Source organism: Rhea pennata, chromosome 12 (genome assembly GCF_028389875.1).
Source record: "Rhea pennata isolate bPtePen1 chromosome 12, bPtePen1.pri, whole genome shotgun sequence".
In the NCBI taxonomy this organism is placed as follows: domain Eukaryota; kingdom Metazoa; phylum Chordata; class Aves; order Rheiformes; family Rheidae; genus Rhea; species Rhea pennata.
In genome coordinates, this window is record NC_084674.1 from 21,617,993 (window position 1) to 21,678,940 (window position 60,948).

At 43.4% G+C, this 60,948-nt stretch overlaps 2 protein-coding genes and 1 long non-coding RNA gene across 8 annotated transcripts; 2 read left to right on the forward strand and 1 right to left on the reverse strand.

The window, feature by feature from the left end:
* Nucleotides 1-5,865: 5,865 nt before the first annotated feature.
* On the forward strand, nucleotides 5,866-7,811 carry LOC134145720 (uncharacterized). Its single transcript, XR_009959670.1, has 3 exons — nucleotides 5,866-5,889; nucleotides 6,527-6,591; nucleotides 7,266-7,811. It is a non-coding gene; the product is annotated as an uncharacterized LOC134145720 (long non-coding RNA).
* A 9,075-nt stretch (nucleotides 7,812-16,886) lies between these two features.
* On the reverse strand, nucleotides 16,887-25,047 carry TNNC1 (troponin C1, slow skeletal and cardiac type). Its single transcript, XM_062585403.1, has 6 exons — nucleotides 24,971-25,047; nucleotides 20,683-20,713; nucleotides 20,111-20,257; nucleotides 18,651-18,765; nucleotides 18,234-18,370; nucleotides 16,887-17,064 (listed from the first exon to the last, which is right to left on the reverse strand). The coding sequence occupies exons 1-6, from the start codon at nucleotides 24,992-24,994 to the stop codon at nucleotides 17,033-17,035; spliced, it is 486 nt and encodes a 161-aa protein (XP_062441387.1). The 5' UTR covers nucleotides 24,995-25,047; the 3' UTR covers nucleotides 16,887-17,032.
* A 2,778-nt stretch (nucleotides 25,048-27,825) lies between these two features.
* Nucleotides 27,826-59,395, forward strand: NISCH (nischarin). Of its 6 annotated transcripts, none has more exons than XM_062585415.1 (21): nucleotides 27,826-27,980; nucleotides 33,881-33,964; nucleotides 34,771-34,953; nucleotides 38,481-38,529; nucleotides 40,279-40,442; nucleotides 41,595-41,690; nucleotides 42,667-42,762; nucleotides 43,241-43,393; nucleotides 44,726-44,794; nucleotides 45,232-45,417; nucleotides 45,641-45,769; nucleotides 46,231-46,344; nucleotides 47,262-47,370; nucleotides 50,087-50,208; nucleotides 51,130-51,185; nucleotides 51,676-52,992; nucleotides 53,463-53,637; nucleotides 54,804-54,957; nucleotides 55,545-55,673; nucleotides 56,601-56,762; nucleotides 57,990-59,395. In XM_062585415.1, the coding sequence occupies exons 1-21, from the start codon at nucleotides 27,894-27,896 to the stop codon at nucleotides 58,616-58,618; spliced, it is 4,263 nt and encodes a 1,420-aa protein (XP_062441399.1). In that variant the 5' UTR covers nucleotides 27,826-27,893; the 3' UTR covers nucleotides 58,619-59,395. The 6 variants fall into 6 exon arrangements, with proteins under 6 accessions (XP_062441399.1, XP_062441400.1, XP_062441401.1 ...); XM_062585416.1 differs by having other exon boundaries at nucleotides 50,090-50,208; XM_062585417.1 differs by lacking the exons at nucleotides 55,545-55,673; nucleotides 56,601-56,762; nucleotides 57,990-59,395 and having other exon boundaries at nucleotides 53,521-53,637; nucleotides 54,804-54,889.
* The last annotated feature ends 1,553 nt before the right edge of the window (nucleotides 59,396-60,948 follow it).

Here is a 60,948-nt window from a genome sequence, read left to right on the forward strand (position 1 = left end):
AAGCTTTCTGAACCTGCAGAACTAGGCCCCTTCTCCGGAAGAGGGGCACCAACCCAGAGCTGCTGGAATCGCGGTGTCGTCTAAGCAGCTCTGCTCCCCACCAGTTTCACCGAGCCCGTGTGAGAATGTCTGACTGTAAAAAAAGGGACCGCTATTGCTGTTTACTGGGGCCCGGCCGTACGGGTAGGTCTCCTAGGTATTCTGCACTGGCGGAGGCTGGGGAGCGCTAGCAGAGCCGTGCGGAGGAGCCGTGGGGTCCCGTCTGCCCATGGCTGGGGGGCGAGAGGGGATTTGGCACAGCTGCTCACTGCCTGTCCAGCACTGGAGCCATTTCCTCCTCGGAAATAATGTTAAAGCAGCTGTACTTCAGCCACAGCTCTGCAACTCAATACCATGTTAAGGGCTCTGCATCCAGGGCTCTCCCCAACCAGTGAGCTCTTGGGACTGACTTTGCTTTTTGCTATTTCTGCTCCCTGGCTGGTTTCAAACTCCCACCTTTACAAAGGGACAGCATGGGAAGAAGTCTGGCTCAATTCACCCGGGGCGTCCGCTCCTTTTCCGTATGGGAGAGCCACTTGCCGTCTCAGGCTTTCGCCTGCTCCGGAGCCACGTCTCCTGTGCTCTGCCTGCTAATCTGCTGCTGCAGTGGTGCAGCGTGTGTCTCTTTAGCCCTTTTAGTAGTCCAAATACGTTCCATTTCCAGCTTCCAGCCTCAGCAGCACCTCCGCATTTCCAGACTAGCTTGCAGACACCGCAGGCTCTGTTCTCCGTTTCGCGACCGCAGTGATCATTTGCTGATCATGGACGTTCAGCCAGCTCTGCAGCTGGACGAGGCTGACTGGCACAGAGGGAAATTCAGTTCCAGGTCCCTGAATTCTCCTGGAATCCACCAGCTTCATTCAAACACCTTCAGAAAAAACGTAACTACCATACAGCCCTGCATGTTTATTGTCATGTAACTATTCTTTGGATATTTAGAATAAGTCCCTAAATGGGGAGGACCTAATACATGCATAACTTTGGGTCTCATTGAAGTTCTGATCATTCTGTGGGTAGGTTGATGGCGGTCCATGTATGTCATTAGGAGCAACATCACATGTCTGCAGATAAAAGCAAGCTGGATGAACATTAATTGAGAAGGAATTTATCTGCATCAAAAAGATGCACCTTCTTAGCCCAGGTCCTTGATTGCCAAAACTTCTGGGAAACTTAATTGAATTGGTCCTTCCCAACCCTGTAGGTAGCTACAGAAAAAGATATCCAGTGATGAACCCAGCCAGAAGAAGTGTCCAGAGTATAGGCAATGTAAAATAAGAAGTTACTAAGTTTGGTGGCTTAGCTGGCTCCCATAAGTCCCAGCCTGTGAGTCACCAGTACGTAGGCCACCAGCAGTGGCTGACTCCTCTCTAGAGAAAGGAGCAGAGGTGGAAAAAAAAACAAGAGGAAAACAGTTGTTAGTAGTGCCAGCTGTGTGGGGGGGAGTGGGAGGAGGTGGCAGGCCTGGCAGTGAAAGGTCAGGTCTGCGTTGTAGGCTGGTGCGTGATTCTTGCTCCTGGCTTCGTGATGCAAAGCCGTCTTCGGGGGACACAGTCTGAGATAACGCGCGAGGGCCTGGGCCAGTGCTGATGTGAGGAATGGTCTCCGTGGGGGAATGAAAGCCTCCGATGTGAGCAAGGAGTGACGGAGCAGCGTAAGGGCTGCTGTCAGATGTCCATGCTCTGCATGCGTTACCTCCTCACACCGCTCTTCTGGTTGCTCCTCTCACTTCTGCTGGGCTGAGCTTGAGTACCACTGTTGAAAATAGCTTTTAGCCTGATGAAAACATTGTAAAAAAAGAAATGTTTTGCAGATGTACTTGGAATGTGCCCAACTTACCCTCTATGGGTAAACACCAGTGCAAACCATTTGTCCCCCCAGTCCCTGTCACCACCTTAAACAGAGGACATCATTGACCATAAGCCCACCTGCAGCTAGCCCAGTGATTTCCCATGCTCTCCTTTATGCTGGTCCTTGGGCAGAGTGGTTGCAGAGGGAGAGTCAGAAACACTAGACTGTGAGTGACTGACCTTGTCCAAAGCAAATGCAAATGCCCAAAAAAAAAAAAAAAGATTGCAGCTCCCTGGCCTCTTCCAGTGCCTCAACTCATCCGCTCAGCTGGCAGGAAATCAGCCCTAGCTCCATGGAGCTAAGCTGGTGGTGAGAACAGGAGTGGGAAGCAGCTCCTCTAGGCATAGGTGCTGATCGCCGCGAAGATGGTATTTGCTCCTGGGCCCTGCCACTGAGGGTCAGCTTTAAGGAGAGCCTTCCTATGAATGCGCAGAGCCAGCTGCCTCCCTGGAGGCCAGCAGTCATTTTCAATAAGCTAAACAATATTTTTAATGACCTTCCACATGTCTTTAAGAAAATTATAATGGCTATCAGGGCAAAAAAAAACACAGTCAGGTAGCATACCAAGACAGGCGGGAAATTTCTGCATGTCTTACTGTTATTCCCTGGAGATCTCCCCTCTCCCAGGCATGGACCGGTGCTCCTGATTTCGAGCCCAGAGCCACCACACATTGCCGGATCTGTTATGCCCAGGCTCCCTCTAGTGCCTTGATTTTCTCATGTGCGTGCTTCTCTGGGAGGCTGGCCCGGAGGCTGCAAAGAGCTGGGGCTTGTCCGTTTGTCCCCGAGGATGGTCCGGTGTTCCCACTCCCCTCCAGCAGCACTAGCTGGGGCTACAGCAGAGCCAGGACCTGCTTGCCCACAAGCTGGGCTGGCTCTAAAGGCGCCCCAAAGCCACCGTATCCCGCCAGCACACTGTCAGGTGGCTCCACGCTGCTGGGTGGAAAGGGAGCGACTACGACGGGCACGGCGGTACCCGCCGCGCGGTGCCGCAGGCAGGAGGCTGCCTCTTGCAGCTCCGCTTGGTGCACGCCGGCGGCAGCTGTGCGGGAGGAGGAGAGAAAGCAGGTGGCTGGCAAGCGCCCGAGCTACTCGGGGCACAGCCCTCTCCCGGCCGTGCCTACCTAAAGCGGCACTGCGATTGCCCCGCTGCCTGACAGCTCTCCCACGAGAGTGGTTCGCTGCGCTCACGAAGCCAAGACCAAAGGCAACCTTATTTTAGCCCTGGCGCCCTGGGCAGGCCAGTTTGGCAGGGCAGGTATTTACTCCGCACCTCAAGCAGGTCTTGCACTCAGCATCGAGCTGCTCAGTGACTCTGCACATACGTGGCCTTCTCACGTGGTGCAAAGTGGGTAGTGTTAGCCCTGTTTCAGTGGAGGACAGGTTATCTCAATTTACCTTGCATTTGCTACAGCACACCCTCAGAAACTGCCAGGTTATCAACAAACTCCTGCCCGTATCTTTTCTGGGGTGAACCATAATGCTCCCTCTGAAACCAGTAATCCTGATTTATCAGTAACGCTCTGATTTACACCTGCAGAGCGCTCAGCCCAAGTGCTGAGCTACTCTGAATCACCAACATTAATAAATGGAGGCAGTTATGGTAATTCATTACCCCAAGTCCGAACACGGGCTCACACAGAGGAGGAAAGCAGCACAATTAGAGGAGTCTGCTGAAATGTGGCATGAGCATAAAAGACACGACAGACCTAGCAGAGATCAATGGCGATAAACTTGTGTGATGTAAGGATGTTGATTGAGATAACACGGTTGTCAAAGATATTTTGAGATTTTAATTTTAACTCAAGATTTTTTTTCATAATTGTTTTGCAGCTGGAGTAATTACCATCCTATTTAATGAGCACAGCTCCTTTGATAGATGACTCTCAAGATAGCATGCACTAATTAGGTCTGTAATCACTTAAAAATACGATTGAAGGGTTCAAACTGGCCAACCGTTCGTGGCAACACCGTAATTGGAGACCACAGCTCATCAAAATTCAGGAGAAATTCAAGGGGTCTTGATCCTCTAATGGTGAGAAGTGCTCTTGACCCTGCCGTGGCTCCTCCTCGTTTCCTACTGCTCTGTATTGATTTACCGTGTTTCAGAATCTACGCTGAAACACCCTGAACGTGCCGATCCGAGCAGCCCCGTAAACTGAATGCACTTCCACAGCTCTAATAATCCGGCTTTCTGCTCTTCTGTATCACCTGAGCATTCCTAAGCACAGCTTGTCTAATCCTCACTTATTTGACAGCTTGTGGCCTCCCCTTTGCACACAGCACAAGCTGTGAAAGATTACAAGGGAAGCGGTATAGCCGCTTCACAGGGCGGTACTGAAAGAACGTGAAAAGTCCTACCTGAAACCTAGAACAGTTTGTTTCTATGAAGGAATTTTCAGAAATGAGCGGAGAAGATTAGAAGTGCTCATAATCTAATGGTGAAGATAAGGAGAACTGGCAGAATATTCGTTTCTCCTTCTGCAATGCAGTGGAGATGAACATGCTTCCATTTTCAGTTTCATCTTCCATTCAGCTGGTCTCTCTGGGTCATCAGGGAAGGCCCCTATTCTCTCCTGTTGTTTGCTGTGAAAAGCTGGCCAAAGTGATGTCTGGATATTTTTAAGACTCCAGCTCACTATGGTGGAAAGAATTAAAATAATAATTTAAAAAACTCAACATCTGAAAAATCAGAAGGGGAAATCTGCATATCAAGGAGGATATTGTGGAAAACCTCAGTCAAGTATTCTAGCTGCAAAAAAGCTAGTAAATGGGTGATCGTATTTTAATAATAGCCACCCAGAATTTAAAAAAAAAAAAAAAAAAGAGCCAAATACTTTCTCCAACTTAGACCTTGCTGGGGGTGGAGGGGAAAGAAATACTGAAATCAAATGCTATTAGTTCTGTTTGTCCTATTTTCATTTCCATTTCATCAGTTTTACCCAGTTATGCAGGATAGTTTCTTTTTCCATTTTCTAGTAAGATGAGATTATTCACAGGTATTTGAGCCTGAGAAACAGCGGAACAGCTAATTGCCCTGCAAGCAGTGAGCGACTGAAAAAATGCCCGTCTTTCTCTCCCAGTTTAGGGGCTTTGGTCTATGCTTTATTATTTTCTAGCGCAGCCTATTTCAGGCAGTTCTGCTGTGTGAAAAAATCTCAAAATAAAGCCTATCCTTAAAACAGCCGTATCATTTTTCCATTCTGCCTGATTAGCTCTTCAGCCGAGGCCTCGCACCGGCTTCCTCGTGCACCGGGGCACAGCCACACGCGCCCTCCCGGGGAAGAAAAAAGAAGTCCTCTGCAATGTGTTTTTGTAGCAACTGCCCGTTTGGGGGGCCCGGGAGCCGAGCTGGGGTGGTCACGGCCCGGCAGCGGGTCGCTGCTCCGTGGCTTTTCCGAGGCCGCTGGTTGCGGTTGGAAACCGGCGGCGTTTACGGCCTCTCCGCGCGGGCCCGCGCTCTGCCCGGACGGGGCCCTCTCGGCACCAGCATTTCAGGAGCGCGTCCGCCGCGGGGCTCGAGGGCCCGGCAGCCCCCCGCCCCGCAGCCCCCCGCCCCGCTCCCCGCCGCAGCAGCGCGGAACCGCCCGGCCCCCGCCGCCCGGCCCGGCCCGGCCCGGCCCGGAACCCGCCGCCCGCGGAACCCGCCGCCTCGCGCCGCCGGGGCCGCACCGGACCCGCCCCGGCTTCCGGTCCGGCCGCGCTCCCGTTTCCCAGCGGGCCCCGCGGCGCGCCCTTCTCTTCCGGCGCGGTGGCGGCGGTGAGTGTCGCTCGGCGCCATCCGGCTCCATCCGCGCAGCGGTGGCCGCGGCCGCGCCGCCGCGGGGCCGCAGGAGCGGCGGGGGTGGCCGGGGCGGGCCTGTGGGGCGGGCGGCGGGGCCGGGGCCGGGGCCGGGGCCGGGGCCGGGTCCGGGTCAGCGCGGCCCCCCCGGCTGAGCGGTGTCTCCTTGCCCGCAGGTCGCACCATGGCCAAGTCCAAGAACCACACCACGCACAACCAGTGTAAGTCGGGGCGCCGCGGGGCTGCGCCGAGGCGAGAGCCGCGTCGGGGCCCGCTTGCCCTGAGCCCCTCGGCTGGAGCGGGCCAGGCTTCCTCCTTTGCACTCGGAGAAGCCGAACAGGGGAGGAGATAGCGCCGTGTGGAGGCTGAATGGCATCTTTGAGACGAGGCTTTGCTAGCGTCCAAACTTGCTTAGCCTCAATATAGCAATAACATGCAGACAAAAAGAACCAGACTTTGTTTTCTTTGAAATCAAACGTGCCACTGAATGATTCTTTTCATACATTAAATACTTGAAATCAGTGGTACCTTGTAACATTAAACATAGGTGCTTGAATTTATTGGTGACTGATGCTTTTTATTCTGTCAGTGGTGTTACCATTGGTATATCGGATAACCCTAAAATGTCTGGTTTTGAAATCACTGCAGTGCTCAGAGCATATTATACGAGAAAAATGGAAAAGAAGTGCTTTCTTACTTTGAATTTAGTTCAACTTTGAAGGCTTAAATAATTATCTCACATCACTGTTGTACTGTTGACACTGTACAGGGTCAACTGTACTTATTAAATAGTTGCACTGACCTTTTTTAAATAGTTGGAATTGTAATTTAAGTTGTATTTTTTTGTCTTGTAAAAAGCGCGCAAGTGGCACAGAAATGGCATCAAGAAACCCAGGTCCCAGAGATATGAATCTCTCAAAGGGGTGAGTATTTCTTTCAGTGCTTCCAAGCTGTTAAGCTGCCTAGACTTAACCATGGAAATACCAGCACATCAGTATCGGTATTTTGTTTTGATCAGAATCTTTTAACAAACAATTTGTTTTTTCAGATGGCTGGAAATACCATCTGTTCCTTTTTCATCTTTTGCTTGCTTTACTTGCAACTATCATAGTTATGTGTCTCAAGCCTTAGTGAGGCTAGGCTAGAGAAGACACTTTTTGATGCTGCTGTGTGCTGGGGAGCTTGCTTCTGTGTCGAACTGGGAAAATAGCATATGTTCCAACCCACACGAAAGCTACATTGTATGTCTATAAAACTGCTTTTAGGTGTTGCTTTTGTTCCCTCTCATAGTCAGCTAGACTTCCCTTATTGCTGTTTCTGGTGAAACATGCACATGAGTTGGGTGGCTATCCTCAGTTTTGAATCCTGTGTTTTCTGCTTCTCCCCCTGCCCTTATGTAGGGATATTTGCTCAGTAGATGCCTGGAATTTGTCTTTCTGGGTAAGACATATTAAAAAAAAAAAAAAATGACAGCATTCTCCTTTTCTTGGAATTAGACAAGTAGTATAAGAGTATCTTTTTCCACACTTGAAAGCGGGAAAAGAAGGAAGAAAGCATTTTAGATTTAGGGAGGACCGTGGTTCTGTTCGCCTTTTAGATGTGACTTTTGGCTCTTCAGGGATGACGTAAAAGCTTGTTTTCTGCACGGCTCAGTCAAGGTTCAGTCCTTCCACCTGCCACCAGCAGTTTGGCTGTCTGTTGTGTGCGTAAGTTAAGATGGCAAGATTCTGATGCTTGTGCTTTCTGCCAGTGAAGTGCTTTTAACTGTAAAATAACAGATATGTTTCAGTGGGGCAGTAACAGATAGTTCTCCAGATGGACTGTATCCATAAAAAGGCGTGTTAGTGAACCATTAGCTGACAAAAACTAGGGAGCACCTCTTCACCATGCTGGTATTCTTTTCCTTTAATATAAAAAGAAAAGGCCTAAGGAAAATGGTAGTGGTCTTTGCCTGAAGATTACATATACCTGTGCTCGCCTGATAAGATTTGTTTGTGATGCTTCAAATCCAGAATGTATTTTGTAAATGAAATTTCGATGTTTTGGCAAGGCAATTTGTCTTGTTAACAATTTTGTTTAGTTTGCCCTGTTCTTTATATTTGATTTTTAATGTTATGGAAAACAGCTAATTTAAAGGATGGGTAAGGTTGGCTAACATCACTTTGTTGTCATCTTAAGTAGGAAATTTTTCTGAATTAAATGCAGCCAGCATTTGGGAATAGCTAAAACATACTGGTAGTGTCCATGTTTCTACTTACCTCGTTTCTGCTTATTTTTTCCTTGTTTTTATAGGTTGATCCCAAGTTTCTGAGGAACATGAGATTTGCAAAGAAACACAACAAAAAGGGGCTGAAGAAGATGCAGGCCAACAATGCTAAGCAGGCTGCTCTGCAAAAAAAAGACTGACGTGGTTTAAGACAAAGAACCGGTTTTTCTGTTGGCATGTGCGTCACAGTGTTTTTGTACAAATAAAATTGGGCATAACAAAGCTCAAGAGCAAGTGTCTTCACCTTCTGCGTTTGAAGGAGAACGCTCAAACTTCTTGTATGAGTTCCTTTTTAAATATCAATCATTTGTCATCAAATCTGCGTGTAGTGAGTGACCAGGATCTGTGTTTTCCTTCCATGTCAGGTCAGCCAGGCTTCTGGAGGGATTGTGTATTAATGTGCATCAGCCTCCACGCAGAAAACGGAGCAACTGCTGCCTTTTCAGTACTATTACACTGTAGCTCTGAACATTTAGTAGTCCATAGATTATTTTCAAATTCACAAGTAGACTAGTCCTTTTTCAAGTTGTGTTATGTTTAAGTGAAGCTTTAAAATTAAAAAAGTATATCCACATATGTGTATCTTTTAGTACACAATATATCCGCTGTTGAACTGACTGTTCAATGAGAGTATTCAATATAGGTAAAACTGTTTTGGTTGTTAGTTTATGCATTCAAAGTTTTCAGCTATTACAGATTTTGCTGTAGCTCTTAGTGTTGTAATGACCAGATTAGACTTCCAAATGCTGTTTCTTAAGCATCTGCTGCTTTGCAGTCCAGGTAGAGTAGCTATAGCTATAGAAATTCAGAAAAATGGGAAAGACACAACTAACTGTAGGCTCCAGCTGCAGGCTGGGACTGTGCTTCTCTGTAGTAATGTAAGCAGTAATGGGTGCATTTGACTTCCCGTGCACTGGATGCTTCTAAATGATCATGAATAGAAGGCTCAGGAACGCAGGTAGGTACAAATGCCAATGCTCAGGCTTGATGTAACGATAGCTGCAGTGCTAGATGTCATGGTGATTGGTGCTACTGCAAACTCATGTGTGTGGACCTTGGAAATATTTGAAAGTGTTAATGGAGCTACTGAGGAACCCGTGACTTGGGTCATAGGACTGTATAAAATACCTCATTATTCATGCATAGTTCATTGCATCTAAATAGAGGTTTTTCATTTCAGTAACAAAGTATCTATGGGTAGCTAGCTGACTGTGAGACCTGGAGAGAGTAATGTTAAAAATGAGATGTTGTAACAGGGTTTTGCTGCTGTCGCTAGATCGGTAGAGGATTTCTCTCCCCGGGGCCTCTGTTAAGACGTGGTAGTTACTGAAGCTGCAATTGCAACATTTGTCCACGGAGTGGTGTGAATCTATTAACTCAATGTTTGGGAATATGTAACTTTTCTGTATAATTGCAGAACAAACCTGCAGGATCGAAAACTTTCAACTAAAATATCTATTTAATGTAAGAGTTCTTTTTTTTTTAATAGCTTAGTTATCAAAATGGTATTTTGAAACAAGGTAAGTATTTTGATTTTTTTCTTTACTGGCTGAACTGATTCCTAAGTTTTTCCAGGTCCCAAATGTGCTTTAGGCTTTTAACTGATTAAAAATATAATCCAGCATATGCCAAAGACAGCATTTAAGAGATCTGCTAGATTAAACTCAGGAGCTGAGGGCTCTTACGATCGGTTCATGTGCCAACTTACTACCCCTACTTTTTCTTCAAGTACATGCAGAGTGTAAACATGCTGGAAGAACTCCATGTGGCTGATGACCTATGGTCTTCTGCCTCACAAACATCAGTGGTGAACAGCTCCTGGTAGCAAAGCAGAGGTGTAAAGTGGAGGTGTTCCCTGCTTGAACAGTTCCTCAGTATGAGCCACGGCTTGCTTGCTAGGGGGCTGGTGTCAGCAGATGGGGGTGGAAGGTGTATGGAGTTGCTTTTCTTGTACATCTTGGGACTGGGAAGGCCGTGTGGAAGAGCGGTGGAGGTGTCTTATTTGTAGGGTAGGGAGGTGTGCAACACCCAGCTGTCCAATTTGTGTGCGCGCATCTCTTGATCTGTCTTGCGGATGTTTTAAGCTTCTCAACTGGAAAACATTTAATTGCCCTGAGAGCAGCATGCCAATAGGGAGAGCATGGGTAGAGAGGAGTGCTGTGCTGGACGGAGCACGTTCTGAGAGCACGCGCTCGTGGGGTTTGTGCCACAACTGCTACAGCCAGGGGTGTAGTCCAGACAGAAAGGCAGTTTGGTCTCTGCTGCTTTAAGGTAAGCCAGAAGGCTGTGCTCATTTGGGGAGAGGTTCTTGGTGGTTTTAATCCTTTTCGAAAAGTTTGTTGGCAATTGGTAGGTCACCTAGAAGCAGATCTGCAGTGCTTAAATCCCACTGATTTCAGAAGTGCCTGAATAGCTTTGGATTACACTAAGAGGTCTCTAGGCTGTGTTAGGCTAGTGCCTTACCTGCTTGAATGCGTTTGTGTACGAAAGCTATCATGTGGTGATACAAACTTGCCTTGCCTGTGCTGTGAGCTGACCAGAATCACCTGCTTAACAGTTCTCAGGCCACCTCAGTCGCTTGGGCCTACAGCTGCCCAGCAGCAGCTTTGTAGCCCTAGTTTGGGCTGGCAGGCTGGTGGAGAGACCTAATGTTTGCCTCTAAAAGGTGGGGGAGACGTATCCTTGGATTGCTGCTGGTGTTGGAGGTGGCAGAGAGCTGCAGGTGTAGCTACAGGTCTGTCTGTTGCAGGTGTGCGTTGTGAGAACAGTACTAAAATTAAAACCAGTGTCTGAAGAGAGGATGTTCCATTTTGCTGCACCTTCACCCACGAATGTGCAAATCTACAGCCTTCCTTAAGTATTGCATTTCAAGCACTCTAAGGCTTTTCTCTATCGAGGAAAGGGGGGACTTCGTCTGCCTGCGTCCCCTTTGTGGTCTCCCCGGAGCGCTCGCGTTGTAAGAGTAGCTCACCCACGGGATGCAGTTTGGGGATAGAGCGGGAGAGGCAAAGGTCAAGCTGAGGAAAGGAGGTTGGTGTGTTAATGAGACCAGCAGAGAAAAGAATTTGGGCTTCCTCGTGTCTCCGTAGAGCTCACCCCGTCCTCCCTTTGGAAGCAGCCGCTTCATCTTGCTGTCCTTCACGCTGCCCTTCAGTGGGACAGCTTCCCAAATAAGGGCTTGCTGTCTTTCTGACCAAAATAGCGTCTGCGTGACAAAATGCAGCGCAGAGGAATGTAACCTTAATCCCGGCATCATTGTGTAGCAAGAGGCAGGAATTTGCGCGCTTCCACAGCAGCTCGGTGTCAGGTTTGCTGTTGTCTGCTCCCCACCGTGACTTCCCCACACACGTGGCGGTCCCGTAGGAGGCTGCCCAAACGTCGGGTGCATTGGCTAGTGCAGTTTCTAACCCCATGATAGCTCAGTCTACAAGTTCCCCTCCTTCCCCTTCTTGTGATGGAAGGGAAGGCTGAAAAGGGGATTTTATGCTCGCGTGACCTCGTGGTAGGTTTTTCTGCTCTTTTGCTTGCCTTGTGAAATGTGAATTGTGTCTTGTTTTTCTGCTGGTCAAGTAAGGGTGATATTGTCAGGAAGGTCATGTATGTACAGCCCAGCAGAGGGGAAGTTGACAGCTGCAGCCCGCTCGTAACCGTTCTGTTACGCAAAGCGCTGTCATCTTAAAAGCAACAACGTTAAGTCCTTGGTACCCCACAGGAAACCAATATATTGAAGAGAATCTTTCTGCTCAGATATTCCTGCACATCAGATGATACGTTTTGTACTTGCTAGAGATGAATCCTCCCTCTTGCAATGAAGAGGACTCTGTTCAGTTCTCTTGGTAAACGAAAGAGCAACTACTGGGAACTAGAAGAAGGCAAAGGACATGCAAACAAACACTGAATCAACTCATTTTGCAAAGGAGAGCAATCGTATTGAGTGGTACGAGCACAGAAATGTCCAGGAGAAATCAAAGCTTTGAAATGCTCAGGTAGAGTATTTACAGGGAGACTGGTGTTCACGGTGGAAGTGCAAAGTAGGGCTGGCGCGTAACGCTCTGCCCCCTCCATTTACCGCCTGTTGGTAACACGCATGCAAGCCTGAAGCACGTGAACAGAACGTGAGTCCTGCTTTGCCCAAGTTTTCTGGCTGCTGAAGGTGTTTCTTTGCAACGGGGGCTTTGATCTGGTGAAGCGTTGCTTATCTGACACAGCCTAGCTCGCGTTACACTGTGACCGCTGTGTTGATGACTGCGCGCCTGTAGGTGAGCTCCACAAGTTTTATAAAGGTGACACGTACAAAATGTCCCCTGATCCTCAAGCAGTCACTTAGTTTGCACAACAGGGTTTTACTAAGCTTGCTGAAGGGAAACTCTGAATGTGCTGAAAAAGCAGCATCTCAGGGCAGGACTAAAGCAAGCGGAGCAGGCGGCCCGAGGACTGTGGTTCTGTTCAGGGACGTGCACTGCTGCTATCTGGTAACCCAGCTGCCTGCCCCAGCTGGGGCTTTGAGAAGACACGGACTTGTGGACTACTTTAGAGAGCGGTAAATGGCTTTTTTTTTTTTTTTTTTTTTTTTTTATCAGGCAAAAAAGTGGATATTTTGGTGGCCTCTTTTTTAACTAGTGGTAATGAAGATGTGTCACAGGACTTAGACTCCTGGCACAAAAAAGCATTTCCGTACGTTCACGTTGGAGGGAAAACCACAAATTTGTTTGGACTCGCACAAATACGTGGGCTCCTCTGGGCGTTTTCTACTGATCGTTAGCACATCTCCAGGCATGTCCTCCATGCTGGAGACTCAACCAGACTGATCCTGTGCTGGTTTTCTGGCCAGCACCTCGCTTGCTCACCAGTCTGACATGCAGAGTTGCGTTCTTAGTGCAGTTGTTCCCGTGTTTTAGCCAACGGTGGAATCCACCCGCAGTCCCCACCCTGCGGCATTTGCAGGCTTGCTGTTAGATGATAGTCAGTGTGTTGAGACAAATTGGCCTTGTAGCAATTTTCCCAGCTCCAGACGGAGCGTGGTGACCTGCTGGCGCCTCTGGCCAGCATGTTGGAAGAGACCAAAAACTCCCCGGCCTGTTTGCCCTTCCATGGGCTGGTTTCAGCTCTTAGGAGGTTTTGTTCCTGTGTCTCCGTGGCCACCTTTTGCCTATCTCGTTTTCTGGGACGTTTGTTTTCGGTATGGTCCTGGTTCAGTGCTGCACTGTTAATCCTGGAGCTGGTACACCAAGGGTGGAAGAGCTGAGGAGGCGATTAGGATGCTCCTCTCTTCTCGTAGCAACCATCCTTTCGCTGGGGGCAGTGCTAGCTGTCACGGCTGAGCCTGAGCCCCACCACCACCACCCAGCTGGCCACGGGGAGGGGTGTCGGGGGGCTCCAGGCCTCCCTCAGCCCAGCAGCATGGGACACTGCTGCCGTCCGGCCTTTGGGGTGAGGTGGCCAGACTGGTTTGGGCCTGTACTTGTGCGTGATGTGGAGTGTTTGAAGTGTTCTCATGCTCTAAAGCAACGCTTGAGAGGGACCTGTGTTTTGAGAATTGAAGCTTTGTTATCTGCATGGTGGTTGGAGGAAGGCGGAAGAGACCGAAGCAAGGAGCATGGACTGAGTAGAGGGGCGGCAGAGTGGATTAGAGGGGTTTTAATTCTTCTCGTGTCTGAGACCCTATTTCTCTCCCTGAAAAAGCCTTCTGTGAGCTGAGGCCTAGCAGTAAGCCACGGTGGCTACCACGGGGATGTCACCTTTCTCATGGCAAAGAAGCCTTCTGCTTCTGGGTCAGCTCCCCACGGACAGAGTCGTGCTGAGCGGCTGAAGAAGCCTGGTTTAATTCTGGGCTGACGGCTGGGTGAGTCGCAAGCGCGAGGCCTCCTTGGGGGACTGGCCAGAAGAAGGTCCGTTCTGCAGCAAGGCCTACAGATTTACACCTCCGGGCAGGTTCCCGTGCCCTGGGTAAAGCTTTCTCCTGGGAAGCAGCCCTCGCTGAGAGCTGTGGAGCAGCACCACTGTCCTCCTGTGCAGGTGACTTCTGATCTCCACGATCTCCACACCAGCGGCCGGTCTTCCTCTACAGGAGCAGGCAGTAACGCCTGGCAGCGTTTCTTACCACAGTGCCGTTCAAACCAACGTGTTTCTGCGTCTTGGTTGGGTTCTCTGAGTTTTTATTTATTTACTTATAAAGGAGGCTCAAACCCACCAGCACCTGGGCTGGAAAGACCCTCAGGACTCTTCCAGCGTCAGCATTGGAAGGGCGTGGAGGGACACAGCGCGGGCACCCCGCTGGCTCCTGCTCTGCTTTGGATCTATCTGTGATGGCCTGTGAGGGGCCATGTGTTGCGTCTGGCTGCCCGCAGCTCGGTGAACCCATCCGGGCTCCGAGCTCGGTGCGTCGTGTGCTGTTTATAGCCGCGTTGTTCTCGACATGCGGGGAATGCCTGCTGGAGCCGTCAGCACGGTCCCTCCTGGACGTTGTCCCCCGGGACGCCTGTGCCAAGGTCTGGCCGGCGTAGCTGGGGGTTGGGGTAGGGCTCAGCGCTCCACCAGCGCCACCATCTACTGTCCCTGGAGCAGAGCTCTGCAACCAGTTTAGGGAAAGTCCTTTCAAAGGACTGGAGCCTGCACCAGGCCAGATGATGCCTGTGCTGCTCTGCACGGGCCCCAGCAGAAGCTCAGCGGTGCCACCACCATGGAGCGAGGGTGAGTACCTCCCAGGGGACCGCTGCAGAAAAGGAGGCAGGGTGGCTGCTGGCTGGCATTAAGAGGAGACCACGAGCCCCGCTCTGCTCCGTCAGGACTGTTTCTGGGCACTTGGAGCCAGCGGGGCATTGAGAGCTTGGGAACCTGAGGGATGCCCCTTGTGGGGAGCACCTTGAGGGGGTCTTCCAGATGTTTGCAATACAGATGCGTTCATAAAATGCCCTGGTTTTGTGGAAAGCCTGCTCATTTCCTTGGTTTCTCGGAGCGTTGCAAGCCGAGAGTTGCCTGCTCAAGGCCGTGGGCTCCCATGGAAGCCGTCGGTCTTGCCTACTCACTAATAAATGCCAAAAGTTGCCCCAGGCTTACTCACACGTGTTTGCTCTCAGCCAGGCCACAGCAAAGTAAACAGCATAACCAAAGCTCAGGGCTTGAGCTCGCGTCCTCCTGCTGTGGAGCAGGTCAAGGGGGCTTTGCTGGATGGATCCCACCCAACTCCTGCTCGATTACTGGGGGAAGGTGGGGCAGCAGAGAGGGTGGCAGCTGGGTCTAACACCAGCACTTGGGCACAGCCCTCTTCTCCAGCTCACATCCCCCACTCCCCTTCCTGATGCCTGCTTTGCCAGAGGATCTTCCTACAGAAGCTGAAAGGGCCTCAACTGCCAGCATAGAATAAACCAATAACATTAGTTGGGCAAAACATTTGGTGCCTCCTTCCAAATAATCCTCTCATATTCTTGCCTTACCTTTTTTAACCTCAGGTCTCCTTGGTGTGAATTGCAATGTTTTTGATACTGCTGAAGAATGAGGATTTGCATCATGTCAGATACAGCTGCTTCATCACTTGGGTGGGTTAAATTCCACTAGAAGGGGAAAAGAACAATACATCCCTATTTCACAGAATGGTTGAGGTTGGAAGGGACCTCTGGAGAGCATCTATTTTTAGAGAGGCAGAAATAAAGATCTTGCAGCAGGGAACATATGCATGAGGGTCCTGGGAGATGCCAGCAAGCCCTGCTGGGGGTTTTCAAGGCAGATTTGTAGAGGTTTTAACCAGAAGAATATAGTGCCTTGGCCTGCCAATGTTTGTTTTGCTTGGGTAAACGTTTGATTTTAGCAACATGAAAGCAATGCGTGAGCTGTGCTGGGGCTGTAATTTGATGGGACGAGGCAGCACGGATGTGCTATGTGTAGGGAGAACTGTTAATACCATGGGAATGTGTTTCCTTGGGACTTGTAAAGATGGATCCTTCAGCTGCATGTCTTGAACAGCATGCCTTGCCCTCCTGGTCAGGCCGCCTGGTCCCACCGCCAGCAGTGTCCCTTCCTGAGGTGTCTCCTGCCCCGTCCCTTCTCTGTGTGCTAGGGCTGAGACAAGCCAGCCTCTGTGAATGCTGTCCTGTTCCTGGGGGAGATCTTGCTTTGATGAGAGCAAAGTGTGGGGCGTATTATGCCCTGTCCTGGGACCCTTGTGGCCCTGATAAATGTGACTTCTGAGGCCTGCAACGGAGGGGTTTCAGTTGCCACACTGAAGCTTCCCTCACTGGCCTGTTCGAGGCCCAGGAGATGCTGCTTGGACATGATACTGTGCCCTGCTAATATCGTGCGCTGGCAGCCCGTGCTTTTCCTCCTTCTGGACCTGTCCAAGGGAAGGAGGCAGCCACCTGGGCTCAGGAATTATTTTTATTAACATTTCCAAAGGAAAAAAAAAAAAAGAGATTTTGTTTCTATATACGCTGCAGGGTTGCCAGTGTCAAGGTGGTCAGGACAGCCAAAGAGAAAGCAGGAGAAGAGGGACAGTGTATCCCTTGACTGGAGGACACCAGGAATTTCAGTGATGGCTTAAGAGGCTCTTAATTAACTTTTTATTGATAAAATGCTCCTGGTGATCCAGTTAGTCCAACAAGCACCAAGGGCCAACTCCTGAACCTGAGCACAGGCTCCTGCAGCCCTCCCTCATGGCTGGGCTGAGGTGTGAGGAGCAGTGGTGGGCAACCAGCCACAGGCAGCAAGGAAACACCTTGTGGGCTAGCACCCTGCTTCTCATGCACAACTCTGATTTGCTAGTGGTTGTAGCTAGAGCATAGATAAAATGCTCCTTACAGGCTTAAATCTACAATTGTTGTATTACCTTTTCCCGATCGATCAAGACTTTTGGCTCTCAGATGCTTGGTATTGCTCCAAAGAGCAGCACTGTTAATCATGAACATGTAACCACAGTAAAGCTCTCTTACTAAATCTCCAAGGAATGACCATTGGAGGCAGTCAATATTGAAATGTTTTATTTTCCTGATGGCCACCCTTTTCAGCACTTAGTCTTCATGCTAGTAGCCATGGGGACATAACTGAGTGGATGAGACAATGGCACTGGAAGGATTCTGAAGATTCAGGCTGTGGATCTTGTTTCAGGTTTATTCAACTCCCTTCATAAATTCCAGGAACTCTGCCAAGGAAAAGACATTGGAGACAAGTGGGTGTTAGCTGAGGACCGAAGCGCCATCCACAGTTGCCAAGTACTCCTTTGGCATGTTTCCACAGCTCTTTCTCCTCTTCCCTCCCACCTCTGTGCAAGAGGCCGAAAATCACAGCTACTGTTCCTCTGACTGTGGCAAGAGCACCTCATGACTCGCTACGGAAATGTTGCTAAAGCCCAGCTTTGCCCTCGAAAGGTGGCTGCTGCCAAAATGCAGGAGGCAGCTGAGCCCCCAGGGAGCGAGGGCCATGAGGCACGGGGCTGCAGCGTCTGCTCGGAAATGCAGGAGATGCTGGTTTTTGCCACTGAGTTGATATGTTGATTTGCATTTCCTGAAGACTGTGCCCTGTCTCCTACAGCAAGGTATTTCATTGAGGTGGCTGAGCCTTATATACTGCTCTGGGCTGATGATCTAAATCTGTATCGCCTTTCTTTGATGCTTAAAAAAAAAGGTGGGGGAAAAAAAACTGTCTGCACTGAATCTGCTCACAACTGCAGCTCACAAAAGTGCAACAAAAAATGTCCTGAAAGAAACACGTAGGTGTACTGCTGACTATTTTTGCTGTTTTGCAAGCACATAGTATGGCCAGCATCCTTCAAAATGCTAGCAGTAGCTTGCTGATCCACCCTCAAGCAGACAGGACAGGTGGTTAGCCAGGAGAGGATGGCCATGCTGACCCTGAGGTTGGGCTACTATGTCTCCTGTCACTTGATGCAAAGTGCCCTAATATTATCTTCTTGAAGCAGGTGGCTCCCAAAGGAAAACTGGGGCTGCCACCAGGGAGTCATTTTGGTGCCACCATATTTAAAGAAACAGTACTTAGGAGCTAGTGCTTGTTTTTAGGCTCGTCTAAGATGTCAGAAAGGGGGAAGCAGGTCTCTAGTGAAAATAAGGTTTGCTTCACGTGGTCAGTGCAGCTTGGGGACAGTTAAGGGAGCTTCAGGCCCTTGCCACAATTTTGCAAGCATGGCGAACCTTGTACACCTGTACAAATGCAGGTGGCAACTGGATGCATTGCCCAGCACTGCCTATGCAAGCTCATATGGGTTCCCAGAAGGGAACTGAGACAGCAGAAGCTGTCTTGGAAGGCTGGGACTCAAGGACCTGCAACCAAATGGTGTACAAGAAAGACTCCTACCATCATAGTCAATCTTGCCATCGTTGTTTTTATCTCCGTCTTTCATCAGTTCTTCTATGTCATCCTCTGTGATGGTCTCTCCTGTTGCCTGTAGCATGATCTTCAGCTCCTCAAGGTCAATGTAGCCATCGGCATTTCTGTGCAAGGATAGAACAGCTCAGAAGTAGAAGAACACGCGCTGGAGAAGGAGCGCCGAGGACATATTGCACTTCTACCACCATTCCTCCATGCTCAGAGGTGAAACATTAGCATTTTGGGGAGGATGCTTGGTATTTCTAAGACAGCGCAAAAAAGCTCTACCCCTGCTCTAAGTGTGCGACTGCATGCAGTGAGCCGCCACGGGAGCGCCTGTGTTCACGTATAACCTCTCTTTACAGCATGGTCTCTTACACGCACCGTTGCGCTCACATCTCTTACTTGTCAAACATCCTGAAGAGATCTGAGAGTTCCTCTTCCGATTTTCCTTTGCTGTCATCTTTCATACATCGGACCATCATAACTAAGAACTCATCAAAGTCCACAGTGCCACTGCCTGTAGGCAGAACAAACACAGTTAGACAACGCTATAGCATGTGGATTGGTAAAGCCGAAGGTGAGATCAAAGCTCTGTCAGTAACCTAGGAACAAAGCTTAGGAGACCCTGCAGCAAAAAGAAATTTTCAGGGCACTGGTGAGGCCATGGAGTGAGTTCATCTCTGAATTTTTGCCTTTTGCATTCATTTTGCCCAGACAAAATGAACCAAAAGTCTACTGTAAGTATCGATGAATGGTAATTTCTGCTACGGAGATTCCTGTCCACTCATCTAGATATAAATAATAAAAGCTCCAGAAAGCAGGCTTTCATGTACTGTGTTTTTACGTTGGCAGTATATTATTGATGTTGTGAACAACAGACAGGTATTTTCCTCCTTTGCCTGATTCTTTAGTGCTTTTTCTCTTCTAATTACTTCTTATGGCATTTCTCTCCAGCCTGCACACAGCAGATTTTGTTGTGTGTGACCATGGTATACTGATATAATTAATAATGATTGTTATTAATATATGCGTGTGTGAGCACATATATCTCAGCAGTGCAAGACTTTCTTGCCAAGAGAAACTTCTAATTATAAATGTTGCAACTGCCTGTTAGTATTTTATATGTCTCTCTCTAATTTCAGAGTACCTGTAATCCCTCCAAATGAGTTCAAGCAATCTATCTGCATTCAATACAGTAATAATAATTTTTACAGCATCTTTTAGTGCAGAAATTTCCTAAAGGGAGCACTCTAAAATTTGGTGGGTGCTTAATCCCCTTCGAAACTTTAGCTGCGGCACTGCCACAGGTTGCTTCCTCCAGGCTGAGGCTGTCCCCACGCAGTCCTGTGCATGCTGTGCAGACATCGAGCACCCCCTGAATCGCAGAGTCAGGGCTCGTGTGCTGCTGGGAACACCATTTCACGGTGGGTGATACCATCTGACTAGCCATGTGCGTTGCCAGATGGTGCCAGAACAGTGAACGTTTGATCAGTGACCAAGATGCCTCATCTTACAAAAAAGTGATGACACTTTTTTTTGTGTGGACCGTCTCTCTGGTGTCCACATGGGCATTCCTTATCTAAAGCCTTGACTGCTGCCCTCTTCCTGCATCGAGCACCATGGTTTCTCCACGTATTAGGCTCCAACTTGCAACAAAACAGGTACAGGCCATGTGCCGCAGGGCCCGGGCAAACAGGCTGCAGGCTCGCTCCCCATGGGGCAAGTGGCACGTGCACCGCGCGGTCACCAGTGGCTCTGGACGGGCCCTCGCACTGCGGCGCTTGGAGCCCACCTCCGCCTGCAGACAGAGCGAGTGAGGGCTCTGGGGCACCTGGGGAGCTGAAGAGAGAGAGATATCTCACCATCTTCATCCACCTCATCTATCATCTCCTGCAGCTCCTCGGGGGTGGGGTTCTGCCCCAGCATCCTCATCACTTTCCCCAGCTCCTTGGTGCTGATGCAGCCATCCTCTGCCCCCAGCACGAAGATGTCAAACGCAGCCTTGAACTCTGGAGAGAGAGAGAGGAGAGAGAAAAGGTGCCAGTGTCACCCGCCTTGGTCCTGCTGCGCTGGCAGCCCGAGGCAGCGGGCTTTCACCGGGCACCGCTTCCCACGGTCCCAGCACTGCCCGCAGCACGGCGAGGGGTGCACCTGGACAGACACGCAGAAACTGCGTTTGGTGAAATCCCGGTGGTTCAAAAAATAAAAAAAACGCTCGGCTTATGCTGTGCCTGGGTTAGCCACTAGAAAGACTTCTTTTTTTTTTCTTTTTTTTTAAAAAAAAAAAAAAACAAAAAACAAACAAACAAACAAAAAGCTTCTGGTGGGTAATTGCTGAGCCTGGCTGAGCTCAGGCAAAGCAGCTGGTAGATGGGCCGAGTGCTAGCGGGTTTTTTTTCTTTTGGCTGCAGTATCAGATTAAAAATGCACTTACCATTTTTTTGTTCTTCTGTCAGCTGCTCAACCTATAATTAAAATACAGAGACCAATTAATTTCTATTCATCAACACCACTACTTTTTTTTTTTTTTTTTAAGTCATAAAAAGGTCATTTGTTCAGCAGTATTTTCAAAGATTAACTAATCCTCATAACAACTGCCCCTCATGGACTACAGGATACACAATCAGCAAGGTTTTGATACAGCAGCACCTTATAGGCTAAAAAATTCTTCCCCTTAAAGCTATTTGCAGTTCCTCTGAAGAGAGCATCATTTTACAAGAGTGGCAGCAGCAGACATGCAGCACTATTAACCTTTGCACAAACAGCGAGGACCAGCTGGAAAAAGCATTTGTCCTTTTCCACCGTTCCTTTGGGAATAATTTGCTGTTGCTGGGAGTCTTCAAAGCAGGAGGGTTGTGCCCCTGAGGGAGCTCGGGCTAAGGCCAGGTCAGAGGTGGGAGATGCAGGCGAGGTCCCTGAGGAGCGAGAGGCAGATGAGACCATCCCCAAATACCCATGATGGGCAACCAGCAGTTACCAATGTTACCTGCACCAACGTGCTGGAAAATGGAGATAAAACTAGGTAGATGAGAGAAGCTAGAATAGGGGAATGCAGTGAAGCTGTATTTTCAGTTTAATGGGAAAAGCATGCCACTGTTTCCAACAAATGCTGGGTAGAGCTGGCTCTGTGCCCTGAGCACAGCAGTGGGTACCCTGCAGTGCCCACTCCGGTGCAGGGAGGGCTGCAGCCCTGGTGCTCACACCAGCACCCCTTCCCCAGGGGATCACTGACCCTGGGGGTCTGCCTGGATCCAAACCCTGTGTGGCCCTGACCCAGGCTGTGTGTCTGTAGGCTCCTTCTCCTGCAAGTGATCAGTAGGAGCTTCTCAGTTAACATGAATTAATGAAAATAATCAGTGAGAAAAGCAAGGAGGAATGCATGGGACCTGCATCCTGCTGCTTCTCTTTAAGTGCGTTTCTCTCTTGGCTTCATTCCTTCCTAGAGGTACTGCTTATCTACTACTACTGACCACACCACCGTATCCAACCGTCCTTTTGGTAACCTCCATTAAAACGCTGGATGTCTTCCTGCCTTCTTCCCTGCCCCCGAGCTGGCCAACAGGCCTCTCTGGAGTTGGCCAGGTGCTACCCCTATGCCAGGTCACTCCTGTGTGGTTTAGCTTAGGGGGGTCCATCTCTGGCCCCTCTCTCAAATCATCTGACTCTGTTCCGTGCAGAGAGTACTGACCCGATTAGCTTCCCCCTCACTCCAGCCATCAGCTGCAGTCCTTATCTGCTGCTCCCTGACCTCCATGTCCAAACTGAGCCATACCAAGGTGACAACCCCCTGCTTGTATTTTCGTCGGGGTCCTGACACAACTTTATCAGAACCTCTCAACACTGAGTTGCAGCACCACTTCTCTGGGTGGAGGCTGATATTCTTGCCCCAAAGGGCAATCGCTTCGTAAAAAACAACTGCAAAGCCACCAGCTGCAAAGTCGCCCTGCCTGCTTGCAGCAAGAGGCTGGGAGAGGGCTTTTGCTCAGCCGGACGGAGGACGACCACCTGCAGGACAAAGTGAGCTGTGCACCTCATCCAGAGCCTGCTTGGCTTTGTGGATGAGAGGAGGTGAGTCCTTTCAGGTCAGAAAGGGGTAACAGCAGCAGAGCAGCAGCAGGATTGCTCTTCAGCTTCGCATGGTGCAAACCCAAGCCGGTCCCGGCCCGGCCGTGGGCAGCTGCTGGCGGTCAGGGCTATTGCGCTGGCGGTAAGTGAGGAGAGCTGGGAGCCTCGTGGCGGGCGCAGTGCTCCCCAGGCGAATGTCTGCGGCCACCACCGTCATGCCGCTCACGTAACTCGACCCTTTTGGCGCATCCACTATTTATAAACCGCGGTGAGAGCGGTGCTGAAGCTAAAGATGAGCTCGCCGATTGTTCCCGGGAGCAGAAAGGCTTCGGTATTTATCCTTGCAGCCCTTTATCTGGACACTTGTCCCTGGCACTGCTCTTTTAGCGCTGCCTAGCAGAGCCTAAAAATGTTCCCAGAATAGCTTTGTGTTGGTACAGCCTTATCTAGACATGAGTAGGCAAGATGAAAAGCCATTGGACTCTGTGGCTGCCTGCAGCGCATTTGGCACAAACTCATTCAATCCTATAATGCTTATTAATAAATATGATGTCCTCAACAAGCGGCAAACGAAATACTCACTTCCAAAGCTGCTTTGATTAGCGCATTTTGGATAAAGTTACAGATGCGAGGCGAAACTGTACGCAAGTTTTAAATGCAAGGTAACTATAGAGAAATATATTCACTACAGGGGGATTTCAGTACAGAGGCCTCTGGACACAGACACTCTTCATGGCTTTATTCCGCTTTTCCCGCCGCATCTTGTTTCACAGGTGATAGGTTTTCCACGTTGTGGTGCTGGGACGCCACACTAAGCTCACGACGCTGGGGCGGCTGCGATAACGCTAATTCTGCTGCAGTTTTGGCTTTGATCAGCTCTGCTCTCCAGCTCTTGTTTCTGTTCAAAGTTAGGTGGGGAACGTACAACTTCTTGAAAGATTTTTTTTTTTTCCAAGCGAACATCTTCTTACAGTTAAAATCTCGAGGAATAGACCCAAGCGAAAGCCGTCGGTCTCAGCCGTACCCGGCCGCAGTGGTTCTGCCCCCGCACAGGAGCCAGCGGCCCGGGCCTGGGCCGCGCGTCCACGGCTGCGCCCGCGCCCCCGCCTCCGGACGGGCCGCGAGACCCTCGCGGGGCTCCAGCAGGTACTTTGCACAACTCACGTCTCTGTTCAACGCCTGCACGTTTGGGTTAAGCTTTTGGCCACCAAAGTGAGAAGTTGTCGGGTGTTTTTATGGTGAAGTTCCCTTTTCTTGAGGCTCAATTCCTCCATGGCCTAACTCCACCGACGTCCTCGGACTTTGACTAGGAGTGACCTTGGCCCGGGGGGATCTTGGCCCACGCGTATCCCATTTACGGGACAGAGGCAGGGAGAGCGGCCGGAGCTCCGGCGCGAGGAACCCCTTCCTTCGGGGCCCCAGGGCCGCGAGGCGGCCGGCGGCGCACAGCGCCTTCCTCCGGCGGACGGACAGGCCCGCTCGGCCAGCGGTTAGCACCGCCGGCCCCTCAGCCTTCCCTCCCGACGCTCCGCGGCAGGCCCCGCCACGGCGCCCGAAGGACCTGTCCCTCGAGCCGCGGCGGCCGGGTTTGACCAGAAAGATCGGTCGGAGAGGCCTGGATTTCCTTCAGTTTTACAGGTCACGGTTTCTTCCTCCTCCGCGGTGGTTGTTAGGGAAACTCGATGCCGGATCGCACAGCCTGCCTCCGTTCTCACTGAAAACCTCCAGAGCGCTACGGGTTTTCAGTCTCACAAGCGTCTAGGTTGGGCCAAGAGGACCGGAGAGGTGGCTGCGTGGGCATTTTGCTGTTTTCCTCCATTACATTTCAAGCAAGGTCTTTCTTCCCTCTAAAAATCTTGAAATTAAAATAGCACTTGCATGACGTATTTTTCGTGCCCTTGGTTAAAATCAAGCCTGATCAACTGTATTTTATATATATGTATATAGATAGATAGATACAGATATAGATACATTTTTTTCTGTTTTTGTTTATATATATATATATATATATATGTATAAAGTGTGTGTGTGTGTGTGTATGTATATATATAAAAAAACACCAGAAAACCCTTCTAATGTATTTTGACTCCAGTTACGCAGGGGACAGAGCAGCGATCCACACCCCGCAGAGCCTTTTCCACCCCTACTCCGCTCGCGTATCACTGCGTGTTTAAGTTACCGACCGGTGCGGGGTCTTTGTCAGAGCCCAGACAGTTCGGATTTGCACAGCGAGAGTAACGTGCAGCTGCATAATCTAAAATAGCAGTTCGGGAGCCTCTGCGTTCCCCGGGAGCATATTTCACATTCTTAGTTTCTCTACAGCAGATTGCAGGGGCGAAGGACTGGTGAAGCACATGAGGATGCTTGGAAATAACTTATAAAAGCTGGGAGCTTTTTAAATACCAATTAAAAAAAAATCAATAATCAGTTATGGGAGGGGGAAATTTGGCAGTGGCAGAACGTTAAAGGATCAGAAGGGAGATGGTGGATTTTAACACGCGCGAATCGTCTTCATTTCGCGGCAAAAGCTGCAGCGCTTCGTCCCGGCCGAAGGCAGCAGCCTGCGGGGGTCTCACCGCGCCGCGGCTCCGGGGAGGGGGACACCCCGAAATCCCCCCCCAATAAAAAAACAAACCCCGAGCGAAGGCGCCACTCACCGCTGCCTTGTAGATGTCGTCCATGGTGAGCGGGCGGGGGGCGACGGCGGCGCTGCCGCGGCGCCCGCGCTCATATAGCGGCCGCCGCCCCCGGCCGGCCCCGCCGCGGCGCGGCGCGGGGGGCGCGGGGAGGGGCGCGGGGGCGCGGGCGCTGCCCTGCTCCGCTCCGCTCCGCGGCTGCCCTCCGCGCGGGGCGGACCAGGGCGCTTTTTCTTTCTTTTTTCTTTCTTTTTTTTTTTTTTTTACTTTGCTTTTTCTTATGTATTCCTGCAAAACCGCAGCTATTATTTTCTTTTCTTTTCTTTTCTTTTCTTTTCTTTTTCTTTTTGCTTTTTTGCAACAAGAAAATGTGTGTGTGGCAGGGGAATTAACAGCAAAGCCTTTTCAAGCAACATTTTAAATAAAAGAATATTAAGAAAGCTAACGATATTGTGCGGGCAGCGAGTAGGTTTCCTCTCTTCTAAAAAGCACTTCTTTAATAAAAATACTGGTGCAAGCATGCCCACACACAAAAAAAAAATAAAAAAAAAAAAAGAAGAAGAAGAAGTCCCTACCGAATGCACGGCTGAAGTGGCATTAATGAGTAACCTGGAGCAAAGTCTCCAGAGTCAAAACTAGCCACCTTCAACGGGAGCAAGCTGATGTCTGAGAGTAAAACCCCAAATCTGTGATTTTACGGCTGGCTAAGTCCTCCTCCGGTTGAATCTAGGCTGCCGGCAGTGACTGTGCCCCTGTCCGAGACGCAGGGGCTGCCTGGGAGCATCGCTTTCCTGGGGGCAGGACAGGGCTGCCTGGCCCCCCACGTAGGGAAGTCCCCTGGGAAGAGCAGGGGACCGGTCCAAACTGAGAAATGTGCGAGCACTGCAAAGGGTTATTTAATTAAGAAGCTGGAGCATTCAGAGGAAGCTTAATTAAACTCACTCTGTAAAACTGCTTATTATCTCATCAGGACAGCGGGTCCAGCAGCAGCTCCTGCCGATGGTGCGACAGCGCTAGGAAAGTCCCTCTCAGACTGCTTTTGCTGTACACTGTCACTGGATAGGGCCTTCTGGTGAGTGCGGAGCCAAGGGAAAGCATTTGGGGGTTAAACCCAAAATAAAAAGGGAGGGGGTATGTAGCCGGCGCTTCCATTTGCTTATCCACTGCTGAGGTCGCAGCTGCATCTGCCAGGCGCAGGAGCTGCCTCCCGCTGCGGTACCCCCGCCGGCACCGCGGCTCCCCTTCGGCGGAGGGCCGGGCGCCCCGAGCGCTTCCCAACCGTGAGCCTACGAGGCTGCGCTGGGAGTAATTGCAACCTTGCTTAGATTAGGTAGCAGCAACAGGAGAGGAGTGACACCGTCTTCCTTTAGCTAGAGGTGCTTTTGCAGACAGACCTCCCATGACTTCACCTCAGGGCAATTCCACTTGACGGTGAAAAGGCAGACAGGGATTTGCTTGCCATCCTTTGGGATTATCTACTGCTGTTACAAATTCCTGGCGCACAAATTCCCTTTAGCATGCACAGATTTGAAGCACTTCCCAATCCGCCGTAGCACAGCTCATTGGGGTAAACAGAGTTTATAACCTCAGTAAAATTACATTGAATTACACTCTGAATTCACTTGAAATTAGCTCCTTGAATAGTGGCAGTCTTTGCAAGGAAAAAAAAAAAAGAAAGAAAGAAAAGAAAAAGCTCCTTCTACAGTCATTTCCAATAGGGCTTTCTGCTGCTCTGCTCCGTGCTTGTGCTCATCACTGAGCACCTAGGATGGGTCTCACCTCTATGCCCATGTTCAGCCCATTAGGCCAGCTCTCAACTCAGTTTTTGAGGTGGTGACAGGCATGTTTATCACAGAATCACTGCAGCAACCCCTCTGCCCAATGCAACTTTGTTCCAGGCAGTCAGCAGCATGGTGTGACCACAGATGGTCACTGGGAGCTGCTTGCAGCTGGGGTGAGTCACTGCTTTGGACCACTGCCATCACCGCTTCCAGAGGCAGATGTTGGTGCATGCTGCGGCACAGCCACAGCACTATGATGAAGTTCAATACTCTTCAGAAAAAAGACTGGCCTTGCCCTCTGCAATTCTATCTCAAATACCCTGTGCTAGTGCCTGCCTTGGCCTGGACTGCATCTTCTTGCATTTCCAAGGCATCATGTGCATTGTGCGCATTGTACACACCAGTCCCTAGCTGCACTTGGCCAGCTTGGACAGCCTGAGCTCCTTACACTGCATTGTACAGCCTAACACTGCATCACATAGCACTGTACTGCCTTGCACAGTACTGCAAGCAAGTCATAACATTGCACAACACTGCACAGCATTGCACTGTGCTACACAGCCCAGCATTACACTGCATTGCATTGCACAGCGCTGCATAGCAAGGCATAGCATTGCATTGCACGCCATTGCACAATGCTGCCCAGCCCAGCCCAGCACTGCATTGCACAGGACCGCCCAGCCCAGCCCTGCATTGCATTGCACAGCGCTGCATAGCAAGGCATGGCATTGCACCACACTGCATTGGATTGCACAGCATTGCCCAGCCCCGCACTGCACAGCACTGCATAGGTCAGCCCCGCACTGCACAGCACTGCACAGCACTGCACAGCCCAGCACCGCACAGTATTGCATTGCTCGCCCTTGCACTGCAGCAGCCTCCCGCACGGGCAGCCTAGCACGCACGCGCATTCCCGCAAGCCCCGCCCCTCCCGGCCTTAGGCCCCGCCCCCGCCAGCAAGCCCCGCCCCCTCCCGGGGACCAATAAAAGCGCTGCGGGCGGGGCGGGCCGCGCCCTTGGTGGGGGGAGCCAAGATGGCGGCGGCGGCGGCGGGCGCGCGGGCCGAGGCTGCGGCTGGTGCGGGCGGCGGCGGCGGCGGGCGGCAGGGAGCGGCGGCGGCGTGAGCGCGGCGGCGCCCGCTCCCCTGCGCTTCTCGCAGCGCCATGGATGCGACGGCGGCGGGGGAGGACGGCGAGGAGCCCCCTCGCGGGGCCCGCGTCCTGGGCTCCGAGCTGGTGGAGACCTACACGGTGAGGGCCCTTGGCGGCGGCGGGCCCGGCGCGGTCCCGTGCGGGCGCTGCAGCCGGGCTGAGCGGGGAGGGGGCCGCGGCTCGGCGCGCCGTGAGGCGGCTGCCTCCGGGCTCGGCGCTGTGCTGAGCCGCGGCGGGAGGCGCCGGTGGAAGCTCCCTACCAGCGGCTGAGGAAGGTGGGGAGTTTCCGGGAAGCGCCTCCCGGGGGGGGCTGTGGTGTCCCGCACCAGGAAATTTGGCCCCTGCGGGCTCTTCGTAAATCTGACCCTTCGGAAGGGCTAGTGTTTTAGTGGAGCCTGAATTGGAAGAGCTTCCCCCTTCATACGTACCTCCGTGTGCGCGTATGTCTCTCTCTCCTACTTGTGTATATATACGTATATCATGAGAAATCGGTATTGAGAAAATGCGGCTTTTAAAGCTGGATGGAATAGAGTATGAGACCTTTTCTTAAGGTGAAAATACCATAAAATCCCCCCTGAGAAGTTTCATTTTATATTCAGAGGAAGATAGATGATTTGGGGATGGAATTGCCCATGGTATTGCTCTCAGGCAGTTTTTTCTTTTACCCCATCAAAAAAGAGGAAAGATCGTTGGCAACATTTCTGTTGGAAAAGTTAAATTTTTCGTTTGTAACTTTTTTTTTTTTTTTAAGTTTCATTGTACCCAGACTTAATTGATCTGGTTTTTTAGGAAGCTCATCACAAAAACAAGCCTTAACATAAATGCACGTAGAGAACACCACCCTGTTACATAACTATTTTTTCTTTCTACTCCTACTTTAGTTTACTATGATTTGAATAGTCTTTTTCTGTAGAATGCATGTTATGATCCCCGGTGGCTTCTTGCATTAGGAACTTGGAGGAAGGAAAAAGAAAGGGGCAAAATTATTTAGAAAGTGCTTATAAAAAGTTGTGTATTATTTTTATGAGTAGTACCTTAAATTACTGTCACTGGAAAGGTACTCAGAAAAACTCTAGAGCCAAAGGAAGGCACTTTCTGATTTTTTTAATAAGATAGTGATTGTAAAACTATGCCTTGGCAAGAGAATTTACACAGCTGTAGTACTTGAAGGGCTTTGCTCTTTTTCTTATTGATAACACCTGAAACGTTCCTGTTTGGGAATAGCTCTTGGGTGATGAGTGGCCATGTTTACAGACCTAGATAAAAATTCACTGAATGCCTCAGATCACCTTGTTAAGGGAAGCATCCAATGAACTAGTTGGTGAGAAGCTTAAAATACATTCTTGAGGATTGTTTCAATTCTTTCTGTCAATTTAGTCGCATGTTGATGTTACCACTGTGTCTGTTGTAATGTGGTTCTTCCCCCAAACAAGTTTGTTTTCAAAGTCACAGATGAGTCAGGGCATGGTGAGGCTTTTTTGGCATGATGATTGGAAACTTCTGTTTTACATATGAACTAAGATTTGATAGTGTTAGTGATAGAATTTTCATGAGTATTTTGCAGTACTTGTGATTGAGAAATTCAAGTGAATTTGAGAAAATTTAAAATATTACCTGTCTCCATACTCTAGTAGACACAAGTTATGGACACAGGAGGTGGAATGTGAGCTATTTATCTGCTTCAGCTTGCAAATCAGCATCATGGCACAACCAACCTTTGGTAACATTAGTGTGCTAGATTGAACTGGAGTACTGGCACATAACTTACTCTGCAACAGGTAAACTTCAGCAGATATGAAGATCTGCTGATAGTTGGGGATAATGTTTTAAGCCACTGCTATCAGAAGCTTAATTTTTAAGGCCTTAAATCTTATTTAATGATTATGTTTCTGGAAATTGCATGCTGTTTTAGTGTCATTTTTCTAGGGGACTTTGAAAGGAAGATGTTTGGAAGGCAAAATTTGTCAGAAATTGGTAGTATTTGAGTATGTTGCTGCAGTTTCCAGGGCTTCATGCCATTGAGTTTACTTGTGGGTAAACCTTTACAGATTGCTAGCAGGACTTCAAACCTGCAGCCAGCTTCTGTGAAAAAGCCCATGCCATTAGAAATGTAGGCATGTATCTTTAAATGAAAACAGAAATTGTTTACAAAATAGTTCACAAGATGAAATAATTTACAAAAAATAACATTTGTGTTCAGTTTTTAAAATTCAGATGTTGTGGCACTAAGGACTTGACAGGGACCTGTACCTGAGCAGAAGTGAAATATGAGTGGTAGAAAAGTCAGTCAAATCTGTTAAAGATGAAAAGGGAAACAGCAATATCAAGAAGCATCTTTATCCATTAGCATATAGTAGTCACAACAGTAGTAGCACTATTTACATCCTTGTTTTTGAAAGAATCAGTTTTCTTTTGGTATTGTTGCTTCCCATTTTACCCTACATTTTAGAGCTCAGCTTTCAAGATAACCTCAACAGAAGGAGGCATATTTTAATGACATTACTTGTTTGACATTTTGAGCTTAAATCCTGTAAAATACATAGGGCAGGCCCACAGTTCTATGCAATTTTGAAAGTGGTACTTAAAATATTAGTGATTCTTGTTGAAATTTTAGGGTGGAAGCTTATCTATGGATTAATCTAGTGGAAAGATACTGCACTCATTCATATTTTTCTGTTGACTTTGTAAAGAATGAGCACTTTCGCAAGGTATTTCTCCTGCATGTGTTAGAGAAATAGTGCACGAGGTATTTCTCCTGCATATGTTGATCCTCCTAGATGATGACTTGAAGGCTGGCTGATTGTAAAAAAGGCCTTTAGGCTGCCAGTGCTTCATTTGTTTCCTGCTATGTGTTTGTTTGGCCTAAAATGCCTTCCTGCTTTTCCTGTCTCTTGCAGCTGTTTTTAATATAAATGCTTACTTTGGTGGGTAAGGAAAACACTGTGGCTTCCTTGAATGGGTGTAAACTATGTGACTACTTGACAAGGCAGGGAGGAGGAGATTTGGTTGCATCATTGTACCGGCATTTGAGACCTAGTGGCTGCAGTCCCACCTGCGTCCCAGACTGCCTGTGTGCCTGTGGGCAGCTCTTTTTGTCATCTGTAAGGTGAGGTACTTGTCTTTTTCTTGACAGTACCAGTGTGATGTTGGATGAGGGATGCAAGGGAATTGCAAGTACTCCATACCATGAGAGATGAGCAGGTTTGTATAACCATTCAGGAAGTACACGAAGATCAGTTGGGAATCACTGATGTTCGTTTAACAGCAGGTTTAAAAGCTATATACTAATTAAAAAATAAATTACTAGTAAATATGTTACTTTAAATATTGAGGGAGTTGAAAGACATTCTGGCTGGGGAGTGACTACTTAATTGCAATGAGCTTGAAGTGACTAGTCTGTATAAACAACCTCAGCAGTAAGAAAAATTATCATGCGAAAATACAGCAGTATAGATCCATTAAACACTTTACAAAGTACAGTTTAAATTGGCCAAAGCAAATGATATGTAAAAAGGTGTTGAATATTCATTACACAGTCTGGTAAAAGGCACTCTGGAAAATAAGGAGATAGGTTGCCAGGATGAAAACCTGGGAATGTAAACCCTTTCACATTTTAGCTCAAAAGAAACAGAGTTTATGACAAAAATGTGAGTGGAGAGTTCACATGGTAAATTATGTCTGGGAGACAAGGCACTGTGATAGAATTTCATCATCCTTTCCTTTGTTTATGCCTTCTAGCCATTGGCTTGATGGATAGGCAGTCACTGAAAAAAACTTAATAAAATGTCAGCCTTCTCATCTTAGTGCGCTTAAAATTAATTGTAGATATACTTAAAAAAAAACTTCAGATTTTTGCTTTAAAATGACTGATTGATTTCTGTATAAATTTGGGAAATGAGACTTTAGAGCACATAAGCATATTGCATTTGTAGCAGTTCTGCTTGATGAAGGCTACTTGTGAGTTAATCTGAAATCGATTGCTGTCATTCTGCTGCCAGTGCTGCTTGACGGGTAAATGCGTACTGCTAGCTCTAGATGTGTTCTACATGGGTAATGTGGCTTTTTAAAATCTTAATTTGAGGAGTTGTATCAGTGCATCTGAAATATTCACAGACATTTTCTTGACCAGGCTGCTTATCCACTTGGTTCAGTACTCTCTTTCTAAAAAAGTCATCAGTCCTTGTCATTTCAGCGAGAGGCCTTTATTGTGTGTTAACCCTAACTGATTGTAGAGTATTGTAGAAAGAGAGAAGGTGCATCCCTTCGTTATCTCACAAGCTGCCAGTTGGGAGCTGTGAAGTTTACTGGGTTATCAGTGTCTAATCTTAGGTTTTATTCATTGTATATTCAATCTACATTGTGTTTAGCTATACTGTTTTATCTCCCGTAAGATTTTTAGCACGGCTAGCTTTTAAATGGAAGCAGTATCTTTATTATTGCTTCTAAGTGTACTACTTTTTTAGTTTTAAACGTAATCCTCTGGTTTCTTTGAGTCTCCACTTGCTTTCCTCTGACCTTTGAGAAACTTTTGAATACTCAGATTATTTCTGTTTTAGTTTCTCATGGGCGTGGTATATAATGCTGACCTCCAGTTTCCCAACACATGACAGGAAGTCAGACGCAAGCCTTAATTGGGATTATAATTCTGTGTAAACTATTGTCTGTTTTTCATTGCTCATCAGAACACTGACACATCATTTGCTGTATGCACTAGTCAGACATCTTGATTCGATACTCTCTAGGACTTGTTTTTTTGTTCAGCAAGCCAGCGTGTTACAGGTTCAGATGTTTCATACAAAAAAAGCATCTGTGCTATAGGTCTTTTAACACTAAAGTAGTATTCTGTTTAGTGTTTGTTACTCTACTGGTTTGTGCTGATAGTAAGTGAAAACTGCCTTTCTTTTATGTGACATATTGAAAATTGACTGTTGATACTTTTTTTTCCTCAAGTGGGATTAGCAATAGATGTACATCCTTCCCATAGCACCTATGAATCAGGTCTGTGTGACCTGTGATAGCAAGCAGTTTCCCTACTGTGTTAAATGCTTGCAATATCTGCTTGTCAACTGTGGTTTTTTTTGTTTGATTGTTTTTGTTTTGTTTTGTTTTTTACAAGGAGTATAGTAGGAATAGATAACAGTTTCTTTAATTGGTTGTTTTCAAGTAGATGTGTATGTAAGAAGAACTGGTTCTGCTGAACCATGGTGGTTTTATGCTTTGTTTTATTTTCTGTCTTGGCAGTTTTGCTGGGATGACTTGCTTCTGATATACCCAAAGGTGGATTGAGAGTTTCCTGCAGTATCAATGCAGTTCAATCTGAAAAGCCATCTGCAATGAAAATCTTGAGTTGTGTCCATTCAGTGCGTGCATAATTAAAAATGATTAGCCCTCTCTAAAGAAATGTTGAATTGCTTTAGTTAATTGTAATGGTTCTTTTGGGCACAGTCGTAACTCACGAATCTCTGTTATGTTTGTTTTTTTCTGAAAGGAATAAAATAGTTAACATCCAACAAACTAAAGGATTTGCCTAGACTTCTGAAGGTCAGGCTCTAGATTCCTGCTTAACTGTGAAGGGACAGCAAGATGTTCACCAAGTTCCTTTGCCTGTTGTAGAACTTGGTAAATCTGAAGGAGGGATGCTGCTGTCTCATGTTTGCTGTGTGGCTAGGTACGAATGCCAATTTAAGTTGGCTTGCACAAATGTTCAGAAAAAGTAGTAGTTTTGAGAGTCTGGCTAAACTTCAGTTTGGAAAAATAATAGCAGTTCCTTGGAAATAAGGAGTGCATCTACCCATTTTTGTTCATGGAGCAGTCGTGCATGAGGTCAGGCATCCTGCACCAGCAAAGTCACTGTAGAGTTTGGATAAGCTTTTAGTTAACTATCATACTTTGTTATGAAAAATGAATCACTTTATAGTGATAAATTGACATACACATATCACAGCTTCTTTTAACTACTTTTTCAGTTTCTTTCCTTACTTTTACTTTCTTTCTTTTAGGTATATATTATTCAGGTCAGTGTTGGCAATCATCAATGGACAGTCAAACATCGTTATAGTGATTTCCATGACCTGCATGAAAAGGTAAAGATAATAAAACTGTGACATTGATCTCTTGCAAGACATCTTGCAGTTTGTGTGGAACAAATTATTTCCTCAAAGTGTGAGAATGTCTGCTAGATAGAAATTAAACTATCTGAACTGCAAACTAAAGTTCTTTCTTCGCATGAGCAGCATTTTCTGCCCTGATTACACTCCCTCGTTGAACTGTAGGAGATTGAGCTGGACGTTAGCCTTACACACAAACATGTATCGGAAAGAACACAGTTCAGGCTGCAGTCGCTGCGACTTTTGCCATGAGAAGTGTTTGTGATAGCTAGTTTGATGACCAGATGCTGGATTGGAACAAAGACTGTCTTCAAGGGGATGCTAATAAGCTGTTGTTAGACGATTGCATATGGTAGTTACTAACCAGTACGGATTAAAAATAGCAAGTGAAAATGAGAGGAAGTCCAGTGTATTCAAGATTGGGCTCCTTTCTCAGGAACTCACCTAATATTCTGTAGTTCTATCATTTTAAGTAGTTGCATTCTGCTCTGTGGCATGCAGACATTTTGTGGCGTATTCCTGTGAGTGAGATAGTCAGGACAGACATGGATTTTCGTTTTCATACATTCCCAGAATACACCATCGTTAAACTTCCTATAATTTTAAGATAAAATGTTCTTTCTAAAAAGGTTAGAAATTGAGTAGTAGCTTTAATTTACTGAAGCAGTTTTAGTTTTGGATCTTACCAGGGACAGACAGCATGTTCTTAGTGCATTCATTTGCATCTTCCATGCAAATTCAGATGGTGTGTCAGGCAATAACCTAGTCTTTCTGTCTTTCAGCTTGTTTCAGAAAAGAAAATTGATAAAAACCTGTTACCTCCTAAGAAGATTATCGGAAAAAATTCCAAAAGCCTTGTGGAGAAAAGACAAAAAGAATTAGAAGTCTACCTGCAAACCCTTCTAGTCATGTTTCCTGTTACTACACCAAAAGTGTTGTCACACTTTCTACACTTTCATTTATATGTAAGTTATGTTTTTCACAGAATCACAGAATGGTTGAGGTTGAAAGGGACCTCTGGAGATCACCTAGTCCAACTTCCCTGCTCAAGCAGGGTCACCTAAAGCGTATTTGACAGGATCACATCCAGGCAGGTTTTGAATATCTCCAGAGAAGGAGACTCCGCCACCTCTCTGGGCAACCTGTTCCAGGGCTCTGTCCACCTCACAGGAAAGAAGTTCTTCCTCATATTCAGACAGAACTTCCTGTGGTTCAGTTTGTGCCCATTGCCTCTTGTCCTGTTGCATGGTGCTACTGAAAGTGTAAAAATGTAATACAGTGCTCTGACTGGGAGAGAATTGAATGTAATGCTTGCAAAATGACTAAAACTGCTTTTTTTTTTTTTAGTGTTCTGCACAATGTAACAAATTAAGCATGTTTTTAAAGAGATTTTTGACACTGCCTTTATTGCAGTAGATACTGTGCTAGGAAGTAGTGTGGATAGGGACTTTGAGATAAGAAAATAAATGCTGGCAGAATACTTGCAGTCTTTAAATAAAGCTGCAGCTGAATTGGTTGTTAAAGCTGAAATCAATCATGCTAACTCTCTGAGGAACCGTTACATAATTGATCACCCCCCTCACACACATTTAGTGGTTAGAGCTCTGCTTCTGTTCATACTGAAACAGTTTCCAGTAGCCAACTGTAGAAAAATGATACTTCTCCAAAAGAGTACACTGATGGAGCAGTCTATAGAGAACTAGCAGTATTGAGCAGATAGAATGGTATAGTAAAGGATCCTTGAAGTTAGTGATGACTTGCTTTTATTTTCAGAATGCAGATTTTTCTTTCATATATGTAATTAGGCTTCTGTAGTACGGCATCATGTTGTAAGGGGAAAAGTGGACTTTATAAAGAGAAAAATGCACTAGAGAACTCAGTGGAAAGGAAGAGCAGTAATTGCTTTGGGGATGGGATGTACTGAGATGGCTCCTTATGGTTTCTTATGAAGGCTCCAGAAATGAATCACAAGTGATCCATTGGATATCACATCAACAAAGGAAAAACCTATTTTAGTTGTGTTATTTGAACGTAAGTATCCTGTCCCGGTGGTAGTGTAGTGTTCGACTTTGATAAACAGGAGAAGGTTTACTTTATAGTATTGCTATTGCCCTGCAGATCTGAGTGAGAAACACTAGTTTGTATTGTGATCGAGCCCTCTAAAATGGATTAGAGTTTTAAAATGTATTAAAAATGCGCATAACAACATAAAGACAGGTGTCTGTTCTTTTCAGACAAAGCAAATTTCCTGATTTTAAGCAAGGAACAGGCACAGCTACTTCCTGTTGCCCTTGTCTTCAGTTATTTTCCTGCTCTTGCAGACAATAGTCAGAATCCAGCTCACTGAAACTTCTTGTAATTTGATTTAAACTTGCTCTGGTGCTCATCCTTTTATCTTTTACTTTTCCAAAGAACTAGCATTATTTGATTATGAGTGCTTCTCTGTTTCTTTACCTGACTTGTGTGTTAGGAGCACAGATGTTGTTTAATCTGCACGTCTTTGTATTAAGTGAGTCTAGATTGAGGCATAAATTCAATTGTTTATACTTGGAACTTGTTAGAGCGCTTTTAAATATTTACAAGAAATGTTAGCTATTCAGAAGAAAAGCTAAATATTTACCTTAGCAATTCTACTAGAAAATAATCTTCTTGCAGAACTTTGATCTTTTAAAATATCTCAGTTTTCAGACAGCCCATGTGCATGCTTGAGACAGTTTATATTGCCTCATTAGGAAGACTATGATATTTGTCTATTGTTATATATAGTAGTTCAAGTAAGGAACACTTAACTTTATTTTTGAGGTTAATAGAACTGATAGGATTAGAAATAGCCAGCCTTCCATAAATGCGTGAACAACACTTTATATGTTGCAAAGAAAAATCAGGTGCTGCTTGGCACAGAGAAGTGGTTGCATGTGATAGTGGTAGTACAGTACACTACTCTGGTATTGTATAGGATATCCATGGTGATACGTGATGCTGATTTTGTGGCACGCTCTTACACTTTGTCATCTTAAAAGATGATTTGCAAACCTACAGATACAAGGTTTAGCAAGAAAAAAGTTGAGTGCCCCCAGGCTGTAGTTGAGCAGCTGCTGTGGACGGATGGCTTCTGTGTGGTTGATGCAAATGACTAATTAGAGCTGAGATGAAGGCCTCTCCTCCTTGAGCTGATGCAGTAGTGCAGTCACTTTTTTACTTGTTAATTGCTGACAGTCCAAGTTATAATCTTATTTCAATCATAAAAGTAGGAAAAATATCTGCTATGTGTCGCGAATGATGAAAGGGATACAGGGAGTATATAGTTTTCAATTAAGCATGTAAATGCTAGATGAGTGTAGTTGATTTGTTCAAAATAAGTCAGAGCTGTTGAATTTTGTTTGGAACATTGCTCCTTCTAGCTTTTGGACACAAAACTCTGTTGTAGAGGCTGTGTTTGTCCTCAGTGAGCACAGTTTCAGTTGTATTGAGATGTGCCTTTCTAAAACACTTGCTTCATCAGATGAACCAAACAGTGTGTTGCAGATGTCCTGTGGTTCTATTCCCTTGTTATGAATCATGAGGACTTTGTCAGCAAAGCAAGCTCATTATTCATTTCATGATAATCCATAACATCTGTTGACCCTTTGCTGCTACCTTATCAGATGTGTGTGTCTAGGGAAAACTTCGCTATCACAGTGGTTTTATTTTGTGCTATTCTTTTGAGCCTTTGAGAGAGAAGTATTGGAAATGCTTGGAATTTCTGACTTCCACCAAACTTTTGCTTGTTGTGGAGAGAAATACTTGCACTGATCTTTGTGCATGTTCAGTTTTAGAAGGAACAAAGCCCTGCATTGAAAGTTTTCAGGCTTTTCCTTCCTTCTGGAGCTGTCAATGCCTGGAATGGAAGCTGAGTTACCTGGGTAGGCCCAGGAGGGTAGAAGGTGGAGAACAGGGCTTTTTGGTTATTTTTCCAGCAAGTGAAATGGGTAGTTGAAGATGACTACTTCTTGTATCTCTCCTCTTCTCTGTAGACCTGTTCAGCTAATGTTTTTGAGTTATTAGTGGTATTCTGAGGAAATGTTGAGTGCTTGATGCATTCGGTTATTCTTAAAAATATTGAAATTCCCATTTTTTTGAAAACACTATACTTTATAATAGAAATTTACTTGACATTCCAAGAACTACTTAAAATTACTTCAAAAACAAACTGACCTTCAAGCTTGGCAAATAATGGACAGTAATGGTTGCTGTAGCTACTGTTGCTTTTTCCTTCTAATATATGCAGGATGTGCCTATTTAGTTATAGGTCTGTATCTCCCATCTTGAAAATAAATTTGTGTCAAATTAAATAATTTCAGATCATTTTTCTAAAGTATCTTGAAGTTGCAGAGAAATCCAGTAGACATATTTACAGTTGATTTCTGAAAAAGTTATCAGCAAAGATGCACATTGAAAAGTTGCAGTAAGTATGTAAATAACAGACTCAATTACAATGCTTTATTCTTTGCAGGAGATCAATGGGATCACTGCTGCACTGGCTGAAGAGCTCTTTCACAGAGGTAAAGAACTTGCCAGAAATTAACTGGGAACGAAGAGAGAGGTTTTCTCTATGTGTACGCATTCATATACCAAGATATTTAATCTCCAGACAGTCAGAGATTCTTGGACTCTGCATATCTGACTGGGACTTTTTCTTCTTCTTTCTCTTCACTTCTTTCTTACTGATTGCAATTTATGGCAGATGTACTTTGATTCAAGCTGTTATTTTGGGAGGAACTGTAACAGTAGTGCAATTACTTTTGGAAACTAAACAGAGAAATCCATTAATTCAGCTTTTGAAAAGGGCTTGCTTATTAGTCTGTGGCCTGAAAGGATAAGGCATGGTGCTAGTGATCAGAAGCTTTTGTTAAGCTTTCTGTCTTGGCATGTTGTTCTGTGACATGTAGGGAAGTTTCTTTTGTGTCAATGAATGCTGATGTAGTGTGTGTTAAATGCAAGAAAGCACTTTGTCTAATTTATTAGTGTTCTTTTGGAATTCAGGAAACATGAGACATTCTGGTCAGTTAATTAAAGGATCTTCTTTTCTGAGACTGACAGATGAAGGTAGAATACACTTGCTATAACTGTAATAGCTCTTTTTTTCATCTCTACTGTAAACAGAACTGGTCCATTGCCAGCAGAAGATGTGTGAAGTGGCTAACCCAGGCTAATTTTGTTTTAAATGAGATGTTAAATGCTACTGTGTTTGCCAGCTCAGCAGTGTTGGCTGAGGTGATAGGTGAAGCATGTTTCAGTATGCCTTTTTAGATTGTTCTGGCGAAAAATTAGGTAAAGCCATTTCAGAGGATCCACTCAGCAAATTTTGGAACATTTTAATGTAGTTCCTGAAGAAATTTGTCCCAACTTTGTAGCACACATGGTCTTACTGATTACTGGAATTGCTGGTATCTAACTGCTGAGTGTATCCTTGCCTTAATGTGTAGCTTGACTCTTGGGACTTGCTCCCTTTGAAGCCAAAGGGATTTTTACTTCTCTCAGAGCATTTCTGAAAATGCTGGTTATCATGAAAGCTGAAGCCATCTTGTTTATGGAGTCAAACTGATGTCACTAAAAGGAAGAGGAGACAGCCATCAGTTCCACGTGTATGTGTTTTGACTGCTGCAGTCCATGTTATCTTTTATGGTGCCTTCAGAGAGACGTTCGGATGTTGTTTCCTACTACTTATATACTGTTCTAGAATGAGCAAATAGCAAATGACACTGCATTTTCTATTCTAGGAGTCTGTATTGGTGTTAGTGTAGTAAAGGAGCTTACGCTCCCCACAAAAACATTTGCTAAAATTCTGCCTTCAGGCAGTATAGCAAAAGCTGTAAGGTCTGTTACTTTTTTTAGATGACAGACACTACTTTTTTCTGAATGTAATAAGTGCTAACTGTTGCAGAGTTTATCTTAAAAATATGGAGAAAGCATAGCGTCTTCTACATTATGTAAATGAATGTTGTATGAATCTGGTCCTTGTAAGATTGAGGGCAATTTGTTGTTAGTTGCCTTAGGAGCTTCGGGCTTATGTGATGAGTGTCCTTTCCAACACCTAGACTATTTTGATGTTAGATATTTTAAATCAGTCCTTCTAGTACCTGTTTAAAATAGTAAAAATATGCATTGTTTTGATGCCTCAAGAATAAAAGGGACAAATATTTTATCGCTAAGCTTAGATCTTCTCTGTACCGTTTGTTCTTCTGTCACCACTGAAATTGTGCGACTCACTGCAGCAGTGTGTTTAGTATTGTTATACTTTCATTTTTCAGGAGAGCAGTTGTTAATGGCTGGAGAAGTCTTTAGCATCAGGCCCTTGCAGTTATATGCTGTCACTCAACAGTTGCTACAGGGGAAGCCTACATGTGCTAATGGAGATGCCAAAACAGATTTAGGTCATATCCTGGATTTTACCTGCAGACTCAAGTATTTAAAGGTGAGCTAAATTCGCGCAAATACTGCAGACGTTCTTTCTAGCACACTTTGACATGATTCTTAGCAAACTTGGAGTCTAGTGTGAATGCACAAGAGCTTTACAGATGACAACACTTAAGGCCATGCAAGCATTGAGAAGTCAGTGTTGAACAGATGTTTATTCTGCCTACTTTCAGTAAACACCTTATTCTCTAACAAAGATGATTCCCCCCCGTGACACGATCTCTTTAGCTGTTTTGTCTAAGTGCAATCACAAAATCTTACTGCATGCTACTAGGAATGCGTAGGTAGGTGCACATTCTGCCTCACTGGAAGGCTTAGCAAGTTGCAAAAGCAAAAAGGCACCTATATTGCTGTTTCTAAGGAACTTGAGTTGCCTTTGCCATCTTACGAGTTTATGGAGCCCTCTGAACTGAGGGATCCTCTGACTGAAGAAAAGCATGTCTTTTAGAAAAATACCCATCTTCGGAGTTTTCAGAATTCCTGTCCCTTCTGAATGCTGCCGAGCGAGTCCTTTCAAAGCTTTTGAGCTGCAGATAAGACCAGAAAGAAAGCTGAAAGATTTCTCCCAAGATTCAGCTGTTCGCAGCAAGCATTAATGAAACAAACCATCTCTGTTTTCATGCTGTTAACATTTACTGAGGCCAAAATAGTAAGACAAAATGGAAATTTTAGGTGCTTTTTAATTAGATATATACCAGTGGAGTGCTTTGTTGTTTTGCAAAATCATCTTGGCAATGCCCTGAACCTCATCCTTGGTAGTGGAAATGAAGGTAGTTCTGTCTTGGAAGACCCAAATGTTTCAGGAAAGCTGTTTTTAGTGAATGTAGGCCTGTCTTCATCAGCTGAGAATGAAATGTTGGTCAGTCTTGCCTAAGATATCTTTTTTTGCATGCCCTATGTGCTACAGAAAACAAGCACAAGGTGGCAGCTTAGCTTCAGTCCTTTATTTTCTGTGCATAGCTGGTGCAACATTTTTTCCTGAATTGAGTTGTCTGTAATTTTCATGAATCACTGCATATTTGAAAATTTGTCTGGAACTTTGAATGTTTTTCCAAGATACTGTATTTGTGGTATAGCCTGTATAAGCCTTTTGAAATGCAGACAAGTTTGATAATATATACTAACTCTGGTTTTAATTATTGATTTCTAGGTCACTGGAACAGGAGGACCTTTTGGAACCAGTAACATTCAGGAGCATCTCTTGCCTTTTGATCTGTCAATTTTTAAATCACTTCACCAAATAGAGGTATGACAGAGATACTCTTCACTCATGATTTCATAGAGGCTCTGCAAATGCCAGGTCTGCTGTGTATTTCTGAGCATTAGTAATTGTATAATTTGACTTAGTGCTAAAACTGGAGAGTACGGTGTTTGGAAATAATCGTGAAGACTTTCACAATTCTGTTCTCTTGAAAAGTTTTGCATTGACTGGCACTGGCATTTTCATCTAGTAGTAAACACAAGTCTGTCCAGAGATTGGACAAATCTGTCTAGAATCTAGACTTTTTTTTCAAGGGTGGTAGGAGCTCTGCATCTCTCTGTTCAGTGTGGTTTCTGTGATACACCAGTGAAGCTGCTAGTTGTGGTCATTTTGCAGTGTGCGCAGTGCTTTACCAAGAAGTACTTGGTTGCTAGTAGAGCTCCAGCAGACCTTAGGTGTTGTAGATTCATCATGACTTAAAAGGAAAAGGTTTTCTAATCTTAATTGGAGTCTGATGCTAACATCTTAAATGCTTAGCATAGTCTCCTTGCTTCTCAAGGCACTTCATTTTTTTATTTACAATAAAGAACATAGAATACATAAATGAACTTGTCTGCAGGTAAAGCCACAGTTCTTTGAGGTACCACTCTTTTTAGTAGCAGTAAAATGCTGTGTCCTGTCAAACTGCCTGGGTAGTTTTGCCTCAAGCAGTGTAGGGGGGAGAAAGTTGGTGGATAAGAATCTTTGTACAAAGAACTGTTTAAGTTTCGCTGTTCTGCAGTTGTCTCAATTTCTTTGCTTTAGCTTTACCACGTTTTGATATTACTGACCTGATAATCTCCTGCTTGTGTCTGTGTTATGCGAAGGGGATTCTTGAGGAGTGTTGTAACTACTTTTCAAATTGTTAATAGAGCAGAGACCCAATATTAAAGCTTTCAGCTGTCTCTTCCACATCTCACAATTGTCTGTAATATTGTTTTTGATTTTATAACATAAAAATTACATTTTTCTTTTAAAACAGATAAATCACTGTGGAGCAAAACTTATTAATGGATTAACTTCATCAAAACATGCTCTAGCCACAATGAGTGTTCGATTTTCAGCAACATCGATGAAGGTAAGAGTGATTTCCTACTGCTGGTAGTTGCTTAAGCACATGCAAAAATAACATGGAGAAAATGTGGAGGAAGCGTTTACTTGTATCCCTTCACAGGGACGTTGCTTATGCTTACTGGAACGGATGATTCTGTTATTCATCCAGAACTGAATGTTTATGTCTTGGTTTTCTTTTCTCTATGCTTTGATTTAGCAAGGGATATCTAGGAGCATAACTTTCTCAGTTCCTGTATTGTCCCTCTCCATTCCCTAATCAAGACTGGCTGCTGGTGTTTGAAGTCTCTCCTTGTCAGTATAGAATAAGCGTGTCAACTTTCTGGTCCAGACAGTTCACGTTTTAAGACCTACAACTTTAATTCAGATTACTAGAAAGCTTAGCAATCTTCCTTGCTTTGCATGGCCATTTGTTGGACTGTTTTCGAAATGGTTAGCTTTCGCTGAAAACAAACGTAATACTTTACTGTGCTTGTCTTAAATAGGAAATACTCGTGCCTGAGGCCTCTGAGTTTGATCAGTGGGAGCCAGAGGGTGCAACTTCAAATTGTCCAGTGACAGCAGTTATTCCAACTTGGAGAACTTTAACGACTTTAGATATGAGTCACAATAGCATATCTCAAATTGATGATTCAGTGGTAAGATTCATTTGGAAGAATTGTTTTTCATTTTTAGGGGATAAAAAAGAGACTGGCTGTGCTTCTGTGGAGCATTACATAGCATGGATTTTGCATTTACTTCCTATATCTTCATTTTTCTGGAAGAATTTTAACTTGCATCTCCTTTTTAAATGTTTGTTAGCAACAAAATTAAAGCTTACTAGAAAGCAATCTTTGAAAAAGCTGAGGGAGACTTTTTGAAATAATCTTTCTTCTACTACCTTGGTATTTCCTTTGCTAAAGGAGAATAGCTGTTCTGTTATTCTGTAAGTAACATGTTCACAAATACTGACTTTTTGAAACATTTTTACTGCTTGCATTACCTTAGACCACTTATGAAAAAAAAAAGAGCAAACAAAAATAAACAGAAAAAACTTCTTGGGGTAGACTTTGGAGTATTATCAGGGCTCAAGCTTTCTGCATATTTAAAAATGTTTGATTTTTCTGGCAACCTTTTTGACATCAACACAGTAAGTAGAGCATGGAAACAACATCTGAAATATTTTGCCGGTACCTTGGTTTTGCATTTTGTAACTCAGTTGTTAAGGAAAAAGATCAGGCTTTTGTCACAAGAACAGATGTAAAACACAAACATACTTTTTTACTCAGATTATTCCTGCAAAGCAGAGAAAATAGTTACTTTTTTAACTGTACTAGAAGTCCCAAACATGGAGTGCAGTCCTATAGTTCAAGATTGTTTGTAACTCTAGGCTTAGACTTTTCAGGTGCCAGTCCATGCCTTAAGTACAAGGCAAGTCATTGGTGAAATTACAACCAACATGAAGCAAATGTATATGCAGTAACATCAAAATTCAGCATCTAATTCAGTATTTGACAAAAATAAAAGGTTTTGTAGCTTAAGATGCATTTCTAAGAGTTAGAGGCGTATATGAGCTCATATAATGCTTGCCAGGTATAATCAGTATATGTTAGCAAGTCAGTGAACTTATTCTGGCACTTGGTAGTGTGCTTTATCCAGGTGGTATTGTATCTACTTCTCTGATAAGATGAAACAGCTATAATGAAATTGGCCTACAATTAATGTCTGAATTGGGTGAAAAATGTTTGTCTCAAGAAAACGAGTTTCAGACTTAACCATACTTGTCAGAGAAACCAGCTTTTTCCTCAGAAAGAGGATTTAAGTTAATTTTGTTGCACAGTATTACCAAATGATTTTTTTAATACAAAAAACTATGAGACACTGTTCATTGGATGGTGCCTTCTGTTTGTCAGTCAGCTGTTAGTGAAGAATGTTTGTCCTGACTTAAAAGCTACAATGCATTTTATCACCGTCATTTTTCTTCCTTCTAGAAATTAATTCCGAAGATTGAATTCCTAGATTTGAGTCACAATGGAGTGTCGTTGGTAGAAAATTTACAGGTAAAAAAAAATACTTTTGAAGGGGAATTTTTGTTCCAAATCTGTTTTTTTGTGTCAGAATTCTGTTGTTGATCTTAGTCATGAAAACTGTTTAAACCAAAATAGGTTACGTGTTGTAACAATGTCAGGTACTCTTTTAATGATGCATTTCTTATTTACTGTAGATATTTTCCTTTCTTTGCCAATATTGGTGTATAATGTTTAGTTCCTTGCTCTTACTGCCGGCCATCTCTCTCACTCAGTAAAACTGTATTTGAGTGTGTTCCCATTTCGTAAGCTCAGACCAATGTTATGAACAATTTCACATCATATTTGTATGGCTAGGCAGTTTTCCTATAAACACTGTGGCACAGAACATAAACCTTAATATTTGTGTCTGTAATATTGTTTCATTTGAACGATTTGGTGTATGACATGGATCTTCTGTGCTTTCATAGCATCTTTACAACCTTGTTCATCTGGATTTATCCTACAACAAGCTTACGTCGCTAGAAGGTGTTCACACAAAACTAGGAAACATCAAAACTCTGAATTTAGCAGGAAATCAATTGGAAAGGCTATGTGGTCTTAACAAATTGTACTCATTAGTCAACTTGGATCTGAGCAACAACAAAATAGAACAGGTAACTTGGTCTCTATTTCAGTGTCAAACTCAATTGCGCTTTGAATTGCAAGAAATTTCTTCTAAAGAGTGAATTGAAAATTAAAAATGCAACTGCAACAACCTTTCCTGGTTATAACAGGAAATGAACAGTATAATATAACAGTAATTTATACTAGAGATGCTCAGCCTGTGTGCTGGTACTCTGTGTATTTGTATTCATCCATTTTTCCATAAACTTTCAGATTGATGAAGTAAGAAATATAGGAAGCCTCCCATGCTTAGAAAAGGTGGTCCTGTCCAGCAATCCTTTGAGCATCATTCCTGATTACCGGACCAAAGTGCTTGCTCAGTTTGGGGACAGAGCCTCAGAGGTAAGCCACAGTGCACTTTTCTTTTGAAGCTGGCACCTAACTAACTGAAAAAAAAATCTTTTTAAAGCCTAATGAGTAAACTAATGCAAATATTAGTAAGGCTGATGAGTTTTCACTTTACTTTGGAAAAGATCATCAGAGAATGAAACCATATTAGTAGTATTGCATTATGTCCATAGATCTAAAAAAAATTTTATCCTGTCTTCACTGGACAAAGAAACAGTATGTTAATACTTAAATACAGGTGTACTAGAAGGGTCTTAAAACTTATCAAGTGTTTCTGAATGTACACTAGATTTGTATCGTTTTAGAGCAAGGGTCTAATACGATATAGTATTTTTGTGTGTGGTAGTTATAAGATGCACAAAGTTCACATTAAGCTAATATTAATTATTATGCTAATTTAAGAAAGATTGCCTTGTTTTCAATTCATTTTTAGATATATTTTACATTTTCTTCAGGTCTGTTTGGATAACATCATTACCACAGAAAAGGAACTAGACACTGTGGAAGTGCTGAAAGCTATTCAAAAAGCAAAGGAGGTGAAGTACAAGCTGAGTAATTCGGATAAAAAGGTGAGTTTGAGTGATGGTAGGAGGAGGGAGTCAATTGCTTGTGATATTTATGCTGTTGTGAAACTCAAAAAAGACTATAAAGAAGTCTATTTCCAACTGGCCAAATATGGATGGGACAGTTAGACAAATAGATAAATTGGGCATTGTCTTTTAGCCAAATAAATTAGGTCTGATGGGAATTCGTTAAACTTTCCTTATAACAATTTTTACAATTTCTTTGCTTGCTGCTTTAATGTGGGATGAATTTTTAATTCTTTTCCTGTATTTTCAGTATAATTTCAGTTACTATCTGGCCTTCCTTTCTGTGCTGACTTGGGAGAGGAAGATGGGAGGAAAAGACAGAGTAACTTAACACAGTGAATGTACAGGGAACCATAACAGCCATGCTTTACATCATACATAAGTGCAGAAACATAATTTTACTACCTATGCAGCAGAGTACTAAAGTGATTTTGCCATCTTCCTCCTTGAATTTTTTTTAGCAGTGAGGAAAAAAAAAATCAGAAATCTGCATCCTCTTTGCCTTCTCACATATATGTTCTTAGCGTTCTGTGTAGCTGATTAGTCTTGCTTTGGAGTTAAAGTTATCGGACCTTGTTCTCTCCTTGCTGGGTAGAAATCTTGCTTTTATTTTTGTGTGTTTTATGAAACTCACTGTTACTCTTGTCAGTCATCACAGTGATTAGTGACCAGAAGGACTTTTTAGAATGAATTTTTAGTAGAATTCCACTGCACTAAGAAAGCAGAAACCTTGGTGGATGCGACGGACAAATGCTGGCGCTAACTTCACTATTAATAAAATTGAGAAAGCTAGTGCTAAAATTGAGAAACCTTGTATAGACTGGTTTTAGTTCAGAGTCTAATGTGTCCTGTGTTTAGTTTTTTTTTCTTTAATCACTGCATACTTTCTTTATTAGATCAGTGAGGACTCCAGGCTCACTGCCACCAGCTCCAAATCAAACTGTTCTTCTCTTACTGTTCGTCCTTCCTCTCCCTCTCTGCCTCGTCCTGTCAGCTCCAGCCAAGGTAATCATGTATGTATCATGCTGCTGGGCCGAGCCTCTTGGTTCTGCTTTTTGAAGCTGCATTGATATACATGAGTATTACATGCATGGATATAGGGCTTATCAAGACAAAATGAAGCAGAAGGACATGGCATTGGCGCAGAACTTACAAGTTGTGTGTGAATCAGCAATGCTGACCTGTTGTCACCAGTGTTAGTTAACTGTGGAGAAAATTTGGGTACTTTCACTGCATTATCCTGCAGAAATAGCAAGCAGAGGACTGTATTTTTTTCCGCAGATGTATCCTGTGGAAAATCTTGAAGTATAGATATGTTTAAAAACTGCATTTTGCAATTTCTTGCTACCTGTTATTGGTTGGCAAATCACATGATGAAATAGCATCTGTCCCGTTACTGTTTTTTGCCAAGAATTACATTTCTATCAATAAATCTGAAAGACATTAGGAAGTGTTATGTGAGTAGAAGAAAGACAAGTTACGGGATCATTGGTCAGTCTGAGCCTATGTTTTGGCATGTCCGTTGTGCTGTAGCTCGTGCTAGCTTTACTTGAAAATTATTTTTACTGTATGTTTCAAAAAAGAAAACCTGTTACATTAAGAACTTAAAAAAAATAGAATACCTTTTGAGCTTTTGCAGAAGCCTTTGAGATTACGTATGACTTACAGGAGTATTTGTTTGTGATTGAGAAGAATAGAACGTAAATGTTTTTTGGCTTTTGCCTGGTTAGAAACTTTAAAATTGTAATTGGACATGAACAATGGGAGAAGACTTCTTAATTGTCTAAAAGAGCATTAAGTATATAAGCAATAATTTGGTGAAGCAGTTTATTCTTTCCAATAAATTGTTGAGTTGCTGGATGGGGGAGAGAAATAGCTTGGTTTAAAAAAATGCAATCTGTTGCTGTGATTTCTGCTAGATCAGTAGAGGTTTCTAAGTTCAATCTATAACAATGAAATTGTTCTGAGAGCATTTGATTTAAGGACAAACAACTTAGAACAGATCCTGATACAGTTGCTATTTATGTTCTTTGTTTACTCTTGTAATGCTTTTAGATATCCTCTGTCACCTGCAGATAAAATGCTGCCAGTTTTTCCAAAATATGTGCAAGAAATAGTTTATTTTGGATAACCTGAAATCGAATACTTGCTTTAAAGTATAAAGCATTTAAATTACAGGACTGTGGCAATTTGCATATATAACAATCTGCAGCTTTATAGAGGGCTAGCTGTAAAAATGTATGGTAGCAATAGCTGTGACTACTTAAAAAATATCGTTGAGAAGTCCTTTTATATTACAACAAATTTTTAGGAGCAAATGAGTCTTGAGAGAGGGGGGAAAAAAATCTCTGAAGTACTTAGGAGTTTTGTAGAAATTTGATACAAGATTAGAGTAGAACTTGAGATGCATTTACGTTAGTCTTTTTCCATGAAGTTCTGTTGCTAAAATCTTAGGGAAGGCTACTGTAAATGATAGAAAAATGCAAGCGAAGTAGGGAAGGCTACTTTGTAGCTTTAATGGTAGAAATTAATTATTTGCTGTATATTTAGCCATCAAAGGTTGTTTTCAAAATACAGATTATGAGAAATCTATTTAGAAATTTTGAAATATGCTAGGCAATGAGTTTCACTGTTAGATCTTAAACCATGAGTAATGGAATTAATTTCCTGATATGCTATTTCTATGAATTGTTTTCTCTGCAGTTTTTGTAGACACCATCTGTTTCCGTAACATATTATTCAAATTAAATGTCACTGAAAAATGGCTTATGGAAAAAGATTAAATATTTATATAGGAAACAGAAAACCAGAAATAATGCTGTCGTGTTCTGTTTTTCCTGTCAATTTGAGTTTCCTTCTTGCTAACACAGTATTTTGTTCAAGTAATAATACCTTTTGCTTTTCCTCTGGCTATGAGAAGATTGGATGTATTTTGATAAACTTTACCATCAGTACAGGAAGGTGCTACATGCAGGAGGTCTTATGCTCGAGTTAGAGTATATATCCACACTAATTAATTGTGTTTTTATTTGTGCGTTTATATACTTAAACTGGCGGACTCAATCGTAGTATTGAAAACTGATTTGCTGGGTTGCGTTAGACCTTGCAAATGTCAAACAAGCAAAAAGTGTTGAATGTCCCTTAGAGCGTTGCCTCATATGCACTCAGGAAAATCTTTCCTGATCATTCATCTTTGAACACATCAAAAAGGTTCCAAGTAAGGTGAGTTAATTGTGTTAAGAGTGGCATTTGGGGGACCAGAAGTTCTCGGTGTGGTTGAGTTTCTGAAGGATTTACGCAGGTAGTACACATTGTAACTTGAAGCCTACAGAAATTTGAGACAATGCTACAGTTACCAAAGAATGCCTTGCTGCTGGTTTTACTAGCCTGGGCAATGTTTTGTTAAAACTAACTCAGAAGTCGTATGAAAAATTCTTAAATCCCGGTATCTGGCATAAGACAATCGTTACCTCAAAAAAGGAATTTTATCTGTTAATGTAACTTTTAATGCAATTAATGATACTTCAGTAATTAGGCTAAAATTCCATCTATATTTGCTTTTGTTTTGTCCTGGCTGCTAGGTGAAGGCATCCTCTACCCTTAATGATTTATAGACAGATTTTGATTAGATAATTTTAATTCAGCTTGTTCGACACATACTGTTAAACACCTGTTTTGGTTTTGTTTCAATGTTTTTAAGAGCTGTTTTTATTTGTTCTAGAAGTAATTCATAGAGAAACAGTCCTAGCCAGCAGTTCTTTACAGTCCAGTGGTTTGACTCCTACAGACCATACAGTTCCCCAGAGATGCTTTGAAATGTCAGACTCCAGATGTAAAAATCAGGTAGATACCGTTCTTATGTGTATTTTATGGTATTTTTAAATTTCTTGCAAGTTTAGTTCTGATATTAAACTTCTCGTTAGAATAATCCATAATAAAGATATTTGGAATTTCAGAGCTATTTTAGTAGAAAAAGGAGGTAACCTCAAATTTTGTGAAGGTTGATCCATGTTTTGAATTAACCAAATAATCCCAGTTTTCAGAGTTGTAGAGAACTGATATCACTGTATTATGACTTTAAGGTCAAGAGCTTGTGACATGTTGATCCAACATTGGTATCACATTGCCATTTAGTGTCCACTTAGTTACTCTGAGTGTAGGATTTAGGTGTTTTAACAACATCACTTTGTGGAAGAAGCCTCTCCCTGTCAATAGATGATAGCTCTGATTTGTCTCCTTCAAAATCCTGCTGCTTGATAGCTTCTAAATTATTTCATTGATTATAAGCATTTGAAGCACTTTTCATTAATATGCATGGCTTAGGGGAAAGAGCCAGCAGGATCTCTGGGTTCTCTTCCTCTGCCACCAGTGTACTTGGTCTTCAAGAAATTCCTTTACCTTTTTACCTCACTTTATACAACCTCAGTTGAATTTTATAGTCTACAGAAGGAATGTGTATGGATCATAGGTTGGATATGTGCCCAAAGCAGCAGCAGAGTCTGTCCTTGCCTGCCTTAATTAAATGCCCAACCTAAAGTAAAGAGGTGAAGCGTTTTAGGATCCTCTAACTGGATTCTCAAATTAGATCCTCTGTAAGAATAGCTATTCAGCTGCTATGAGTACAGCAGTCAGGATTTTGCAGTGAGCGGACTAGCTTTAAAATGCCAGAACCAACATGAACTTTGGTTTTCATGTGTATGCTGAGGAGTATGTCAGCAGCTGTAAGTAACTGGTGGCTTTCTGATGTTTTCTTCATCTTCTTAGGCACCTGCCTCTCTATTGGACTCATCCAAAGAATATGGAAGAGGTCATCATATGTGGTAAGCTAGGTATCTAAGCTCTGGTTTGAATCCCCGCTAGCTTTTCAGTAATAATTCCAGACACTGCATTTTTAAAACAACAGGCAAAACACATTCTCTTTCATTGTGTGATGCATCTGGATTTTGGAAAGCGATTTCATGGTGCAAAGTGTTTTTAAACTTTGAACTATGGGATGCTTTTGTTAGTTTCAAAAGCAACAGTAGCTGCGTTGTGAAGTGCTTTAACTCACAGAGTTATGCTGCTTAGGGATGGGAAATGGAAGATGAGTAAACATTTTAGTTCTTCATACTTTCTATACAATTACATATTACTAGGCTTTTAAATCAGTGGCTGTGTGCACTACAAAGATGTTCTGCAAATTGCATTGACTTAACTGAGTTAACAAGGTTAAGTCTCTAACCTTTGCGAAGCAGCAGCATGAATCATAGGTAGTTATGATTATTTTTGAATTCAAGCTTGTACTTACTGTGGCTTTTATCTCTTTTGAAGTTTGGATCATTCAGAGGAAGAACACTGTGCAGTGCCTGACCCCTGTAACACCGTCATCTTGCCTTTTAATTGTATGTCATACACTGCCACGAACCAGGATTTTATCCAGCACCTTTCCGCCTTGATAGTACAAACTGTGCAGAGATCACCCCCTTCCTTTACAGAGAAAAAAGGACAGTCTCTGGGTGATTCCAGAACCACAGAAAAAGAAGATGGATATTTTGAAATGGGACTTCATGAAGGAGATCAGACTTTCAAGTTCAGCATTACTTCAGATACTCAGTCATCTGACAACACAGCAGTGGAGAGTGTTGATGTAGTCAAAATTCTCTGGAGTTTTTCTATTCACATTCATAAAGGACTCAGGCAGTTTGCTTCCTGTTTGGTTTTGACTGATAGTAAGATAGCTGTGTTTGAGATTCCTCATCAGGAATTGAGAGGAAACTGCCAGCATATCCCTTCTGCCTTGAAGTTAACACTATGTTTTCCATACACTGATCTGAAAGAATTTGGCTTTCTTATGCCAGAAATCTGTTTAACACTCAAGCTGAGAAACAGTGAAAACTGCTTGTTTGTTCTTTCAGACTCCCAGAATCTTCAGGACTTTTATTCCTGTTTATGCACGTGTTGTTCTCAACACTGCACATCAGTGTTACCGAGCTCCACATTGTACTGTGGAAAAGCAAACCTTCAAGAATTTGTCTGTCAGCTTATGGAATTGAATTGCATATCATCAGAGGATGTTGAGATAAAAGGTTGTTTCCCAGCATATCTTGTTTACGGAAATAAAAGTAATGTTCAGAAACCCTTGCATCAACCAGAATCAACTGACAGTAACAAAGCATGGTCCAAAAATGCTTTGTGTTCTGCACTTTATTCAGCAGTGTATAAATCTTCTGATCAGGGTCCCTGTGTGTTCCATCCCTCTTGGATATTTCTAACACCTCAGCGTTTGTACATAGTTAAGGTAGATTTCGGTGTACTGCCAGGAAAATGGGTAGATGCTGAAGACTTGAGAAGTGTATTCAAGCTGAGTAGGATTCCACTAGCATCAGTTGTGTTGCATCCAACTCATGGTTCCATCCAGCAGAAGGGCTCATTTTTGGATGGGCATGTGCTGGAATTGCTTGTTGGATACAGATTTGTTACAGCAGTATTTGTTCTACCTCATGAGAAATTCCACTTCCTAAGAATCTACAGTCTTTTAAGAACACTCTTGCAGGACGTTAAGACTATTATTATTTTCAAAGCTTCAAACAAATCGGATTTTGTAAGAAATCACTTCTTGGAGTCCAGCAGACATGGTCAGTCAGCAAGGTAATGACAATTCTTGTAAAAGATTGGTTGCACAGTGCTAAAGTTAATGTGGCCTAACCACTGGGTTAGCGTTTGTCATTGTAGCTCTTTTTTGATTTGATGATCAGGCCTGTAATAGTGGTCAAATTCTTTCTTTCTGCCAGTATGTAATAGTATGCATGAATGGTTATCCTGAGCTGTATCTGTCTACCTTTTTCATTTATTTTCGTGGTTACAACTTAAAATGTATTTTTTCAGGGATAGATATTTTTCCACTTCCTTGCAGGGTGAGGTCATGGACAAATTGAAGCTTTTCTCTTGATGCTCAAGAGAAGTCATTTAGAGTAAACAAGTCCGTAGATACTGAGAATAAAAATTGCCTGTTCCTAATTGTTGAATGAAATGTAAAGCACAATTTTTTGTAGAGGAAGGGCTGTATGTTTCCTTAAATGTTGATGTTGCTTTTTTTCTGAATCTGTTCTGTCTCCTAGCTTTTGCAAGCCCCATCTGACTCTGTCATCTTTATATCCATCTGAATTTCTCATGCAGAAGATTACAGAAGATAACCAGATTCCAGTTCACATTCATGTTTCCGTGTCTCTGCAGTATGTTGCTGGGCTGAAAGGAAATGCCTTAATTGAGTTTTTCCATAACAACATTGCAGAGGTATTGTGCCTAGCCTAGGTGTATAAAAAGATGTGACCTTTCAGTACGAAATAAGAATAACTTTAAAAAAATTCTCGATCAAACTTAAAAACAAGAGTTAGGTTATGTCAAGTTTGGAGGCTTTTGATCAAAACCTTGTTTGTGCTATTGACTCTACTTTGGGTTCCCCACTGCAGTGACTGGGATCCTGCTGGGCTTATCTGCCCTCAGGAATGCTTGGTGTAGAACAAGAGAGTACATTAGTGTATATCTTGAAAATATGACTTCAAGAATGTTCCTCACATTTTTTTAAAAATCTCAAAAGCAAAGAAAATTACTTGAATTATTTTTTTAATGTTACCTGACTAAATTAACAAGTGATGTGCTTGGGCTGACTTCATTGTATAATGTGTATGCATAAATACGATACATGGCTGTAGGGACTGTGCAAACCTAAGCAGGTAAATACAGTTTCTGAGTAACGAATGTGTAGGCTATATGTGGAAAGCTTAAAAGTACTACTCTTCCCTTAAATTCATGCTGTGACTTTTTATTTTAAATGAAAGATGATTGTGTTGAGAAAGAGAATGACTTTTTTTTTTTTACTCCTTGCCCTCATTTCTAGATCTTTTAAAATAAGCTCTTTATAAGTCGTGCCATTCTTTTTAAATCTGGAGGAGCTGATAAAGCAAGTGACTCATTTGAGAGTTCATAGTAAGCTCATCAGGCTAGAAGTTTGGAAGATGCCTAGCTGTAACAGCAGCTCTCATTACTACCTGTGTTTCCATCCTCTCTCATGAAGCTCTTTGAATCCAGCCCCTCAGTAGCATCTAAAGGCTTAATAGGCTTGTTGAGGTTTGGGAGGTGCTGTTGATATGTAGCAGTATCTACACTAGAAAGGCTTTTTGCACTAAATATTTTTCTAACTTCTTGTTATTTTCCATAAAGAAAGAATAATTAGTTGACAACAGAAAAATATTTTCTGTTACGTATACAAGACATTTTCTGTAGAGAGCTATTATAGCTGTGTTTAGCAGCAATGAGGTGAACTTTCACTCTTTGATAATAGCATTTTCAGATGCTTCAGATTGAGAAATCAGTTTTATAGTAGTCTAAAACTGCCTCTAAGCTGATGAAACTGAAAGATCAAAATGTGCAAGTGATTTATGAAATGATTTTTATCTTAGGTGGAAAATGAAGAGTTGAGGCATCTCATGTGGTCTTCAGTTCTGTTTTACAAAACACCTGATTTGGAAGTGATGGCTTGTGTGCTTCTCTCAACAAAAGCTATTTACTTTCTGTTGGATGAATCTCTCATTCGTGCTCATGAGCACCAGTCAGGTAAGATAATTATTAATTTCAAGCTTCTAATAAGGTAACAAACTTAGTCTGCATCTGTGTTTTTGTCTTCAGTTCAAGTACCAGTCTTGCCTGGTATTCTCTTTTTTGGCCTCCTAATTGAAGAAAAGTGTAGTACAGTCTACCCTATGCAAAGTACTCTTGGGGCACGGGGTGGGGGTATAAAAACAAGTCTTGAGTCTTGAGTCATGGCTGCTTCTCATACAGACACTTCCATGTGCTATATTATCCATGCTTTTCTCAAATGTCATTTAATATTCCCTAGCCTCACCTCAGCAGCTAAAAAAACAAACAAACAAACAAACAAAAAAAAGCCAAAATAGTAAGTGAATGTCATGATTTGTATTCGGTTCATGAATGCATCTGCTGTTTTAAATCTGTGTCATGCAGCTTCTTCTTCCAGAAACAGTATTGGCAAGGAGATTTGGTCATATTTGGTATTTAACAACTTATTTAGAAATTCCCAATTTCTTTCTTTGAGTGTGATATAGATGCAAGATCTGAATATAGGGATTATGCTCGTGGAAAAAAATATTTTTTGTATATCTTTCTTACATTTTTTTCAACAGATTTTTGGAATCAAGAAAACTCGGATTGTGAAAATAGCTCTTTCCACCTCTCTTGCTGCTTTGTGCTAAAACTTAATGATCTGCAGTCAGTAAATGTTGGCTTGTTTGACCAATACTTCAGAATTACTGGTGAGTACATTTCCAGCTCTAAATTTTCCTAGTTCCGTATTGTCTCTTCCGTCTTGTCTTAGATGGATTTGCTTTATTTCATTACTGATATTACTGTTATCTTGCTACTTCTTTTTCTTAGAATGAATTAATATAATGCTGTGGTGCTGTATAAATGAGTAGGCTGATGATGTCTTGCAAGACCTTGCACTTGAGATAACTAGGAGGCTTAATATCAGTGAGTTAATTGGTCCCACATGTGCTTTTAAAAGTTCTTGTGTCTTAGCAAGAGAGATCAAAAAGAAAGTCTTAAAGAATTTCCTGTTGTACTGAGGTTTTGGGTTGCAATGAAGAGTAAGATCAAGATACTGTCTGTATTGCAAAATGTGTGGTTGACAGTTGACTTTTTAGATGGAAAATGAGACTTTAAAGTTTGCAAAAAAAAAAAGATGTCAACTTAAATTTAAATAATGTAGGAGTTGGTTTCAGGGCTGGTGCTTTGCCCCAGAGTCTCACTATTTGTGAGTCATATGTTCCCATGTTATAAAAAGGCTTTCTCTTACTGTACTGTGAGCTCTTGAGGGGGGAAAAATTGCCTTAGTGGGGATAATTTAAGGTACCTTACGCACCATCAGTGCACAAAGAAAACTTGAGGCTGATTTTCTGTAATATCAATTAAATCTTTACAGCAGCAGTCAAACTGCGAGAAATGCAATAAATGTGCATTGTATTTTAAATCAAGAGGAATTTATTTTTTCAAGGGGTTTGTAAGAAATTTTACTCTTTTCCAGAGACTGGAAAGTTATCCAAATAATGATGCATCCGAAGTTGCATATTTTTGGGAGTCCTTGCAAGAAATATTTTTTTGCCAACAAAAACTTGGTGAAAAAAATTATAATAAAGATATGTTCAGATGTGTGAATGTTTTAAATTCTGTGTTTTCCTCAGGACACTCCGCGGATCATATAGTCACCTGCTTGACAAGAGATAGTTACAACACTCATGCGTTTATACAGCAGCTTATGGCGGTTTTGTCATTGCTGGCACGCACACCTTCACCTGAACCGGTGGATAAAGACTTCTACTCTGAATTTGGGAATAAAAACACAGGTAAAAGGTCTCTTCTGTAAGGCTTAAGTTGTTCAGGCTATGTATTTAGTGCATCATCTAACATGTAGTGATTAAAAACTTTCAAAGGATATGTTGACATTAATTGTTTCCTATTTGTCTGTGATACTTTACCACACTTCCTTACCTTAATTGTCCTCTTACACATGCCCTGTGGTTAAATATCAAACATCCTTGCCATGAAGTTAAAGTGATTGCTTATTTTGGAGCAGAAGCTGCATCCTTTGCATTGTGTTTTGGGTTGTGTGCTAGTGTAGCTTCCACTACTCTTCTCTATAGGTTAGGCTGAAACTTGCAAGTCTGTCATTAAAGAACAGTGAATTTAACAAAGTCCAAAGGTTACGATGTTCCTTGTTTGGTCAAATAAAGTAATCCTGTCATTCCATGAGAATGCAGAGAAATGAAAACTAGAGCTTTTTAAAGTGTGCTAGGTTCAATTCAAATGTTAGGTGAAACTGTTTTGGCTTAGAGTTTTGAAGCCAACTGATGGTGAAAAATCAAATAGTGTTTTTCTGATGGATGTTATTTACTGTCACTGTTATATATAAGGAGAAGCCACGTAAGCTCAAGAAGTGCAAGATCTGAAGGGAGGAGTAGTATCTTTTATTAGACCAATTGATTTATGTGAAAAAGCAGGCAAGCTTTCAGGCACAAGATTCCTGCAAGCTTTGCTACATTGTTTTTAGCCACTTAGCAGGGAGTAAAGTAGGGCACAATGCAGCTTCACTTCCTGCTATTCCAGAGCCTAGCATGTGCTCATCCATATAAAAGCAATTCATCTTGATCTTTTTTTCTTTTTCATTTCCCCCCCTTCCTGTCTGCTTAAAAGAAGCAGGGATTTTGTTTGTGTTCTGTGATCTGATCGTGCTTTCAGTCAGTTCAGAAAAGGGCCTGGAAAGGGGGAGACAGGAAACAAGTTGGTAGGAAGGCAGATATGAGAATCAAGCTGTATTTCCTTCTACCTCTTCTGCTTCTAACTCACTCTGAATTATATAGTTAGAAATTAGCAGAAAAGTGTGTTGGTGATGCAAGAGGGACTCCAGTAGAGATTTGCAATCCAAATAAAAATTTTCCAATATTGTATACAATTAAAACTCTGCATAAACAGATTTAAAACTTGAGTGTTCCAGCTGCAAGTGTCAAAGGTTATTTTGCTTATCCTCATGCATGAAGAGACTACTGTATAGTAACATATATTTATCCTTGCAGGGAAAATGGAGAATTATGAACTGATTCACTCTAGCAGAGTAAAATTTATTTATCCCAATGAAGAAGAAATTGGGGACCTTGCTTTTCTAGTGGCAGAGAAGATGGATGGTTTGACTAATCTTCAGTCCCTCAATATCCTTTTGTACGTGCTGGCATTTCAAGTAAATCATGTAGAAGGATCTGCCCAAAACCATAGTTTGCTTCAACCTAAAACACTAATATTAACCAGCTCTGATTTGTTCCTCTTTGATGAAGATTATATCAGTTACCCACTACCTGAATTTGCTAAGGAACCACCAAAGAAAGATAAGTATCAGCTTGCAGATGGCAGACGAATCCGGGATTTAGATAGAGTACTTATGGGTTATCAGACATATCCACAGGCCCTCACATTTGTGTTTGATGATGTTCAGAACCAGGATCTGATGCAGAATTTAACACTGGATCACTTTGGAGAGACTGATAGTGCCCCAAAGGGACATGCTAAACAAGAAGGCAGCAGGAACAGGGAGATCCAGTGGTATGTCTTTATCCCAAGTCCAGAAAGCAGAGAGAAGTTAATTTCCTTGCTTGCAAGACAGTGGGAGATGCTCTGTGGTAGGGAGCTGCCGCTGGAACTCACAGGGTAATTATTGCACAGCTTGCATTGTGCACGGCTTAGATTGCAGTGTCTATTGTAAGGTAAAGCACAGTGTTTAAGTAGGTAGAGCCTGTCAAGTTCTGTTATCCTAGTAAGGAGCTGAAGTGGACTCCCTCGTTCCCTAGTGCAATGAACATTTAATAGTCCATAGAATTATCCTGAAGTGTTAACTAATTTTTGTAAAGTCTATTTTTTATGCACCAGTATGTAGTGAAAAAAATTCATGAGACATCCTGGGAAACTGTATGGAAAAAAATAAGGAGTCAACACTAGATACGCTGTCATCTAGGGCTGTTAAAGTTTCCGCTGTTTTTTCTGTATATATCACTCTTACTGTTCTATACAAATTCTAATGTGTAAATAATGGTAAATGCTTGTGTATGTTTAAGTGCAATGTTATTTGTACAAGATGTATTTTGGGTATGCTGCTAATGCTTATTATTTAATGACCTTACAAACAGTTTTACTATTTTCTCTTTGAGGCCAAATGTAATTATTTGCTGCCAATCATGAACTTCACAGTGGAACTAAAGCTACATGCAGAAACTACATTTTAATCTGGTATTAGTTGCATAGGCATTCTTTCTCCTTAGTCTAGGAAAAAGAAAAATTGCCTGTTAAAAGTCCACTTGACACCGTTGAAAATGAAAAGTGCCCAACATGGATAGGGTGAGCAATTTGTCAGCAAATAATGAATTTGTATCTCTGAGCACCAAGTCTTTCTTTTGCCTACTTTGTTGTACAAATAAAGTGTAATTTGACAGTTTTCTTCTGGTCTTGTCTTTATTCAAGTTTATTTTGTGTTTGCAGGGTACCATATGGCACGTCAGAGGCACATGTTTTGTTCCCAGAGTATATTGTGAAATGAAATATGCAGCAAGATGAAAGAAGAAAATAATTTATTCTACTATAGCGAGTGTATGCTGGTCCATAAATAGAGCTAAGTCATCAAAACTGTGAATCGACTGCTTCTAAACGCAGTTTAAGGAGGATTTACTTCAAGTTTTTGATGCTTCATCAGATACTAGGGGTTTGCTTTCCAAGCTGTCCATTGTCCTTAGCTTGAGTGTTACATAGCCTTACAAATTTTAGCCTCCCATGACAGTAAAGTACTTATTTGAGTATGATGAAGATAAATATTGAGACTTCAAACTCAGATAAGAGAAGGACAGTTCTGATATACATGTGACAGCAGATACTGCTTAAAACTGCATTTAAAATGCATTTTAAAAGCATATATTTAAAAAAAAAAGTTTGGAATAACGCAGGAGGAATATTCTAAACTCTAGTCCAACCACTGGGGTCAAAGCAGAGCCAACTTCAATCAGGTTGCCTCATCCAAGCAACTTTTGAGTGTCTTCAAAGATGTCACATCCACAGTGGCCCTGAGAGGTTGGTAGTTCCATGGAACGTGCCCACGCAGATGGGATTTTTGGCCATGATATGGTGGCTCCCAGCCCAGTTACTACAGTCCAGGGCAGGGATGACAAAGGCACAGGCAACCAAAGTCAAATTGGCATTGCAGGTTGCAGTAGAGTTCCCTAAGCAACCAAAGAGGTGAAGAGTTTGAGAGTGCTCCTCTGCTTACAGAGCGTTATCAGAGGAAGCCCCTGTCAAACTTGGACTGAACTGATCAGTTAAGTTACATACTATGAAATCTTCGGGAAAACTAACTTTTATCTAGCTTGAAAGAGGACTTGTTTTCAATGACATCTCCTTAATGTTTCTGTTCTTTAAAGCTTTAATACTATTAGGTAGAAAAAAAACATAGTTTCTAAAATAGAAGACTTAGGGATAAAATGATATTAAAAGCTTAGGTCTTTATTAATTCTGAGGTAATTCTTTTAGCTTATTTGATGCAGTTCTCTTAGGCAACGTGTAAGAGGAGACTGCAGCAACTCGGTCTTATTTGCAAGCCTTAGAAAATTTACTAGCTTAACAGATTATTTAGGTATAGCTTATGGTTTAAGTGAATGCAAAGTAAATCTGTAATGACTTCTTTGGAGCTGCTTAGGATTTGAGCCAGTAGGACTGAGATCTCTGCTTCTCACACTTGAGCTTATGTTTATCATTGCTTCTGGCAAAGTCAGCCCTGCATTTTTATCTTGTGTAAAGTCTGTCCTGGGCATGCCTTGTGCTTGAGATAGACCTGAGTTCAGTTTTTAAGCTTCCTTTGTAAAACGCAAATATTTAGATATATTGTAAAATACTACAGCATATGGATTGAAATAACCAAACGTAATCCACTGATGTTTTCACACTTTGCACAATCAAATTATCTTTTTAGGTTGTATCACAGCTGAAACACGGCTTTTCTAA

Bases quoted from the DNA above. Each gene is read 5' to 3' on its own strand.
- TNNC1 (XM_062585403.1), bottom strand. From the start codon at position 24,994: ATGGACGACATCTACAAGGCAGCG. The intron at 20,714-24,970 runs GTGAGTGGCGCC...TTTTAATTATAG, and splicing joins ACGACATCTACAAGGCAGCG to GTTGAGCAGCTGACAGAAGA. The intron at 18,371-18,650 runs GTAAGAGATGTG...ATCCTTGCACAG, and splicing joins CTCTTCAGGATGTTTGACAA to AAATGCCGATGGCTACATTG.
- NISCH (XM_062585415.1), top strand. From the start codon at position 27,894: ATGGATGCGACGGCGGCGGGGGAGGACGGCGAGGAGCCCCCTCGCGGG. The intron at 27,981-33,880 runs GTGAGGGCCCTT...TCTTTCTTTTAG, and splicing joins AGCTGGTGGAGACCTACACG to GTATATATTATTCAGGTCAG. The intron at 45,770-46,230 runs GTAAGCCACAGT...CATTTTCTTCAG, and splicing joins TTGGGGACAGAGCCTCAGAG to GTCTGTTTGGATAACATCAT.